This window comes from Mytilus californianus, unplaced genomic scaffold (genome assembly GCF_021869535.1).
Source record: "Mytilus californianus isolate M0D057914Y unplaced genomic scaffold, xbMytCali1.0.p SCAF_52, whole genome shotgun sequence".
In the NCBI taxonomy this organism is placed as follows: domain Eukaryota; kingdom Metazoa; phylum Mollusca; class Bivalvia; order Mytilida; family Mytilidae; genus Mytilus; species Mytilus californianus.
Genome location: NW_026262704.1, coordinates 1 through 59,382, shown reverse-complemented (window position 1 = coordinate 59,382; position 59,382 = coordinate 1). Strand labels below are relative to the sequence as shown.

The 59,382-nt window shown below is 32.1% G+C and overlaps 2 protein-coding genes across 4 annotated transcripts; one reads left to right on the top strand and one right to left on the bottom strand.

Annotated features, from left to right (window-relative positions):
* Window positions 1-20,688: 20,688 nt before the first annotated feature.
* Window positions 20,689-38,649, bottom strand: LOC127703853 (uncharacterized). Of its 2 annotated transcripts, XM_052207930.1 has the most exons (14): window positions 38,131-38,649; window positions 37,284-37,352; window positions 36,506-36,583; window positions 34,487-34,579; window positions 32,341-32,512; window positions 31,421-31,551; window positions 30,667-30,941; window positions 29,107-29,228; window positions 27,488-27,826; window positions 27,020-27,133; window positions 24,670-24,907; window positions 23,342-23,531; window positions 22,512-22,654; window positions 20,689-21,376 (listed from the first exon to the last, which is right to left on the bottom strand). In XM_052207930.1, the coding sequence occupies exons 1-14, from the start codon at window positions 38,171-38,173 to the stop codon at window positions 21,017-21,019; spliced, it is 2,367 nt and encodes a 788-aa protein (XP_052063890.1). In that variant the 5' UTR covers window positions 38,174-38,649; the 3' UTR covers window positions 20,689-21,016. The 2 variants fall into 2 exon arrangements, with proteins under 2 accessions (XP_052063890.1, XP_052063891.1); XM_052207931.1 differs by lacking the exon at window positions 37,284-37,352 and having other exon boundaries at window positions 38,131-38,644.
* A 108-nt stretch (window positions 38,650-38,757) lies between these two features.
* LOC127703854 (uncharacterized) lies at window positions 38,758-56,381 on the top strand. 2 transcript variants are annotated; one of them, XM_052207933.1, is made up of 8 exons: window positions 38,758-41,015; window positions 42,112-42,301; window positions 42,682-43,600; window positions 44,351-44,453; window positions 47,728-47,832; window positions 49,583-49,714; window positions 51,059-51,275; window positions 52,228-56,381. In XM_052207933.1, the coding sequence occupies exons 4-8, from the start codon at window positions 44,427-44,429 to the stop codon at window positions 52,587-52,589; spliced, it is 843 nt and encodes a 280-aa protein (XP_052063893.1). In that variant the 5' UTR covers window positions 38,758-41,015; window positions 42,112-42,301; window positions 42,682-43,600; window positions 44,351-44,426; the 3' UTR covers window positions 52,590-56,381. The 2 variants fall into 2 exon arrangements, with proteins under 2 accessions (XP_052063893.1, XP_052063892.1); XM_052207932.1 differs by lacking the exon at window positions 38,758-41,015 and having other exon boundaries at window positions 41,494-42,301.
* The last annotated feature ends 3,001 nt before the right edge of the window (window positions 56,382-59,382 follow it).

Genomic DNA, 59,382 nt, shown 5'->3' with positions numbered 1-59,382 from the left:
ATATTATTTATATTAACAATAACAACGTACACACATGTTGGCGTATGAATACACAACGTCAGAGTGGGCGTGCCGCCATAAAAATTGACAACATTGAAAATAAAGGTAATACTTTTAACCAATCAGAAGACAGTAAATACACCAAATTTATTTATAATAGATCAATAAAGGCAATTTTCGATAAATCAAACCTTATAACTTATTATTTGATCTTATTTGTAAGTTAAATACTTTTTTGAAAGAAGCTTATATGCTCGATGCGGAGGGGGCACTGGGGGTGCCGGTGGAATTCTGTTATCCTACCCTTTTCATATAATTTTGATTTTACATTTATACCTTTTCATATTTTGCGTAGGTAAAAATGTAACCTTTTCCCATATTTACGAGTATCACATTCCGGCATAATCGAGAAAATATCACCTTTATTCGGAGCTCAGATCTGAGGCTAAGATTCCTTATTTAATGTTTACTTTCGGTAGGAAAAAAGTACATGGCTTTTCATATTAAGGAATGGGAACTTTATTTGTTCCAGGTTAAGGGAGGGTTGGCGCCTTCAAACGAGTTTAACCCCGCATGTATGCGCTTGTCCCAAGTCAGGAACCTGTAATTCAGTGGTTGTCGATGTTGCTGTGTAACATATTTTGTTTTTCGTTTATTGTTTTGTACAGGCATTATGCTGTTAGTTTCTTCGTTGGAATTGTTTTACATTTGTCATTTTGAGGCCTTTTATAGCTGACTATGCGGTATGGGTTTTTCTCATTGTTGAAGCCGTACGGTGACCTATGTTTGTCAATTTCTGTGCCGGTCATTTGGTCTCTATCGGAGAGTTATCACATCGGTAATCATACCACATCTTCTTATTTCTCAGTCATATTTGATCATATTTATTGACCTTATGGCTTATCATAAATTTCTGCTGGTTTTCCCACATATTCACATATTTTCAAACTGGAAAATATTACATACTATAATATACAAACTTTCACGACAGTGAAAAAATATTAATCACATTTATTTTTAAAACTCACAGTATATATAGTCTTCTTGTTTCGTATTATTTTTTGTGACCTTTTCGTTTAACTTTTGTCTCCGTACATATGATTTTCGCCATGCTATTCAGTGGTGCGTTGGGTCATATGCTGACTTAATTTTGCGATTACAGTGGGCTTAAGAAGTTTTGATCTTTCCAATGTTATCAACCATATATATATATATAGGTGTATGTCTTGAATTTCCAGTGGCGGATTCAGGGGGTGATCCGGGGATTGGAACCCCGCTTTTTTTTTTAAGATCAATGCTTTTGAATGACATATGGTTGGAACACCCTTTTAAAAGTGTCTGGATCCGCCCCTGAATTTCTATATTGCAGAAAGCTAGTTCGATTGCCATGTAAAATATAAAACTACTATAGTATACATATTATAAAATCTAACTCCTGCGCGTGCTTAAAATAATTAAAAGGTATTAAATCGCAAAAGGATGCTAAAGTGCCATTTTAGGGCGGTGATAAGATGCGTTTTGTATAAGTATCATCTGCTGTTACCCTCTCCATGCAGACAGTGGTCTCGTATATTTGAATCTTGAATCTGTATAAGTATATACATTTCAACGTTTCTGAATATGTTTTTGTTTTCAAGCATTCGTAGAAATAAATAGATTTCACAGAAATTTGGATTTTGCCTTGGATATGAAAGCACACAAAGATGACAAAATTCGAAATCTGGCTTTCTTGTCTGTGTTGAAAGAAAGTTTTAAGAAGTCGATGTTTTCCCCCATAAAGTTACAAGCCATGGAAAGTTCTAAAGTTAGAATTACAACTCCTCATCAATACAACGTCCGGTTAGAATGGGGACATTACATATGATGCCTCGTGAAGACATATTGCTCTGCTCTCTGCACGCGTTGAGAACCCATGTAACAACTCTTTGAGGGGTCCATAGGTGGCCTGTTACAAAGCAAAATGTCTGTCCCTATCCAATATACCCTTATTTTCCAGTGGCAGTCTAATTTTCTCGACTTTCATCCCGGACGGCATCTATTACAGGACCTTCATATTGTATTTATTGTTAATTTGCTCTCGTCCTGTACATGCATGAAATATTTGCCACTGGACGTTAATCAATCAACAATTCAATAATACAGCCGCACTATAGAGCTTTCTTACTCACGAACATAAAGGAACAAAACCACGAATTCATAGCCTCGTTGCTTTCTATTTTAAATGTTACATTTTCGATCATTGAAAGCTATTTTGTCTCAAGTTCAAATGAAGAGGAAAAACTATACCTTATTCTAATTTGTGCTAAAGATCATATAACTAATTGCATATTATAGCGCACTGGTTCCCGGATGTTGGTAGTATAAAAACAGGAACTTCTGATCTGAGGAACAGGGCAAATATGCCCTTTTATCATAATTTCATATATGCATTTGATTATTCAAGAAAAATTAAAGTTTCAACAAGGGTTCTAACGTCACGGTACCCAAATTGCACCGAGTACCCAAATTGCACCTATTTGATGAAAATAGCAGAGGAAATCTTACAAGTTTTCCTAGAGACTTAACAATTTGTATTTTCATGATTTGACACTATGTACGTCTTTCAACATAGGTAAATATATTTAAATATACACAAAAAGTTCACAGTATATATAAACAGATGAAGTTTTCACTTGAAAAAGTAAAATCTACGGAAACGTCGTCATGCGACGTCCACAAAAAGTCATCTTTTAAAAATGAGCAAATAAAATACTTAGTATGTTACAAGTATCCATTTCTTAAAAAATGAATACTAAGCATGGACTAATGTCAAATTGTTCTAAATATTTGAAGAAATAAAACAAAACATCCGTTATTCGATTTTTGAGGATGTGAATTTAAGCATGGATGCAATTTGGGTACTCCTTATTACAGAATCATGGATCGTTTGGAGGTCGGTTCAAACCGATTTTTCTATGATTCAATATGGATTCAAAATTAAATTGGTGTAACTTTGTAGAAAAAAAGGATACATCTACAAAACAAACACAGAATGGAAACTTTTGTCTGGATTATAAATAAACAAAGGTGAAAAAACTGTCAAAATAGGTGCAATTTGGGTACCGTCACGTTACAGTCATTCAACTGGAAATCATTTGATACCAAAATAACCAAAATGTTATACTTTTAAACAAATCTACAGCTACATGTATGCGTAGGAACTATTTTGTTTACAATATAGAGTATACGGTATGTTCTTTCTGACAGAGCCCGAATGAGTGGTCCTGTTCTTAAAAGGAGCAAGTATTACATTTCCACGATTACACTAGTCTAATAGTCTTTGTTTTATCTGGTATTTTTTTGTCAATCAAATAGATATAAGAAGATATGGTATGAGTGTCAAAGAGACAACTCTCTATCCAATGATCCATGTCTCAATTTGTAAAAGTAAACCATTATATTATATATATAGGCCAAAGTACGGCCTTCAACACGGAGCCTTTGCTCACACCGATCAGCAAGCTATAAAGGGCCCAAAAAATGACTAGTGTAAAACCATTCAAACAGGTAAACCAACGGTCTAATCTATATAAAAACGAGAAACGAGAAACACTTATGAACCACATCAACATACGACAACCACTGAACATGCATGCATAAACTTACAGTCGAAGCAAGCCCTTAGAAACGACCGTTGTTGCTACTTTCTAAAGACAACAATGGGACTGATATTAAAACTGCTATTTTGAAGTTGCGTTATTTTTTCGGAAAAAAATGAAATTTGCGGCAATTTAGAAATTTTCTGTTTCCTGTTTCTAACTTACTTCCCGTTGGAGTCAGAATGTCTTAAGCATGTGTCTTGTTAAAATAGAAGGATATATAATTCAATTTGCCCGTCCTAAAACGAATACGTTGAAAATCATGCGAATTATCTGTTCGTTTTTTCTTCTATTTTCACAGATAAAATTACATAATATAAATTCTACAGAAGTATAAAAAATACGTATCTCTAAGTAAAACGACTATCGGTGATAAGTTGCTAATGTAAACCAAGTTTACTCACATTTGCGAGGAAATTATTCGAGCATGCATCTTTTAATTTTTTAAATGTTTAAAACTTTTTAATGATTAACATTTTAATGAAATTCTTGCAGTATAATAGTTTTTAATACACTAAATTTAACGAAAAAAAATCACAATTACTTGTATATATCAATGGGTATGCCATCATCAAATTGTCAACGTGAATCAACAAAAATTTACCAGACAAAAATGCTACAATGTATGGGAAAAAATCTCGAAGAAGAAAAAAGATAGATTTTGTGATAAAGTTTATTTTTTGCACACATTTAAAGCTTGAATGTAAAATTACAGATCATGCGACATGCACTTGCGATCGCATGACACAAATGAAAAACGAAAAAAAATATACCCCACCCCACCCCCACGACAGTTAAATAGTCGTTGTCTTTGTATTCCTAAACTGATTTACATTGTCAGTTTTTAACTAGTTATATCTTCAATTCAGTTTAGATGCACAACTGATTTAATCTCATACTTCTAAAAGAAGTAATTTGGTTTAAAATATTCTTACGGTTGTGCGCCACGACTCCAATCTTAATTGACTATAGGATTGTCAGTTTTCCTACCGAAGGTCGGTGTTTCTCTACCAATAAAAAATGGCTGCCACGAAATATCACAATAGTGCTGAAAGACATTACTGGTGTTAAAAATCAATCGATCAATCTAATAATAGTGGGCAGGACCGTCAGTGATGCATTTAGCATTTACTGGAAAATCCAGTGTCAATTCCAGGGGAACACATAACACACACAACCCTTACAAACATGCATCTTTCATTCAGACACTATAGAAGTTATGTATAAGATAATGTCCACCAGAATACAGCCAAGAACATTAGAGCACTCACAGTTACTCACAGCAAGTTTAAGGCAATAACAACTTGTAAAGAAAACATGCATCTAAAACTAGAATACACATTTAAACATCAGAAAACCAATGAACAAACTTTCACTATTTATTTTCTAGATTAAACATTAACGATTAAACAGTAAACATGCTTGAACGAAAACGCAGTTAAACGTTGAGAGAAGATATAGGCGGAGAACCTCAATAAAAGTTATCAAATGAGACCCGTAGTATGTGTTTTGGGTGTCTTTTTTTTATAATCTATGTTACTTTTTTAGGGGGTTTTAAAAAAATTAAATTTAGGAAGTAATTTTTGATTTTTTTTTGTTGGCGATGTGTATATTATGATAAAAGACATGCGAAAGATACCAAAGGAATAATCAAACCCTCAAGTCGAACCCCCCCCCCAAAAAAAAAAACACCACACAATACAATGTCAAAAAGGATAAACTACCAAAAGACAAACAAGATTACAACAAAATACATCAGAAAAAGCTAAAGACCCCACCAAAAACCGGGAGTAATCTAAAAAAATAATAACAAAGGTTTTGTCCTTTTTCTCAAATATTCAACAGAAAGTTCCAAGACCTAACAGATAAATATCCCGGCAGTGTCTACTACACCTATACTACAAAATGGTCATCAGTTTTAGGTTTTATGTGCTGGAGTTGGTTTTTTTTACTAACCTCCAGATAAAAAATACGACAAAAAGTGCCACGAACGTCAGCATTGTGTCTTCTTTTGTCGCTGCATGTAAGATAAGTTTATTCATTAATAATTTAATTTTGGATGTAACGCGTCTTCTGATTGGCTGACGGTGTTTTGTTTATCAGCTCATAGACATAATTTAGTCATGTGACCGTGAAGTCGTCAACGTTTTTTCATAATTTACTCCGGTTTAAAATGGAATTTAGAATTAAATTATAAGGAATGACTGTAATGTTTTTTCTGTCTATTCGAAATAACATAGAAAATGTGGTGCACACTTTAAAATAACCCGCTACGCAGGTTATTCAGTGTGCACCACATTTTTGATGTTTTTTCTTCATAGACAGAAAAAATATAACAGTCATTCCTTAAATGAAATGCACATTTATACCGCGAGTATTCAGGACAAGATTAAGAACATGTTTATGTTTTGTATACACCTTATCGCTATTTGGAAATATGCGCCGGTTGACATGTCGTCTTACTCGGACACATTATTCTAACTAGGAGCCGACCAGTCTTTCAGTTTGCTCTTACTCCTTAATGCTGCGTGCTTAGCGGAGAAGCAGCAAATACCAATTTTCAAGTATTTGGTTTGGCTCGGTCGGTGTTCAAACCCACGACCTCCCGCACTCGAGGCGTGCACGCTACCATGAGCGGACTATGCGGTATAGACTATGGGTTTTACTCATTGTTGAAGGCCGTACGGTGACTTATTTAAGTTGTTATTTTCTGTGTCATTTGGTTTCTTGTGGAATGTTGTCTTGGGACGACCATTTGATTTTCTCGGAGGGGAATGGACAGGAGGATTTTTAAAAAGAGCTGAAAATAAATAACCTTGCACAAGACGGATGGAAATTAATATTCTGCTTCAAAAAATGTAGGAATACTCCAAAACAATTATGTACAAAAGTATAAAAAAATAAGCATGTGAAGCAACACTCACTAACAGATGAAAATGGTCCGTAAAAAAAAAATCGTTCCCACCGAGCGAAAAAAAAAAAAACTTATTACCGAATAAATGTGTTATCATATGAAAAAAAATGAAGATAAATGTTGCGCTGTAAGCATTGGGTTTGTATTAGCGAGCAAGATATTGTGTTGTTCTGCAAACCCTTGCTACTTGTATCCAAAGTGACGTCACACTAAGCGTTGTGCAAAAGGGTTATTCATCTGACTTCACAAGGGTAGTCTTGAAATGGGGCCTCGATATAGTCTCGGAGATTTTTTAACCTTTTTAAGGGAGACCGTTGAACAGACCACATTATGTGTATTGATACAGTAACACGATAACTATTGATTTTGTTTTTACAGGTAATTGATTTTTGATCATGTATTCTTTTTTTTTTTTGTACACATGTTTACGGGAGCACATATTTGTAGTTTAATGCCTGTTTAGAAATTTGATTGTAGGTTTTAATTAATATCTATGCATAATTAATTAAAATTAGAATACATGTACATCATGATAGCTGCACAGTTTGAAGTTATAATTATTTAATGTGTTAATATGACCATTTCAAGGGCATTAAGGGCATTGAACCCTTTAGAAAATGACGCGTACTAATTAGACACAAATTTTCCAATTATGACATTACTCTCATTTTGGTTAAATTTTTTTGTCGATATCTATAACTCTTTCTGAGTAGAAGCAAGGATTTGTATATTATACAAATCCTTGGTAGAAGCGATGTGAAATGAATATCAAAATTTAAAACACGACCTTGACCTTTGACCTTGATCTCATTTTGTAAGTTAGGACGCAAGAACTCTAGTTCTATACGGCTTCCGGTTTATTAGTTTCAAAAACATAAAGAGAAATTTAATTGATAAAGGTAGATAACTCCTATAAGTTGACAATTGAAAGCTTCGGTCCAAAATTTTCAAAAATATTATCGGTGCTTTTTTAGTCGAAACTCAACCATAGATTGCATATCATTATAACCTATAAACTTGCAAAACTGTCATTAATGATATGTAATTATGGATTTTTTTTCCATTTTTTCAGACTTAAGAATTAAGTCATTGTTCCTCATAGACAATTATCCATTGTTACATAGAACAGTCTGTGCAACCCGACCAGACGAGTTTTTGATCCATATTTGTATATACATGTTTTTTCGGACCTACGGCAATTACTATATCTACAAATAACACAATATAGGAAGCCAAAAACTTATCCAAATGATTAATATATATGTAGGACTCGGAGGTTCCATGGGGAAGCTGTTCAAAGTGCGATAGTCTATATTTAGAACAAATAAATCGACCAAGAAATGCACTGAGTGACAACTCTCCTAGTTAATGACCTAATATTCTAAGCAACAAAATGTCTAACGAGACGAGATAATCCGAGATGAATCAATGCAAAAATGTTAACTGAATTTGTGTTTTAATTGCTTATTCCTTTACAATGACTTTTATCGCACCGCGGGTAAATTATGACGTTGCGATTGGTTTAACGCCGTCATGTGGTGACCCCCTATGGATCCGTAGGGGGTTAGTAAATTTCATAGGGAGGTTCATGACGTCACGTCTACTGTTAATGGTGATGTCATCTATTAATGTTGTTGTGTTTCATTGTTTCTTTTTCTACAAAACGCAGCAGAAAAAGTCCCGCGTGCGATAAATTCGTTATACGGTTCACTCATGAATTTTGGCACACACGTGAACTGTGTACTATTGCTTTATTCAGAAAAAAATTCTTGTGATTATACACAAACTAATTTTTCTTGTGATGAAAATGTGGTAAATTTCGGGTAAAATTTTAGTCTTATTAAAGTGAAGAAATACTTGTACTAAACTTACCTAGATATTTTCAGCTTTCGTCATATAATATATTTAATATATAAACTATATATTCTAGATACTATTTCTACCACCAATAATTAGCGCAATAATTCATTGTTTTTGTTAAAGATTCCCCGTACAATACGGTATCTGGGAGTACCCTGTAAAAAGTTGAAATTTAGAAAATCGTGACCACGGGATGTTACGACAATTATGATTGTAAAATTTAATAATTTTCCTATTTTTTTGCATATGAATTTAGCCGTGTGTTATTCCATTTACGTAAACTCGTTAACTAGAGGCATTTTTTTTTTTACACTTGACACCCTACTTATTACACTTGATGGCTAGTTTAAATATGTTCAATTATTACATATATGAGAAGTAGGTTTCTTAATAGTTAGTAAAGAATTCGTTATTGTCTATGTATGTCCTTAGTAACAGTTGCATACTAAATGAAAGATCGTCCTCCTTGATTTGCTGCTTGTGAACATAATTCTGCATTAAGAACTTATCTTTACTTGGTTTCTCTCATGAGTTTCTGGTTTATGTGTGTTCTTGCGTTTGTTTGTGCTGTATTTCTGTCACGTAGTGTTGTCATTTTAGCGATATTTTATAACATTGCCATATAAGCGGGAGGTTTGGCTAGCCATAAAACCAGGTTCAAACCACCCTTTTTTCTTAAAATGTCCTGTACCAAGTCAGGAATATGACAGTTGTTATAAAATAGTTCGTTTCTATGTATGTTGGCGTTTGTTTTTGTTGCACTTCAGTGTTTCTGTTGTTCCGTTGTTTTCCTCTTATAGTTGATGTGTTTACTTCGGTTTTAGTTTGTAACCCGGATTTGTTTTCTCTCAATCGATTTATGACTTTTGAACAGCGGTATACTACTGTTGCCTTTATTTACCTTAATATTATAATACGGAGAGTGTGTCTGCGGACCCGTATATATTTAAAGTAGGGGAATGTGGGGTAACTCGCCATAAGTTGCATCTCACCACCTTTTCATTCTTTGTCATTTATTAATATTTGAGTTGTCTCTCTTTGAATAAAGTTGATTACGTCTGAACGTTACAACATCCGTCATTTACGTCATCGTGTTTTTGTGCTCATCAAGGACATTTTCAGCCAAGATATTTAGAATAGAAACTTTCAGAGGTAAGTGCGTTTTATTCCTTGGAAAAATAGTAAGACAGAAAAGTGCGCCACATTTTAGCATATTTTGAAACCGCATATTTACTCTTCAGAATGTTGAAACGGCGTATCCCCGAGGAACTAGTAATGAAAAATGGCATAAATATAATGATATGGTTTGTATTTATTTAAATATGCAACATTCTATTGCTGTTTGGTGAAATAATGTAGAAAACTTCATGAAACCGTGGTCATAATTTGATGAAAGCTCCGCCATTTTTGTGACTTGTGACGTCATGGTGTGATGGACGTCAATTATTTCTATTAGAACCAAATGTTTTGCTAACGCAATTACGTAAAATAACTTCTACGTGATCAAATCAATGACAAACGAAGCCTTCGCTATCTACTTTATATGATTTTAAGCCCCATGTGTGCCATTTCATAACGGTGAATACAGAAAAAGTGCAAATACGAACGGTGCCGAGTTACCTCATGTTGATCAGGTAAGTCGCCACAGCAATATTCGTGTGCGTCATCAACAAGTTGACATCAAAGTAAATGCACACGGTTTCACAAATGACTGATTAAAGTATATGTCTTTGATTTCATTATTCATAATTTCATAATAAGATGTGTTAATTCATATTTTACATGCAGAATATGTCGGCAAGTACGTGTAGATCTACTGTCGACCCTAGCTTGTCTGATCGTCGTGGTTTTTTTTACGGAGAACCTGATAAATGTGGCAATTAACAACATAAACACACAGGGGTGTGTCGCAACAAAGCCTCCCTTTGATAATAAGTTTTTAAAAAACGATAAAAAATAAAAAAAACACAAAATTGGACAGACAGAATAACACAATTTTACCGATATTTACAGGGTTTTCAAAACTAGTGACTATAATTGGAAATTCCTGTGTGATTCTTCAATATAATACATTTTAATATAACCATCTTTATTTCAGGTTGATTTACACACGAAAACAGACATCATTGCATCGATATACTACCTGGTTTACAAACTTTTGAATATTCAGGACATAGCTTGTAAGTAACAAAAGATGAAGAACGAAATATTTCTCATAATGATGCCATGTTATCTACTGCTTGAGAGCCTGTATATTCTTGTACTCGACGGATGTGTCATCATCTCAAAGTTATTCAACGTACATGTATGTTGAAAAGTATTTCCCTTGTATTCATGATTTTCATGAGAGACCACATTACGGAAATCAGTTAATTTAGAAAATTTAGAATCTCGCCAATGCTCGTTTCCAAATTTTCAAAATTAAATAACTCGATTTGATGAAAAAAAAAAAAAAAACAAGCAAGAAAAAAGTCTAATCATCTCTTTATCATGGTTAAAACTAGTCATTATACATACATTAAAACAGATTGTATAATGGACTATGAGTAGGCATGTTGATCCTTTTTTAAATAAATGAGCCTGAAGAATAAAAAAACCAACAAAACAGACAGTAATACCTTTTACACGTAAATTGTGTTAAAATATACAATAGATATCAAGGAACTCTTTAAATGAATTGTAGGATCTTATTTAATTATTCATTTTTTCCAGAAATTACACATGGCAAAGAAAAAGAAAGGCTTGACATCAAAACAGGGACAATGGAGCATGGCAGCCATGGAAATTGCAAGTTTGGCAGTGAGAGGAGGCATGGCAAAAATAAGGACTTGGTCTTATATAATGTTCCAAGGTCGACGCTAAGAGGGAGACTCAATATGGAAAACATTACAGCACCTCCAACAAAACCACCAATCTTGAACAGAATCCAAGAAAATATATTAGTCAGCTACTAGTATATCTGAAAAATGGAAGAGCGGGTCTTTGGGCTGACAGTGATTGACATCAGGAAACTAGCATACCAGATGGCAAACAAACTTGGGGTACATGGTTTCAGTGAAGAGAAAAAGTCCGCTGGATATGATTTGAGGATAAGCTTTTCTGAAAGTGAAGCTCTGAAAGGAAACGCAGAACCTGGCTCCGAATTTGGATGTAGCAAATCCTTATTTATAGACAGTGATCTATTTGACAAGTGGTTCACCAACATCTTGAAAAAATTGCCACCAGCCACACCCGTTCTTTTGATACTTGATGGTCTTCATCACACCTGAATTTTGATGCATTAGAGAAAGGAAAACAGAACCAGAGTGAAATGTTTTGTCTCCGATGATTGACACTATTAGAAATCAACCAGAAATACTCATGACAGTAAATACAATACCGTATACTAATTTTGCTCAGGAAAATTTTGATGAAATTTTAGTAATATCGGAAGTTAAGAAACATCAATCAAAGAAAAAAACTAAAAGGATAACAACAAGCTGTTAACTGACACCAACTACCTCATCGAAATGAAAAGGAACATAAAAATGAAAGAACAGAAAGAAATGGAAAAGGAAGAAAAAAGATGCGATCGAGATGAGAAGAGAAAAGAAAAACTAATTAATTTGCTGACAAAACAAAAAAAGTTCAGCACGAACAACGAATAAGACAACTGGTGCCAAAAAATCTAAAAAGGCTCCCCTTGAAATGTAGAAATCACTGAGGGTACCAAACGAGACTAACAATCGTTTTACATAATAATGTTATACCATGGCTTTATTTGATTGAGTCCAGTTTGACAATACAATTACAATGACACATTGAGAAGAATTTCATTTACAATAAACGAGGCCCCTCATGGGGGTGTCCAAGTAATCACATAATCACAAATTTTTTACCAATGTAATCACACATTCATTAATTATTTTTTTAAACAAGATAATCAAATAATCAAAAATACAGTCCTAGATTATTAAATAATCAAATAATGATGAAATATTTGGTCTGGTAATCAAATAATCACTATAAAAACGGCCAAGTAATCTTATAACCAAAAACCCCATGTGGAAGCTAATAAACCTATAAATATCCTTCAATTGACTTAATTGAACAGTGGACTTTTGATATATGTGATATTTTTATGCTCCCGCAACTAAAAGTTGGAGGCATATTGTTTAACCCCTGTCCGTCCTTCCGTCTGTGTGTCCCATTATGGGTATATAGTTGTAGGTGTTCATGTGGTCAGGGTTTTGATTTTTCTTGATATTTGCTTTTTTGGTGATAGTTGAACTTTTTCATTTTTGGAGTATATAATTGCGTAAGAGGTGCATAGCATTTCCGGATAACTCCTCCTACAGTTTGAATGCTAGGAAGTTTTCACTTTGCTGGCTGTTTGTAAATATATTGAAGGTGTGCATGTGGAAAAGGGTTTTGATTTTTATTAATATTTGCTCTTTTTTGAGATAGTTGAACTTTGTCATTTTTTGAGTATTTACTTGCATAAGAGGTGCATAGCGTTTCCGGATAACTCCTCCTACAGTGAACCATACACCTTTAGGTCCGAGTACACAGTTATTTCGTAGTGCATTTCTTTTAGACAATAAATGGAAATTAAAAAAATCCCACCTGCGCTTTCTCAATAATATTTTTACAGTGTGTTGTACTACTTTTGGGACAAATTATATCAAAATTATAGAAAACTTCATCGGCTCTAACTCAAAATATGGACAATTTCATGCTAAGGGGGTCTTCAAATCTTTTGACAGCTTCCGATGTGCTAATTTTTAACATTTTTCAGCTGGACCAAATCACTACTTTACTTTAAAATTCATGACCCAAATTTTTTTACAGTGTCATTTCACCCCCCTACTTACTATTTGAGTCATAAAACATGGAGAAATAAATTCGGAAGGGGTATAAAAAAAATCGACAAGTAACACACTGTCCACACTAGGGACTATATTCGTGGACAACGAAAATCAAAGGACGATAACTGTGTACCCGGACCTAATAGGGTAGAAAAAGTTGACCAATCTTAATGAAACTTGGTATGACTAAAGCTTATTAAATTATAAGACTGCTTACAAAGTTTCATGGCAATAGGATATATATTATAGACAATATGACTAATTCTATATTGAACTTTGAGTGTTAAATTTAGACGTTAAAATTGAAAATTTTCAACTATCAACAATTGAGGCTTAAAAAATTAAAATATTGCAAAAAAATACTTTTGAAATGCCTTAATATATAATATATTATGTATTAAAAGCAATAGAGTACTCATTTGATTCATCAGACTTATCATAATTATTAAAAAGTCAAATTTATATGAGCCTGTGGCTAAAAATGGAGGTTTTCCAATGAAGGGGGGCCTTACATGAAGATGTAATATTTTCCAGCAATTTTAAATTTGTAAAGCTTTTTGGTTATAAATAATCCTTACATATGTATTTAATGTACTTTAAATGGAAAGAAAACTTACAAATAACATATCACATTAGCTTAAAAGGGTCTTAGGCCAAGTAAGACTGAAAATAATTTAGGGTCAATTTAGGCCGTATCACATATTTACATTTAAAAATGCATATTGAAGCTATATGAAATAAAATTTTGTGTCTTTTCTATCATTTCTATACTCAGGTGACATGATACAATAAATCTGAGCACAAAAAGACTCTTGCATTCAACTTTTTTTGCAGACAGTATGGTCTGATACAAAGATTTTTCACTTTTTAGTGAAAAACATGCATGCAATTTTAGTCTCAACAGGCTTATATTTGAACCACTTGCTATCCTTCAGAAGAAAAGAAAGGTATTATGTGACATAAAACAGGCACAAAAGACATTGTTAAGTGCTTTTTATACAAATTTAGTGAGGTCTTTATAATGGACTTCAACTTTTATGTTCCAAGCTCCTCACATTTAACTTGATCCAAACAGGGCGTTAGACGAGGATCATATATACAACACATTTTGCGCATATTGTCTGAGATAATCTTCTTTTCTGTAGATTCAGAGTTCACAAATGAGTAATACAACTGGATTGAAACATAGAAACACAAATATTGACACATAAAAACCTGTCAGATAGAAAGTCAGAATGCCACTTATGCATCAAAATTGAAAAAGCTATGAAATGCTTATTTTGACCATAAAATGCCAAAATTGGTCATTTTTGCAGAAATTCTATCAAATAAAAGTTTAAATCCTTTAGTTTTATGCTATTTGATAAATTGACACCATCAAATCATTCAGGGAAGTTGCCAAAGTACAGATTCTATATTTCCTGATTTCACCTCTTAGGTCCGAGTACACAGTTATTTCGTAGTGCATTTCTTTTAGACAATAAATGGAAATTAAAAAAATCCCACCTGCGCTTTCTCAATAATATTTTTACAGTGTGTTGTACTACTTTTGGGACAAATTATATCAAAATTATAGAAAACTTCATCGGCTCTAACTCAAAATATGGACAATTTCATGCTAAGGGGGTCTTCAAATCTTTTGACAGCTTCCGATGTGCTAATTTTTAACATTTTTCAGCTGGACCAAATCACTACTTTACTTTAAAATTCATGACCCAAATTTTTTTACAGTGTCATTTCACCCCCCTCCTTACTATTTGAGTCATAAAACATGGAGAAATAAATTCGGAAGGGGTATAAAAAAAATCGACAAGTAACACACTGTCCACACTAGGGACTATATTCGTGGACAACGAAAATCAAAGGACGATAACTGTGTACCCGGACCATATGCTCCCATGCTCAACTTTGTGTATTTTAAGATAACACTTTGCATCTGCGGAGGCATCATTTGTGTCTCCCAGACACAATAACATCTCATAGAATTTCCTACACTGACTTTGTTATAATACAGTTACTTCAGAGTAGAGTGCAGGAGCATCACTTTGTCTCAATTAGGGGACGACCATTTGATATTCTGGGGGGGGCCAGGAGGATTTGTTTTTGATCGGTTATTTATTTTTGTAAACTAAGAGGACAGATTATCTATTTTCTGCACTGTTGAAGCAAGATTTTTCATTTTCATTACCGTAAAGCAAGGGACTGATTATTTATTTTCACAACTATATTTATAATATTTGAAAACATACAATTTTTAAATTCATTTTTTATTATAAATAATACATGAATAGTCCAATCATTATGTACCATTTAATCAGAATTAATCATCATCATCTGTAGAAATGAATCTTCTGAATTCCCAACTGCATATACATGTATTGCATACATACAAGATAGTAAAGTTTGGCTGTAATTAGTGTCTTTTAAAAGTATTACAAATCATTTATGCCGAGCGGAGCGAGGCTAAAAAAAATTTGAAGGGTTTTCGAGCCGCTGAAGGCCCCAAGTTGCTATAGAACTAATGATGCAAAATGTGTTTCCCATACCCTTTTTTAATCTGATATTGAAAGTTCTGTTTTAATCATTTTTTGACAATATTTTGGTCTCAAAGTAACATGTATAGATTAAGTTTTTAGGAACAACATCAAAAGACAAAGATAAAGCAAAAATTTAATTCACATAGTTTAAGTATGTGGCTGCTGTTTTTTTTAAACTCTTGATCAAGTTAATAACAAAATTACTAAATTACAAAAGGAATGCAATACTAACAGAATACAGAAGGGTAATCAATGAACAAAAGACAAATAAATAAGAAACATTGATCCCCAAAAACCAGGAGCTACGTCTGAGGGAGAACAGAACTTGCTTCTTGCAAGACACTTGCCGTGAAAACAATTTGATATGAAGACAAGCTTTTGGTTTTGAAATTTCCTACATGAGGCATTTGCCTGAATGTAGTTACTGCCATATGTAATAAAAGTGAGTTACATTTGTAAGTGTTCCTGAGACAATATACCTCAAGTTAAATGAAACCTCATTTTTCAGACATTTCAAGTATTTTAAATAATATTTATACTTTTATTATTCAAAGATTTGGGAAGTGATTCCCGATTTTTTTTGAAAAAAAAGTTGGATTTTATGAAGAATCTGGTGCAATCTCATGCTCTCAAATAGACCTGCCGAGTTATTTATTTTTAATACATTGCAAGTCAGGTTATTTATTTTCAAACTACCACAGAACAAACCATTTATTTTAGTGATTATCAAGGCTGAGTTATTTATTTTCAAAATCCTCCTGGCCCCCCCCAGAATATCAAATGGTCGTCCCCTTAGTTTAATATGCTTTGAAATAATTGTCATTCAAGACCAACAGACAAACGGAACAATCCAAAATATGGTAGCCAGTTACCCCGAAGCCATGGGGTAACTCGCCACTTAAGATGTGAAAATTCATTCAAGATCCTTCTCTTATCATTGAATATAAACATACATTTGCTATTGGTATTTCAAGCACACCCTATACACTTAAGTTTCACATAATGATAAAAAAGTTTCACCAAAGATTTGAGGGAAAGATGCAGTAGCTTGAATAGTTCTTATGGTGGCGAGTTACCCCATGTTCTCCTATGCCACGCTCCATATCGTACATAAAAAAGAAACTTTTTTCCCCCTACAGAAGGTTAATTAACTTTCCCCTCTCTACCAATCACTCCCCGTTTCCTGTAGTCTAAAAAAGTTTATAACCCCCTTATTAACCTAAAAAAACACCGAAAAACTGCTCCGTACTAACAAATTTACTTTTACATCGACATGAAACTCACTGGAAATATAGTTTATGTAGCACATCGTACTTCAGCGTTACCGCCATTGCACTTCGGCGTACATTTAGCTATTAACAAGATAGCGTCACAATGCCACCATCGTACTTCAGCGTGATCAAAAACGCACTTAAGCGCCATATCATCGCGGTTCAGAGTCCTACATGGAACGCCTCAGTTGTCTTATGTGGAACTCTGATATTACTTTATAACACTGTATTAATTAAATTTGGAGTAATTATTTAATTTGGAATTTAACTAAATCATGGATTTCATGGATATTTACATGTCAGAGCTTGTTACCATGGTAACAATAGTTGACCAATTAAATATCACATCATGGAAAAAAATCCCATGCAGCACACAGACCTATTGATGAATATAAATCCTGTGCGCCGCACAGACCAAGTGAAGATTATAAATCCTGTGCGGTGCACAGACCAAGTGAAGATTATAAATCCTGTGCGGCGCACAGACCAGGTGAAGAATATAAATCCTGTGCGACGCACAGACCAGGTGAAAACTATAAATCCTGTGCGGTGCACAGACCAACTGAAGATTATAAATCCTGTGCGGCGCACAGACCAGGTTAAAACTATAAATCCTGTGTGGCGCACAGACCAGGTGAAAACTATGAATCCTGTGCCGCGCACAGACCAACTGAAGATTATAAATCCTGTGCGGCGCACAGACCAGGTGAAGATTATAAATCCTGTGCGGCGCACAGACCAAGTGAAGATTATAAATCCTGTGCGATGCACAGACCAGGTAAAGACTATCAATCCTGTGCGGCGCACAGACCAAGTGAATACTATAAATCCTGTGCGGCGCACAGACCTGGTGAAGAATATAAATCCTGTGCGACGCACAGACCAGGGTAAAGTTACATATTGTGTCGCATAGACCAGGTGAAGACTACAAATCTTGTGCTCCTCATAGATTTAATTAGGAGATGTTAGCAAATTCACAGAAGTGAAAATGGTAATAAATGCTGTGTACCACACAAATAACATCTGCAAAAATCAGGGAATGGTAAAACAAATCCTGTTTAAAGCACGGTTGTACTTGATTTGCAATTAGAAGCTCTTCTTGTTGTCCATTTTGGATTTTCTAAACTAGTATATCTGGAGATTCCTTGATTTATTTGCCCGGTTTTTTTTTAAACTAAACTGATAAGGTTGTTCTTTTAAAAATTAGAAGCTTTGCTATGTTGTCTCATTGGGATTTTACCACATATCCCTGATTTACTTGCAATCACTTGCCAGTTATTTGAACTAAAGTGATAAGGATGTACATTTAAAAATTAGGAGCTTTGCTTTGTTGACTCATTGGGATTTCGACATATTCCTGATTTACTAGCCATTATTTTTGGTACTAAAATGTAAAGTTGTACTTTTAAAGTTAGCAGCTTTGCTTTGTTGTCTCATTGGGATTTTCCGCATCTACCTGATTTACATGCTAGCTCGGACTTCTCTTAAACTGAGTTTTACTGTGCGTATATACTGTTGTACGTTTGTTTTTTCTACATTGGCTAGAGGTATAGGGGGAGGGTTGAGATCTCAAAAAACATGTTTAACCCCGCTGCATTTTTGTGCCTGTCCCAAGTCAGGAGCCTCTGGCCTTTGTTAGTCTTGTATCATTTTTAATTTTAGTTTCTTGTGTATAATTTGGAGTTTAGTATGACGTCCATTATCACTGAACTAGTATACATATTTGTTTAGGGGCCAGCTGAAGGACGCCTCCGGGTGCGAGAGTTTCTCGCTGCATTGAAGACCCATTGGTGGCCTTCGGCTGTTGTCTGCTCTATGGTCGGGTTGTTGTCTCTTTGACACATTCCCCATTTCCATTCTCAATTTTACTTTGTACAAAAAGTGTTACGGTTGTATTTTTAATGATTCATGCTTGATGATGTATTCGAATCTTTATTGTTGACATTCTTTAACATGTCATGTGAAGTTTTATACTACTCTTGATATAGCTGTGAAAAAAGAAAAAATTGTTATTCCTGGAAAATGATATTAACCAACAAATAAAACATGTGCAGTTGTAGTTTGATAACAATTTTTTTTTCTCAATAAATCTATGAAAATGATAACAATAAAATACAGGCTTAAATATTGTACATAAACATGAAGCACATTTTGTTTACAAGTTATATCAGGATTTACATGTTTAACAATTTTAGTTTAATAAAAATATTCCAGATTTTTTCTCCCCTCAACACTGTTCTTAACATAATCTACATCTACATCTATAGCTTTCATTTAAATATATCAACATTATTCCAGCAGTCAATTCATTTATGCCAAAAATAGGATTTTACCAACGTATATTTTAGGATTAAACAATACCTTCATTAACATGTAGTATATAAACAAGAATCTGTTCATAGTACACAGATGCCCCACTCTCATTATCATTTTCTATTGGGACTATTAAAATTAGAAAGACATATCATGGTCAACATGTGTACTAATTTTCAAATTGATTGAACTTCAACTTCCTCAAAAACTACCTTGCCCAAAAACTTTAACGATAAAAGGGGATAGACAGGCTTACACACAGTCCAAAAATCTAATGCCCCTCTACTAGTAATATCCTTGGTGGGGCATAGAAAAATTAATTTTAGTATTTTCTAACACTAGTGAAGTAATGGACAAAAAACACTTTTTTTATATAAAAAAAAAAAATCACCCAGATGAAATCCTTTACAGAAATTTAATATTGAATGCATTATGTACTTCATACTGTAAGAAACCCCAGTTTAATTGAACAAAAATACAGAAAATTTATTTAAATGAAAAAAGTAAAAAAATTGATTAAATTCTTAAATGGCCAGGTTGTTTTAATGAGGTTTGAATAAGGATTATAGTTAAAAACTGAGGATATAATTTCGAAATTTTTTTACCATGTTTATAAATTTTACTGGAAAATAACTGTCTCACAGTATGAAAAACTGTTAATAAAATCATCAAAGATGTATAGAAGGTTCCTAATTAGTTCCCGGGATCTGGGTTGAAAACTGTAGTAAATTGATTACGCAAATTATGTATTCATTTTTAATTTTTCATGCCTACCAACCTGATATCATCATACAAAAGACCTGTTTTTGACATCGTCAAACCCTGTCGGAAATCAATTCTTAATCTAAATTTTCTTGCACTCATACTTGTACTTTCAGAATGACAAATTTAAATTAAAAAAAAAATGCTTCACATTCAGGAACAAAGTTTTGCTGTTTTTCCATGTGGAAAATGATATCTGACAATAAACGGGTCACCTCAAAGTTGTTTTTAAATGAGTTTATATAATATGAAGTGGGAAACACCAAAAATGAATGGGTCAGTCTTGCCTACATACTTGCATTGTACTACTTACAGTATAAAATTTACAAGTTTCTTAGATGTTTCGATATTAATATAGGAGATAATCATTTTGAAAATGAGCGGATGAACATGACAAAAATAATTTGTCTCCCCACATTGACTTATAGAAAAGATTTTTTCCAAACATGGTAAGAAGCTTATTAAAATAAATATGATATGAGATCAAGTTTGAAGTTTTGTGCTATAATATTTTTCATTCAAAAATTATTGAATAAAGAATGGGAATATGTCTAAGAGACAGCAACCCAACCAAAATGTATAAACAACTCAAGGCAACCAATGGGTCTTCAACAGACAAGAACTCCCTATACAATTGGGAGGGTAAAATGCAGGACACGTAATATATAAGCTTAATCTCTAAAGTTAATTTATAAGGTATGCTGGTTTCTAAAGTTATTGTTCATGTTGTTTGCAAAAATTTATTTTTTAATAATATTGATAAACTTCCATAAATTCAAATAAGTGTTTTTTTCCAATTTTGTGTTTTGGTCTAAAAAAAGGGTGTTTTAAGTACATATGCATATTAAATAATAATATTTAGCATTGATAATTCTTAAATTTTGACTTGAAGTTCATGACTTTTACAAAACTCTTTTACATTTTTAGGTAAGAAACCCCCCTTTGTTAAACAAAAGCTGTTCCTCATGATTTCTGTTTTGCTGATTTTCTGTGTCCATGCTTCCCGTTTTCCTTTTTTCCCTTGTATCATTCTACTACATGGCTTCCATGGTTTTGTTTTGGAACCTCTGTACCAATGTATCATGCAGGTCTCCTCATCAAAATCAATGACTTGGGCAACTTGAGGCCACTCCTTCTTATATTCCACTAGGTTTAGAAGGACCATCTCCCCTATGCTTACGGTAATTGTATTGTTATCACCTCGGCTATCAGATTTCTTTTTTCCAACAACAAGCTAAAACAAAAAATTTATAGCATTATAAACTTCCACAATTTTAGAAAAAAATTATTATAGGATTAAACGCCTTTTCAAAGGAATTTATTGGTGTATAAACTCGACCAATTCACTCACAAACAAATAAAAGTCTGAATTGTTCTATTTTATACACCAATTAATCCTTTAAAATGTGTTGAATCCTTATAATTCTTAACATATGAGATAAGAAATTTATTTTTCCACACTTGTTACCTCTATCACACGCAAATTGTATATTTGTGTCATTGTATTGGCCTGGCGCATGAATATATTTGTTGGTTACTTCAAAAATATGTACTCCGTGAAATTTGCTCTCTGATTTATATCAACAACAAAAACTCTATTTTATCATTCAACTGAATGTTTTGTGTTTATTTGTTAATTTAACGATTATTGCAAAGTGAAAATAAATATTGTAACGTCGAGCATGATTGTGTTAATATCACCGCCATTTTGTTTACATTGGTTACAAAAAGAAGTTCGGTCAACGTCGTCTATCGAAAAATAAACAACGTCAAGAACAACTTCCAGAAGTCCTCTCCACCACCACCAATCATATCAATGTATTCCCTAATATGCAAATCATATAAGAATTATTGTTTACTAAATCTATGTTTAAGAACACATTTGGTTGTTGAAGAGAGGGGGTTTAATATTAACCAAATATAATTTGTAACTGACCAGGTCTTATTTGTTCTAGCAGACTTCCTGAAAAGCATTTTTTGTCAAGTCAAAAAAACATATGTTTTCATGGTTCTTGTTTAAATCAATTAATCTTTATAATTATAGTGAGTCTTTCCATTTCTTGTTGTAGTTTGTGTTGGTAGTTTGTGTAGGTGTTTCTTGGTTTCTCCTTTTGTATATAAATTAGACTGTTGGTTTTCCTGTTTGTATAGTTTTACACTGGTCAATTAAAGTCCTTTTATAGCTTGCGGTTCGATGTGAACCAAGACTCCCAGTTGAAGATAGTACTGTAACCTATAATTGCTTTAATACTTATACTATATTGTGTCTTGGATACAGAGTTGTCTCCTTGGCACTTATATCTTCTTATTAATTTTGGTAGAAGTTTATAAGTTTAAATTTTTATATACTAGTATACAAAATGAATTACCTGAGGAATTGGTTCATCTTCATCTGACACATCACTTAACTCTGAATCACTCAACTCTCTAATGTTAGAGGTTTCTTTCAAATCTCTTTCCTTGGCTTTCTCAATCAACTCAGTCAACGGCCACACTGCTTCTTCGGGAGATTCTGTGACAAAAAAAAAAATTTTATATGTATTTTTTTTGGTATGTTTAAAACAGAATAAACAGCTGCACCATGAGCGCATGATACACCCTCACATTTTCAAAGAACAAAGTTCAAATACTTCTCAATGTCATATTTGAAATTTATGAAAATCATAAGGGAGATTACATGAATAGATATAAACAATTCACCAAAGTTTCTTGAGAATTGCTGAAAGCATTTTTCAGTTATTGTCGGAAACTGGAAAATCCCCCCTTTTTTTTAATGAAAAAACCCCATTACACAGAAATTTAAAATCTAAAATTTATAAAATTCTAAAGGGAGCTGAAATCAACAGATATTAACAATCTATCATGGAAAATTATTTTTATATTGTTTGAGGCTTGATAATGCTGAGTTGTGTTGTAGCACGTGTAAAGAATCTTCAAATCTCTGCTGCAGATACTTCTTTTTGGCAGATAGTTTAGAATTTAACCACTGTATTTGTACAAGGAAAATTCCCCATTACGAATACCATTACCTGTGCCAATTATCTTTTTAGAGAGCAAACAGTAGTATAGAAGGAATGCATTATACAATTTGGCCTTTACGAAAAGTTAATATTCCAAAATTATTTTGTCTGTAGGCTTTTTCAAAAGAAATTAAAATTTATTTTTTTTGTTAATCATATAAACTTAAATTAGTACTGACCATTACTAGAAAGATCTGTGAAAAAATCATTCCACCACTTTTTATCTTCCTCTCTCTTGAAGTATGAAAATGAACCAATGATATCATTCTTTAACTTTGTCAGGTCTATTTTGTTGTAGTTGGGGATGATAATTGTTGGAGAGTCCTGGGGAACACCAAGAAGAAGTTGTTCCTCTGGTTCTTGCCAAGTCTGAAATAGATTTGATATTTTTTAACCACATTTTGTGATAGTATGTGAATCATTCTAAGGCAATTTTTTGTATCAATGGTTCTGATTGGATGACAGTAAGCGTAAAATTCTCCATCTCCTTGTGTGTAACTAAGGAAGCCGACATTTTGAATTGCTGAATGTCTTTACATGTAATTTCTACAATAATAAGCAAAAATAAGAAATGTTGCACCTTAATAACTTCTTTTCATCAAATTTTATTAAATTCTGAAGTGGCCAAGAAGCCAGAAAATGCCTGGTGTTTACGTTTGATGCCGGAAGCATACCTATGACATCACCTAGTGTAGGGGCAAAAGAAGATAACATCTCTTTGCTGAAGTTTCTTTATTTAAAATTTTTTACTGAAAGAATTATTGAAATTGAATTATGTACTTTTTTGCATTAGAATAGAGATAACTGTATTGTACTTGAAGCTTTGTGGACGTCACAAAATATAAATATGTTTACCTGCTATGAATTTGCTAGGTAAACTAAATTTGTGACAGTAAAACTACAAATGGACGTCCGCAAAGCTTCAAATACATTACAGTTATCTCTTAATGTTAATACATCTTTAAAAGTGCTCCAGGTTTCCTGAAATTTGAGCCATTCTGTCCTGACTTATTTAAATTCAACCATTATTTCTAATGTGGAGAAGATATCAAATTAGAAAGTCCAGTACAAATCTTCTTTAATTGATGTCCCCAAAGCATACTGTTCCTTAAAGTTAAAGTGACAAACAGAATATTTTAAGTATGACAGATCTTTCAAATGTGTTGGTCCAAATAAATAAAATGATGAAAGTGTGTTTTCTAGAATTTCATTAATAGTGTTATACAAAGTTTGTACAGGACACCCCCCCCCCTTTTTTCCCTTATCAAACTGCTTACAGAACAAAATAAAATAGTGGGCACCCTTTTAAAATTTGGGATCCTCCATGACTGAAGATATGTATTGAAATAACAAAATTAAAATGCTGAGGTTGACAAACAGCAAAAGATTCTACAGTGATGGATTCCAAGTTGTTGAAATTAAATCATTACATTTGAACAAAATAAATAACTGATTCATTTATTACATAATTCGTTAGTATTTGCAAGTATGACATATTTAATTATACCTTGTCAGTTGACCATTTTTTGTAAAACAGTCTTGTTTTCCCATCTTTCTTGATTATTTTAAATATGTGGGGGTAAGAATGGTTACACATTTTGTTCAGATACTGAGTTATCCAACCAGCTACATCCCACACTTTTGATGTTTGAACAGACACTGGATTTGGAGTAGTGCAGAACTCAAAAGCTCTCATGAGTTTGGGCAGTGTCAGAACTGCCTGTCTTGCCAACCAGGAAGAAAATCTGCAATTAAATTATGACAGAATTGTAGCATGAAGAAAACACAGCAACCATACATCAGAACATAGTTTACTCTTTTTTTTGTCATGTGTAGAAATTGTTAAAGTGTTTGTTAAACAGGAAGTTGCTGATTGATCAATCTGAAAAAGCATCACAGTCTAGCTCACTCATATAAACCTTGATACCAAATTTCAGAAAACCTTATTATTCAGTTGCTCAGAAAAATGTGTCAAAATATTCATGAAACAGATGGACAGAATGACAGACAGGTGTAAAACAGTTAACATCTGTTTTATCTGACCTTAGCCTACAAGGCTTGTGTGAGTTATTGCCATCACTTGGTGTCCGTAGTGCCTCTATTAACTTTTCATATTCTAATCTAAATTAAATGCTCCTCTGGGTGCAGCTTGATACGACCGCAGAGGTCGAAGCTGAACAGTTGGGGCAAGTATGGACATAACATTCAAGCTTGATACAGCACTGAATTTGGATTGTGATTAAATATTTGACACAGCATAGGTTTCTGACACAGAATGAATGTGGTCTAAGAACTTAAAAATTTTTAATTTACCTATTCAAACCATATCATTATTATTTGCTTTTATATATAAATCAGAAATAACCAATTTAAAATGGAAAATTTTAAAGAAAAAAAAGGGGAAAAAAATTCCCCCTCAAATTTTTTGAACCCCCTTATGATTCATCACCCCCAAACTCAATCCCAGCCTTCCCTTTGTGTTACAATGTATGGTGCCTTGCAGTACAATTTCAGAGAGATCCGTACACTTAAACACAAGTTATTGTCTGGAAACTAGAAAAATGCTTGTTTTTTTGCCCCTTTTTTGCCCCAAATTCCTAAACATTTAGGGCAATTACCCCCAAACTCAAATCCAGCTTTCCCTTTGTGATATGGAACCTTGTTGTACAATTTTATAAAGATCCATACACTTACACACAAGTTATTGTCCTGAAACTAGAAAAATGCTTGTTTTTTTGCCCCTATTTGGCCCCTAATTCCTAAAATTTTGAGGCAATTACACCCAAAATCCATCCCAGCCTTCCCTTTGTAGTATGGTACCTTGCAGTACAATTTCAGAGAGATCCATACACTTGAACACAAGTTATTGTCTGGAAACTAGAAAAATGCTTATTTTTGGCCCCTAATTCCTAAAATCTTGAGGCAATTACCCCCAAAATCAATTCCAGCTTTCCCTTTGTAATATGGAACCTTGTAATACAATTTCAGAAAGATCCATACACTTGAACACAAGTTATTGTCTGGAAGTTACAAAAATGCTTATTTTTGGCCCCTTTTTTGGCCCCTAATTCCTTAACTGTTGGTACCTTAACCCCCCAAAATCAATTCCAACCTTCCTTTTGTGGTATTGAACCTTGTGGTAAAATTTCATAGAGATCCATTCACTTAAACTAAAGTTAGAGTGCGAAAACCAATGTGTCTTTGGATTTTTTTGCGGTCGTATAAAAACTACATATGAAGAACAGCTTAAGGGATTGAAACAAAACTTATTAGTTATGTTCCTATCAAGGTCATGAACAAGCGTTTTTAATTTGATGCAGATTGGAAATTCAAAATGGCGTACGTGCCACAGACGGTCAATTTATACATAGAAACTGTAAGGAAAATTCATTTCTAATGATGTAAGGTGCAAACAATTTATGCAGACATGACCCTAAGAAGTAGCTTATTTAGGGTGACAGTCTTCACGCTAAACATTTGAATCCACAGGCCGAAGCTCAATTTTACCAAATTTTTAGTTGGATTATGTTGGCTTGTAGAGAAGAATTTCACAAGCCGGACAGCAATATTACAAGCCATGGCTGTAGGACTTGTGGTTAAGCTTGAAGACATTGGGGTTAATGTTTTAGTCCTAGGAAAATAATTTGGAATTATAATTTACTCTCCTCTCTTTTTGATAAATAAGTGATGAAAGCTCTAGGAGCCTTCTGTTTTAATCATGGGCTATACAAACTGGTTTCCACATAAAACCTTACTAAGACCACTGCAGAAATCCATCTCCTGAATATTTATGTACATCTTTTTCTGGTCAAGGATAGCAAAAAGGAAATTTTTACATTATGCTATATATTACGTACCTTGAAAATACCTGGTCAACGTCTTCATGGGTATGTCCTACCATAAGGAATGATACTTTAACTTTTTTGAAAACACCAAGCTCTACTAACAGTGAAAGGAATCCAAAGACAAATCTGTAATACATATTTGATATCAATAAACATAAGAAATAAAATCCTACATCAAACAGTATTTGAACTCAACAAAGTATTTTCTGATAGGTTCTTCATCTCCTTTAACTTTGAGCTACAAGTTACATTTTTTTATTGAGCATTTCTGTTTTTTAAACAGTGCTTTTTCAACTGGTTTTCAATTACATATCATATTTTCAAACTTTAAATTGATGAATTTCATTGAAGATTTCGTAAATTTAATTCACAAAGCACAAATTTCAGCAATTTTTATGTAAAATATATGTTTCCTTAACTTTGGTTATTTTGTAACATTCTTTCATTCAATGGTCATACAGTTAAATAATAGTAAATAACCTGTTCTTATTTTCCCTGTAACAATTGTCCATTTGCAAGTAAAGGACTGGTGGGATGTCTTCCAAACCTGCCAAAATGTTTATCAAGGTTGAGATGGTTAAATTCGCTGAGTGTGGGTATTCAAATAGGTCAAAAAATCCATAAGTACTGATTCCGTGAAGCAATACCCCAATTAAGTGGACTCTCAGCTTCCACATATTACCTGTAAACTTTGATTTATACAGGAAGTGTGGAAGCTGAGTTTTGCTTTGGTCCATTGAGTCAATTATAACAGATAAATATTTTTCCTGTTGTTCTTTAGCCTTCTGAATATGCTTGTAATATTTCCTTCTTTCCATGCTGAAAAAATAAATAAAAGGAAATGAAGCAGGGATGGGGTAATTGTAATATGTAATCATAATTGATTGGTTTTGATAAAATCTATTTAAGTAATTGACATTAATATGTAAATGTCCACATTTTTTTTACATGTTGTAGTAATTCAATTGATTATAGCAAAAAATATTGTGTAATCATAAATTTAATTTCGATAGCATTTCAATTACTTTGGGAAAATAGTTTGACAAAATAAAACCTACTTAAGGTAGATGGGGTGTCTAAATTATAATCCATAGAATTTTTTAATAATTTGCCAAAATGTAGTTTATATCAAGCTTTTTTAAAAAAAATGATAAAAAGAATGGGTCACGGGGCTTATTTTCATGCTACAGGTTGTTCAAAATTAACAGATTTAGTATAGATTATGCATGGAAAATCCAATTTTCTGCCATAAAACGAAAACTACACCATAGAATTTTGAGATAAAATATGAGAAGATAGCTTTAATAGTATGCTTTCAGATAAGAAAAAGAAAAAATTGGGACACCGGACCCGTTTTCTTGCTACATAATAAAATAGGTAAATTCCTAACACATTCTATTGTAAAAGTACCTTTATCTGAATTATCTGCCCTTACATTTGAGTTGCCTCCCCTTATGTGGCAAAGTTGGAAAAAATTGAATCAAACAAAAGTTTTCTGTTTTTTTGTAAAATATAACCATAAATATGATAAAACATGTCATTTTCTATATTGAAATGAAAATTCTTACACATGAATTACCTACTACTCTCAAAATTTGCACATTCTATTAAAGATCTAGACCGATTGTTTTCAGGTATTACAAAATCCAAGATGGAGGAAGACACCCTATCTACCTTAAAATGAAAATACCAACTGCATGTGTTGTTCAATTAGTGCTATTATACATATAACTTACTTTGGAGTTCAATTAAATTGTCATATTTCAGATTTTTTTTTTCAAGCCAGCGAGTTTCTTGACAATTATCACTTTATTTTCACATTTGGAAACTAATGATTTTAAATCTATATCATTCCAGTTACGTCATGAATAAAATTAAAGCTGGGGTTAAGTGCGTTGCTATATCGAAGTTAGTTTCAAAATTGAATGAAACATTTGACCTCAGAAATCAGTTTGTTATATATTTACAGAACAGGTATATGAATAAATGATAAATTTACGAAGAGAATGAACTATCTTATCTATCAAATAACTAAAACATTTCAAGAGAAAAGTTTTGATATAATGATTAAGAAATTATGCAAAGTCTACAATACTTACTTTTGTTGTTTTAGGTGTTTTTCTCTCCTTCTTTGTAGTTCTTGCTTTCTTGTCTTGTTTCTGGTTGATGAAAGTTTTGTCTTTATTTTAATGCATTTATTGCATTTGGAAAATCTTGATACCTGAAAAAAATCAACTCTGTAAACAAGCTCACTCTCAAAGGCCCTAGAGTGCATGAATCTATCACATGGAAACATAAAAAAACTATATTTGCAGTTCAAAGGCAATTTCTTTTTTCTAAACTTTGATATTGTGGTTTTCCATATATGATCCAAAAATAGAAAATTCCTCATTATTTAAATATAACAAGTTTATCATCAAAATTAGTGCTGAAGCCACTATCACATGGTTAAATGAGGTTGTAGGTGGGATGATAATTCTATTATGATTTTGTTTTGCATATCAACAAATAAAAATGTAGTTGATTGTGATATGTCAATTAAGACTTTCTTTCCTAGGTTATCACTTCAATAAACAATTTAGCCTTTTAAAACTACTTCTGTTGCCTATGGTTACATACAGTGGATATTATTGTGAAGAGTTTAATCATTAGAGATGTCATAACCAAGTATTATCATAGGATTAAACGCCTTTTTAAAGGAATTTACTGGTGTTTAAACTCGACCAATTCACTCACGAACAAATAAAAGTTCAATTTATACACTAATAAATTCCTTTAAAAAGGCGTTTAATCCTTATAATTCTTTAAAAATGGAGATAAAGGAATGCATGTTCCCACACTCGTAACCTGTATCTCACGTACATTGTATATTTGTGTCATTGGATTGGCCTGGCGCATGAATACATTTGTTGGTTAAGGACTTTTATGTTAAGTTTGTGAGTAAGAGCCCCGGTTTACACATCAATAACCTCTAGAAAAAATGTGTTTAATCCTTATAATTCTTAAGCCAAATATTAGTGATTTTTAATTAATATTTTTGTGTGTAATGGGTACTATAATTTCCATCAAATGCACAATTGACAGGTCGTAACTAAGGAGTTGGCCGCCATATTGCCATTTTAAAATCCATAAATGTTCTATAAATGCAACAGAATCTAAAATGAAATAGCACCTACCTCAAAAACTTCATTTTAATTAGATAATGTCCGAATTTACAGCGTACAAGTTACGAAATAATATTTCCCTTGAAAGTTTTCATTCGTTTGACGTTGTGTTTTGCCATGACATAAATTCGCTAAATCATTCATGAAATTTCGCAGAATTTTTTCTAAATTTTATTTTTTTTACATTTTCGAAGCTCTAATGCGTTATTTCTTATTTGTTATATATGCATAAGAATAGAAACAAATGTTATGTATTTGTTTTTTTATCTCAATTTGCTGAAAATCCCGGGATCCTTGCATAAATGTGCATATCGCGCATGAATAGATCACAGTGAAGTTTACAAAAGTAGTTTCAGAAACATGGTTTATCGAAGTGTAAACCAAGCGAAAAAATTTTAATTGAACAATCCAATTCAAGTATTTATAGATATGCAAATCATATAAGAATTATATACAAATAATGATTCAGATCATTAAATGGTATGTTTGTGTTACCTTAGGGATGGCAATATGACACATACATGTTCTCCAGAGTAACATAAAATGTGACATGGAAATAACTTCTGGTTCCCCCTTGTCATGTTGGTATTCAACCATCTCACTGTAAATTGACTTTTTGGTCACACATGGTGGTAGGTGTATTTTTTCCTGGTTGGGTAATTTCTCACCAAATTGGATGGCATACATATGCAACCATGTCATTGCACTTTGGCTAGAAGCTTTCATTCTACCAAGACGATTACCAATTTTATTGATAACAACTGATCCATCTAAAATTGAAGACAATAAGAATTCTATTACTCATGTAGCTACAACCAGACACAAGAAACTTCAAACATGTTCATACATAAGAATTTTTTTTCGTAGGCAAGTCAGATAATAAACTTTATTTGTTTTTTCTGCATGAAATTTAGTTAGTGTTTTAAAAAATCCTAATTCCTCCTTTACAGATTTACTAAAAAAAATACCCGTGTGTGTGGCTTGAAGGTACTTAAAAGGTTTACGTTGATAAACAGTTTGGGTTTATGATTCTCAAACTGTTTTTATGTTGATAGCTTGGATTAGTTTGTCAGTTCTTCTTCCATAGAAGTTTGAATCTACTATTAGAAGCTTCTGTCTCAGTGATACACAGGTGTTCCTAGAATGGATGAAATAGCAATAGGGGACTTAAATAATCTCATTATCTGCAAGCAAAAAAATAAAAGTGTTCTCAGTTTTTAGTTGTGTGATGCATGTTTTATATATTTACCATAAAACTTTTTCTGAATACTATAGTACGTTGATTTAGGGATTCCAAGAACCAGTAGAAAGGCTGATAGACACACTGAAGATGTACCTATCAGGTACTTGAACTCATACTTGCAAGTAAGCTCATTGATCCTGAAAGAGAATAAGAACATATTTTTTTAACTAGTATTCATTTACATTTTTATGTTGTCATAAGTTAAAGATTTTTTTGTCAATATAAAACCTGTTTATGTTATAACAAAATCATGCAATCAAATAAATGTGTTCGTGAAAAATTACACAGGGTTATAAGTATAATAATAGTGCATTTGATTTGATTTGATTTTTTTGTGTTTTAATGCCACTTTTAAGCACCGCTTTTGGGCATTTGAATTCATACAGCAGGTAACAAATTTCCGGTAGTCCCATGAAGAATTGTTCAGTGTTAGCTCATATTTAACCTAGCTCACTACATATTACTATATGTACCTGTTAAAGTGTTTCAATTAAGCAGTCTGTAATTTTGATGGCTGTGGATTGTTGTTGTGTTTAATATTTGTTTTTCATTTCATATGTTATCATATAAATCTGGACGTTGATTTGTCATGTCTTGTTTTACACTGTCATTTTGGGGTCCTATACAGCTTACTTTGCTGTGTGAGTAAAGGCTCCACTTTGAATGCCGTATTGTGACTGACTTATAATTAAGAGATCTTTAAAGAAAATTCCATGAAAAGATGTTGTCTTCTTTGGCCCCTAAGCTAGGTAACGTCATAGGAGATAGAGAATTTTACGCTTACTGTCATACAATCAGAACCATTGATACAAAAAATTTGTATTAGAATTGCTGATAATTTGGATGGCAATCATACCACATCTTCTTATATTGAAATATAAACATGATAAAAGATGAAAATTATACATCAATGAACATATGTATACCTAGAATGGCTTTGTAGCCAATTCAGAATGAACTGACTTTTTTCATTTGTAGACAGGGATTGAAAATTATTTCGAACAGTCTCTGCGGTCATAATGTCCAATCCTGATATGCAAAGCATTGAACAGCACACCATGTATGTGAAAGAAGTCAGTGCTTTCAGGCTTCTTCTTTCTGCAAAATTTAAATAAATGGAATATGAGCTTACTGATTGATAACCCACAATGACAACATTAATCCCATAAAGTGGATTATCTCCCTTTAAAATCATCAGCAATAATCATCTTGCTTCATGCACATAAACATGTGATACACTTTTACTTTCATATAATATTTTATCAAAATATATTGAGTTAAGGTCAATGAGTTGCCCTTGCAAGATTCTGAATATGTTAAACAAATGCAAAATGGTCGTTGGGTTATGTCCCTAAGCAAGCATGCAGCAATTATAAGCACAAACATAGGATGTCTTACATTGGACACACAGATGAATTCGGTGGTTCCTTGTACCCTCCACTAACTTTCTTTGCATGGGTGTAATACATGTTAATAATACAATATTTTACAGAGAATGCGGTTTCTGATTTCTAGTCATTTTAATTAGTGAAGACAATAATTAGGACTACCAGGTAATAGACAAAAAATTAATTTTTTGGGTTTAGTATATAGAGAATAATACATGGTGAAATCTGTATCACATGCCATATCATCCCGAGATACCAATATCAGCCCGAGGGTCTTTAGGATCGAGGGTGATACAGCATGTGATACGGATTTTGCCATGTTTTATACGCTTTATCATATATTTAAATAGGAGAGTATATAGGAACTGCTTACTGATACAAAACACCTGGGTTACCTTTAGATTCATTTTTGCCTCGTTTTAACATTTATCAAATATAGGAACTGCTTAATTATTCATCCGAAGCACCTGGGTTTTCTTACAATTTGTGTCCTGTAGTCCATAGAAATATTATGTTTATTGTATTTTTTGTTGTTGTTTTATTTTCATTGAATTCTTTTTGTCCTACTTTAGTAATGTTGTACTATACAAAACACATTCTGAAATAAACCTATTAAGAAAACAAGAATGTGTCCCAAGTACACGGTTGCCCCATCGGCACTATCATTTTCTATGTTCAGTGGACCGTGAAAATGGGGCAAAATCTCTAATGTGGCATTAAAATTAGAAAGATCATATCATAGGGAACATGTATACTAAGTTTCAAGTTGATTGTTCATCAACTTCATCAAAAACTACCTCGACGGACGAATGGACGGTCGAAGGAATGGACGGATGAACAGACGCACAGACCAGAAAACATAATGCCCATAAATGGGGCATAAAAAGTATCAATTGTAAACCAACAATTCAATAACAAGTATACTATAATAAACAAAGGACTACTTTAAGACGTGAGAAAAATATGTACTTTTGAAATATCAAAATTTATAAAGTTTAACCCTCTTCTTGCCCTTATTTTTTTATGATTTCATTTCATGTGCCAGAAAATATGAAAGCTCTACGTCTGTGAAGTCACATGCCAAACAATGATGTCATTAAAAAAATGCCGTAATGACCGTTCCATTTTGGAACCATTGAAGAAAAATATTTCTCTAATTTTTGTGCGATAAAGGGGTGTGATAATATCAGATTATTACATGGCATTTTTCATATCAGATGTATTTTCAGCCCAAGGTTCAATATTTGCCCAAGAGCTGAAGTCTTGAGGGCTGATATTGACCGAGGGCTGATAATACATCTGATATGAAAAATGACATGTTATGATCTTTTTATCATATGCCTCAACAATGGAGAAAAACAGTTTTTTGGTCCTTTTTTCATGGTTCTCACGTAGAAGTTCAAAAAGTTAAAAGTTTACGAAAAGGCATGTGATAATAATCGAAGCATGTGATAAATTTTCCATATCAGATCGCTATAAAATATGGAATTCACGTAAATTCAATGCTATTATCATACTGTAAAATTTATATGTTATTTGCTATAAGTATATGATAAAGGGTCTGCATCAAAGATGAGCGATACGGATTAAACAGGAGGCTATTTATCAAATATTCAAAACTGCTGTATTTACTACTAAATATATGATAAATATATATATAAAATTAAATATACATGCTTCTTACTTTTTCTCACAGGAGTTTCCATTGTTTCATCTCCAGGATAGTTCATATGACGGTCAACAGAAGACCCAAATGGTCTTCCTCTTTTTCTATGTGCTAAAATGCAAACATTACCATGATTACAAGAGGTTTGCTTGTTGTTTGATTTTTCCACAATTACTTAGTAATAAACAGTTGAGTGTATTGCAATTTATTAAAGCCACATTAAAATGTCATGCAATCTCCTACCTCAAAATGTACTTAAATAGAGATATAAGAAGATTTATTCTAATGCTACATCGCTTGTAATGTTAATTTTTATTGGATAAAGTCACCAATTTTCATGGCATCAATTCACAATTAATGCTATGGAAATGTATATGCAAGCGCAAACCATGTTTGGAAGATTTTTAATGTATAATTTGACGTTTTTTTCTTTCAGGTTCATTAAAATGAAGATAACAATATTGTATTTTAAGCTTCAACAGCATCAATTGGTGATTTTTGGCCCCAGATGATTTTTAAAATGTTTATATCATTGTAAAGGCTCCAAATTATCTCCCTTTGGCACAAAAATGCCATTTTTATGCATTAAATATTTTTAACTCATCTGTGACCTATATTTTTAATATTTTTATACGACCGCAAAAAATTTTGCGGTCGTTTATTAGTATGAAGTTGGCGTCATCGTTGTCCGAAGACACATTGGTTTACACACTCTAACTTTAGTATAAGTGAATGGATCTCTATGAAATTTTACCATAAGGTTCAATACCACAAAAGGAAGATTGGGATTGATTTTGAGGGTCATGGTACCAACAATTAAGGAATTAGGGGCCAAAAATAAGCATTTTCTAGCTTCCAGACAATAACTTGTGGAATTTTTTTTGGGGAAAAGGGGGGGGGGGGGGGGGGGGTAAAAAGAAATTGTGGGGTGTCTATTTTTTCTCATTTTAGATTTCAGAAATTAAAAAGAATTATTCTTCAAATATTATATTTTTTTTCAAATTTCAAATATTGACAAATTTCAAAAAGTAATCTTTAATTGCACAGTATGGCGCATTAGATTTGTAAAATCTTTGACCACATTTAATTATTTGTTATGCCGAATCTGACCATGTATCTAGATTTTTAATTTTGGGTCCAGTTTTCAAATTGGTCTACATTAAGGTCAACAAAAATTGAATATATGGAGTTCTTTGATATGCTGAATCTAAACATGTATTTAGATTTTTGATTATGGGCCCAGTTTTCAAGTTGGTCCAAGTTGGGGTCCAAAATTAAACTTTGTTTGATTTCAACAAAAATTGAATATATGGGGTTCTTTGATTTGTTGAATCTAACCATGTATTTTGATTTTTGGGCCCCGTTATCAAATTGGTCCATATTGAGGTCAAAAGGGTCCAAAATTAAACTTTGTTTGATTTCATCAAAAATTGAATTATTTGGATTCTTTGATATGCTGAATCTAACCATGTATTTAGATTTTGGATATTGGACCGTAATAGGTAAATTAAAAAATTTTAAGTTCTTAGACCACATTCATTCTGTGTCAGAAACCTATGCTGTGTCAAATATTTAATCACAATCCAAATTCAGAGCTGTATCAAGCTTGAATGTTGTGTCCATACTTGCCCCAACTGTTCAGGGTTCGACCTCTGCGGTCGTATCAAGCTGTGCCCAGCGGAGCATTTTATTTAAATGAGCTGTACTTAAACTGATCAATTGTAAAATTTAAGAGATTTTTTTCATTTCAGTTCTTTTTTTATTTCGCTATTATCTCTATTTCTCCTATTAGTTCAACAGAAAAAAGTACCTTAACAAAAATGCATGCTTCTTTCAAAGGCAGATTGTGTGTTAAATGAACGGTGACCACCTTTTTTATTTAATTTTCTATTATGTATATGATAAAGCTCATTTATAGAAAAAAATTAAGTGAAACCCTATATTTAAAAAAAAGCAGTAAAATAGGGGAACACCTTGTGCTTTTCCTATTCAATTGTGTAACATAGAACCTTAGACATACATCTTTAAATGATTTACCTGAAGGTTCAATATTTTCAGCAACTTCATCTCCTGACTCACATTCTAACTCAGAATCATCTGTATCTTGATTGCTGTCTGAAATTGAACAAATAAATGAATTCACTTAATTCAAAATAGTAAATTAATTTTAAAAAAATTGACTTTAGAAATTGAAACCAAGCAAGAGCATCTCTATAAGCAGATTCCTTCATCCTTTAATTAACAGGGCTTTGCAGCAAAATTTTATCTGGAAAATCACATAAATGGTCATATACAATATACGGTCAATATCAGAAAAATATAAACTTTTTTGTATGAGGCCGAGAAACTGGGGAAGGGTGAGGTTCTACCGAGCCCTTCACCAGTTTTGCGCCGAATACAAACAAGTTTATATTTTTTTTACATTGACCTTATATTGTTTTTATACTGCAAGTTAAATTAATACATTGATAGCTATTAAAATTGTAAAACTAAATTCAAACTTATTTTCATCCTTTAAGGAACCCCTGATTGTGGAAAAGTGTTGCATGATGAAATTCACATTGCACAACATATAGCTGTGTTACTATATTTAGGAAATAAACACAACTAGTTGCAGTGTAAATTGTAATAGTAGGAAGTGTGATCTGCATGAAAGCACAATCCCAGGAAAACCCTGCATTTATATATATAAATAAATCATGCATTTGGGGATGATATTTGGGATGGGAATAAATCTTATAATATTACAATTTGGAGCTACAAACTATAAGTTTTTGCTACTTATACAATCAAAATCCTTAATTGAATTTATTACCTTCACCATTATCACTTTCATCAGGACTATTCATTTCCATCATACATGTATCTGTGATATTTTCATAATCTGAATTGAAAGAATTATTGAACAGATTAAAACATTACTATAGCTATAGCATACATTTTATAAATTAAGGTGATATACATTTTAAGTCATATGAAATGAGTGACTGGTGAAAAATAATGTTTATCCAATTCTTGAACCATGCAATGCATGTATATATATTTCTCTAATTCTTTGACAATTTATACCTTTCTGCACTCATTGTATAAAAAAATTTAATCAACGTGTGGTTGCCGGTGATCTCAGAAGATGATTGGATGAATTTAAGGGTCATAACCTTTATCAGCTCAAAATATGCTTACAGGTGTTAATGAAATTGACAACTTTGTGAAATGTGGAAGGGACTCGAAGGGGTTTTGGTTTAACAAAAAATGAAAATGTATTTTTTAATCATTAGAGAAACAGATTCTTACATAGTTACTCGTGAATTATCGGATTTATCCAATCTCGATAGTTAAATTATAAATTTTAAAGTCCTCGCCAAGGCTCAGACTTTAAAATTGATAATTTAACTATCTCGATTGGATAAATCCGATAATCCACTGGTATCAATGTAAGAATCTATATATATCATAAAATAAGTCTTCTGTGCACGATTTTGTCTTTTTTTATGCATCCATATCGCATAATCGTCAAATCAGCTAATTTAATATTTAAACCAAAATATAATTTGTGATTTTGAGTTTGGGGTTAAACAACATGCTCATATAATCAATTAGTTTTACAAACTCAAAAATTTAGTTAATGTTTTACAATCAAAATCCTTAATTGAATTTATTACCTTCACCATTATCACTTTCATCAGGACTATTCATTTCCATCATACATGTATCTGTGATATTTTCATAATCTGAATCGAAAAATTAATGAACAGATTAAAACATCAATCAATATACAATATATCCATAAAGGGGCAGAAAAAAAATATTACATTGAATTTGACAGTTGTGTGTGATTAAGGAGCTACCATTTAATTTCCAGGGTGAGGGGATAGGATGAAATATGAAAAAAAGCAGGCCAGGAGTTTTGAGTAAATGTAACTAGAGGCTCTAAAGCACCCAAGTTGCTCACCTTGGTCTATAGGCAAATCAAACATTAAGTACACTCTCCAACATGAAGACAAGAATACTCTGACTTCATGACAAAAATCTTTATTTTGTTGATCTTGTATAACTGATCTTTTAGTCTGTTCAGTTTCTTTGACTTACATAATAGATCTTGCCTTGCTGATCATTAGTGTGATTTAAAGTGTTTATTAATTTATTATGATTTAAATCATATTAGGCATAATAGAAAAACTTTCTCTCTAAATATCATTTTAGTCATGTCAGCTATGTTGATAATATTAGCCAGCTGGGTCTTCCGACACGTTTTAATAACTAGATACTTAAATGACGATTGTGGCCAAGTTTGGTAAAATATGTCATAGTAGTTGTAGAGGATAAGATTTTTGTAAATGATTACAAAAGTTTACAAAAAATTATGAAGGGCAATAACTCCTAAAGGGTCAATTTACCATTTTGGTAATGTTGTCTTATTTGTTGATCTTACTTTGCTGGACAATTAAGCTGTTTACTGCTTATCTCTATATCTATTATCCTTTTCAAGAAATTAACCAAAAACTGCAAAGTTTACTTAAAATTACCAATTTTGGGCAGTAACCGATCAACAGGTTGTCTGATGTGTCTGAAAATTTCAGGGCAGATAGATCTTGAACTGATGAACATTTTTTTTTCAATGTCAGATTGCTGTAAATGCTTTTGTTTCAGAGATATAAGCCAAAAACTTTATTTAACCCCCAAGGAGTTTCAAAGAGGATTTTTGGAAGAAATTAAAATTTACAAAAAAATGTGAAAAATTGACTTTAAAGGGCAATGACTTTTTTTGGGGTCAATTCACCATTTTGGTCATGTTGACTTATTTGTAGATCTTACTTTGCTGAACAATTTTGCTGTTTACAGTTTATCTCTATCTATTATAATATGCAAGATAGTAACAAAAAAATGCAAAATTAAATCACATAACTCTGAAATGTAAAATCTAAAATTTATGTTAATCGAAAGGGAGCATACGTCAAAAGATATAAACAATTCACCAAAGTTTCATGAAAACTGCTGAAAGCATTTTTGAGTTATTGTCCAAAAATTGGAAAATACCCCTTTTTTAATGAATAAAACCCCATAATTGGGAAACTTAAAATCTAAATTTTATAAAAATCAGAAGGGAGCATGTAATAAGGCAGGACAGATTACAACTACAAAAAAAGAAAACGAAGGACAAAATTTTTCATCCTACAAAAAATGTAGCTCCCCCAATAAAAATCAAATGGTAGCTCTCTTAAGCCCATATTTTATTGCATTAAAAAAATTCTGAGTCATAAAAATATATCTTTGGTGTTTCAAAGCATATTTAATATTTATTGAGTGTTTCTGTACGTGGAAAATTTCACCTCTTTTTATACCCATGTACATAGATAAAAAAAGAGGTTGTACATGTATAAAAATGAGGTGAATCTTTGATTAGTTAACTTCAAGTGATGGTTATTTGATTATATACAACAAAGATACATTCTATATATTCATGTTTATCATATATTTAGTACAAAATACAGCAATATTGTATATCTAATAAAGGTTCTTTTTTCCAGTCTGAGTGTGGCTTAGGTCTTCTTTTTTTCTATGTTGTGTTTATAGTGGATAATTTTGCAGTTTTTTTTCTCAACCATTTCAAATCAGCTCTATGAGTATTTTATCCTAAATAAGCAAATACATTTTATGCTTCTTTTTTTTTAATTGCTGAAAATTTCATCCATAGCAATGGTGCAACGACCTCAATTATTTTTTATAAACATTTGTAAGGTTTCTCGCTTATTTTTATATTTTCCTCTAGATACTATCTTTTTTGACAGTAATACTAAGAAGCTTCTGTCCAAGTTTGGTTCAAATTATTGTGTTATTGTAAATTCTGATGGAAAATTTACTTGTATGGATGAGAAAAACGTTTTGTAGCTGTAACAGGCAGGAGCAAATTTTATTCACTGAAGTTTCGTAGGAAATATGGGAACTTTCATTCCTTGTAATTTGGCGATTTAGGTGTACCAAACGTTACACACTGACACAGGCATATTACAAACTGTCTCAACTGGCCATACATTATTCTTATTTGAAATACCAGTATTGTAAATGTGTAAATGCTTTTTGGGCACCAAGTCTTACCTATTACATCTTCTAAAGAATTAAAATAATCATCAGAATCTGCCATTCCTTCAGACGATCTGGAAGCCATGATCGCGTGCTGATTTCCCAGTTCTATTTTCGTTCGTGGAGTAATATTAGTAATTTCTAAAGATGTTTTTACTCCAGATATTAATTTGATGTAATTTCAACAAAGTAAATGAAATAATATATTTGCGTTTTACTTCAAAACATGCTAATGTCGGCAACAGCATATGAATTCGCGCATCGTTGATGGAACTACTTCGCTCGTTTTGTTTGTGTTGTGGTTGTAAATCGGTCACGTGCAGCTGTACGTCTGTCAACAATCAAACTCAAGATGTGGAAGATAGACGCAGGGGTTGTAAAAATTGGTAGCAAACAAGCAGTTGATGAAAATGGAAAGAAATATCCGAAGGTTAAATCCGTCAAAGAGTGTAAATTTGTCTATTTGGTAAGAATTTATAAGAAATCAGTCGGCTTTAGGCTAACCCAAGAACCTGCGTGTTCGCTAAAATTACAACTATAAGTCTATATCCACATTCGCACAGTATTCAAATATATTTTTTATCATATTAAACTTAAAATAATGTTTAAATGTCCGATTTTATAATTTGATTCTAATATATTTATTAAGAACATCGCTACTTATGTTAGATGTCGAAATGAATGTTAGACAACATTCCACAACTAGACCTGCGCATGTGTCAAAAGTTAAAATTAAACTTACAAAAATTCCAAGTAGGCGTGCCTACAGAAAAATATTGTACGCAACACATACATTTAGTTGATTTGCATGCGTTATTAACAATAAGACAACACCCTTAATGATGTACAAAATGTAATTAAGTTAAAGGATTTTATAAATTTATTATAATCTACATACATATTAAGCAACTCGTATTTTTACATGTGTTTATTATGGAGTTCTATTTTTAGAAGGTATATAAATATCGAAGGATATATAAATAACCCTCCCGTTAATTAATTTGTAAATGTACTGTTAATCCTTTTGGAAATTTATTCCTGGCAAATTATCTACATGATTATTAGAATAAATATGTAGTTGTTTATTAAAATGTCGAATGATGGTGGTTTCTCCTAAATATTAGAAAACTTATACTGGGACTATTTTTTAAGCCACAGGCTCTTTTACAAATTTTGCAATTTTATGGTAAACAAATCTCCTGAATATGTTTTGGTGGGCATATAGACAGGAATAAATTAAAATTTATTCCTAAGTAAAGGTCCTACAAGTACAATGGGCAACATAATTATAACATTAAACTAATAATCAAATGCAAAAGAACAAAAGAACAATCACCACTCTAAGGGAAAGAATTATATACTTGATCGATATAGCATTTAAATGACACACACTACAGAGACTAATACATACATGTATAATTTTATTATTAATTATGATTATTGAAAATAAAAAATCAGTAATAATGGTATATATATATAATTGACACATTCACCGATTCAATTCTGTATTCTATAATGTACAAGTAACATATCATGATAAGCATATGCATTTTTTTTTGTAGATTTATTTCATTGGTCAGAAGAAGGGGCTAAAACTTGGCAAAGACAAATATACAGGTTCTAGTGAAGTGATTAAAAGGTTTCAGCCCAAACCGTCCAGACAATTAACCAAAGAAAAACAGAACAGGCTGCCAGCAGTAACGCATATTGAGCCGAGTTTTGGTAAATCTGTTGAAGATGATAAATTGATTGGTAATTTATTTGAAATTTTTAACTAGCATATGAACAGTATGAAATTTAAAGATAATTTGGTTCTTAAAGTTTTATGTATATATAGATATCATTATATTATCTTAAATTGAAAACAATTACAATTTTTTTTTTTTAATCATGATAAGTTGATAATGTAAAAAAAAGAATTTGCATGGATTTTGTGATCTGCATATAAAATGGTAATTAATAGATAATTCCATTCTCAATTTTATAAAGCTTTTGTAATTGACTTTATAATATCACTGTGGTCATATTAAGGAAGCCTGCAATTGATTATTATCATTATCAGAAAGTGTAAATCAAAGAAATTTTGTACTACATGTAATTATTATAAGTCATTATTATTTGTGCTTTAATAGGTGAATTTACTGTTGACGCTAAGACCCTTTCTAGCCCACCACAGGAATATTTATGCAGGACAGTAAGGGAGGACTGGGTTGTAGAGATAAGAAATAAAATACGTGAGCAAGCAGCAATCCCACAGGGGACACATCTGCCTGTGCTAGTGGACCCATCTCAGGTACTTTTAAATACTAATATTTGAAAGAAAAAAAAATTCTCCGACTGTAATATTTGCAGTTTGCATAATTTATTTAAAATAATGTATAACAGTTGATTAATGATGAGTAACAGATCAAGAATAAGTGAACATTTTTTATGCCCCCTCCCCCGTCATAGCGGAGGGGGCATTAAGTTTTCCCCTTGTCCGTCCGTCCGTTCGTCCGTCCCAATATTGGTTTCCGTTCTCTAACTTTAGTTTGCCTCAACCAAATGTTATGAAACTTATACACAACGCTTATTATCACAAAACACAGGTCAAGTTTGAATTTGGGTGGCGTCACTTTTACCATTCTAGAGTTATGCCCCTTTACAAATGGAAAAATTGCTGAATTTTTCGTTTCCGTTCTCTAACTTTTGTTTGCCTCTACAAAATGTTATAAAACTTATACACAATGCTTATTACCACAATAATTTACACTCTTAAGGTTAAGTTTTTTATAAGTACAAAATATAACTAAAATACACAGGACTGTTTCAAAATACAAAATTCTTTTCATATTACTACTTAAGCTACCATATACACCTTAAAAATAATGAGAAATTTCAATATGCATATCAACATTTATTTCAGTGTTCAGATCCTGAAAATTTTAGAAGTAAACTCCTAGAGAGTAATTCACAGATAACATCAACTGATTTTACCCTTTATTTGCTTGGTGGTAATCACCTTGTGGCTGCTATCAAGGGATTGCAAGAAGAAGGAATCAAAGGAATTGGGTAAATTGGTTTTATCACTTTTTTGTTTTTATCAACTTTTACAGTAGCAATGTAATTGTAAATAAATTTAATTAGGTTATTATGACATATATATAATCTGATGCATGATAACATGACTTACAATAAGTTTTAAATTAGTTGATTAAATAAAAAACTTGGTAAAAACTATGAATATAGCTGAAATTGAAATGTTATAAAATATTGGTTTTTGTCGAGCATGTGACTTTTGCAATATTTCAACTATATTTGGTGTATGGAAATATTTTATGATCTATATGTCAGTCACGCAGGTTTTATTTGACCTTGACCTCATTTTCAAGGTTCGTTGCTCAGTGTTAAGTTTTGTGTTTTGGTCTGTTTTTCTTAAACTATAAGCAATAGGTCAACTATATTTGTTGTATGGAAGAAATGTTAGCTGTACATGCCTGCCTAGCATGGTTCATCTGACCTTGACCTCATTTTCATGGTTCATTGGTCAATGTTTAGTTTACTTGGTTAGTGTTAAGTTTATGTGACAGTTGTAATAAAGATTTATATTTAGGACTATTAACATAATATCAATGATTAGTAAAGAAGGCGAGACATTTCAGCGTGTGCACTCTTGTTAGATTTTGACCCACAAAAGTTTTTTTTTCAAATATAGAAAAACACTCAAAGAGTGTGCATGCATAACTTGAGCAAGACTAAATTCCATAGGCGTAGCGTCACAAATATTGGATGTTAATTCATTATTTAGTTATTCCTTTGCAGTGAACTAGATGTGTCAGTTTATGTTGGTTTAACACCAGAGGAAGCAAGACTGTTAGGCAACAGACATAACTTTCAAATGTCAACTTTACCAGTGACATTTCAAGTAAGTCTTTTTACCATTAACCAATTTCCCACTTTTAATCAACTTATTTTTAGATTTCATATTCAGTAAAATCATAGCAAAATTGAACTTCCTATAGTTTCATTCCAAAATTTGAAGTGCATAGCAAATAATGATCTTATGCTCAGAACTCAGGACCATTTAATTTGCAAATCTCCTCACAGTCCTGATTTGATTTTCACACTCTGTCTTATGTATAATGAATAATTATATATTCAAAAAATTTTGATAAGCCATCTTCCAAAAATAATGTATGTGGTTATTTTACCATTGGTATGTACTATGCAATGATTTTAAACTATGCTGTTACTTGGGTTATACCGTATATCCCCATAAATATTGATGCAAACCCATGTAAAATATCAATTTAAGAATTGGCTTAAAAAAATAATTATCGGTTTCATAACAAATGAGAATTGGATATCGCTTGATATCAACTCGAGTTATTTAATTTCAATAATATAACAAAAAAGAGCCTTTGGCTGGTTTATTATAACTATTTAAATTAAATTATAGCGATAGTTGATATCAAGTGATATTCAATTTTCACAAGTTGTTTAACCTATTTCTCTTAGTCTTATGGTCAACACTCTTAATGAGTATAAATCAAAATTCCATGAAATGTTGATTTTGTCTTTGCACATTCCAGTATGACGTCATAAGAATTTTGTTAACCTATGTAATGTCCAACATGTTGACCATAATACTGTAAATTCAGAAATTATTGCGAGTTTTTTTTACGACCGCAAAAAATTTTTGGGGATCGTATAATGGTATGATGTCGTCGTCGTCCGAAGACACATTGGTTTCCGGACAATAACTTAAGTTTAAGTGAATGGATCTCTATGAAATATTTTAAGAAGGTTCAATACTATAAAAGGAAGGTTGGGATTGATTTTGGGGATGGTGGTCCCAACCGTTTAGGAATTAGGGGCCAAAAACAAGCATTTTTCTAGTTTCAGGATAATAACTTGTGTATAAGTATTTTGATTGCTCTGAAATTGTACCACAATGTTTAATACCACAAGTAGAAGGTTGGGATTCATTTTAGGGGCTATGGGGCCAATAGTGTAGGAATTAAGGGGCAATAAGGGGCAAAAAACAAGCATTTTTCTAGTTTCCAGACAATAACTTGTGTGTAAGTGTATTTCTCTCTCTGACATTGTAACACAAGGTTCCATATAACAAAGGGAAAGCTGGGATTGAGTTTGGGGTTAATTGCCCCAAACATGTAGGAATAAGGGGCCAAAAACAAGCATTTTTCTAGTTTCCAGACAAATAACTTGTGCTTAAGTGTATGGATCTCTCTGAAATTGTACTACAAGGTTCCATACTACAAAGGAAAGGCTGGGATTGAGTTTTTGGGTTATTGCTCCAAGGGGGGTTCTAAAAAGTTGGGGGGGGGGGGAATTTTTTTTCAATTATTTTTTCAAAATTTTTCAAATTTCGAATTTTTGAAAAGTTTTAAGAAGAAATCTTCAATTGCACAGTATTGCGCAATAGATTTGTCCACATTTATTTTGTGTCAGAAACCTATATTATGTCAAAAATTTGATCACAATCCAAATTAGGACAGTATCAAGCTTGAATATTGTGTCCAAATTTGCCCCAACTGTTCAGGGTTCGACCTCTGCGGTCGTATCAGGCTGCGCTCAGGGAAGCATTTTATTTATTATTGCGAATAATGCGACTGGATGGGTATCGCAATAATAAGAACTCACATTGTCATAACTGAATCATGGATCTGTAATCATTGTAGGCATTTTTTTTTTAAATTGCAATAAGGGGACGACCATTTGATATTCTGGGGGGGGCCAGGAGGATTTGTTTTTGATCGGTTATTTATTTTTGTAAACTAAGAGGACAGATTATCTATTTTCTGCACTGTTGAAGCAAGATTTTTCATTTTCATTACCGTAAAGCAAGGGACTGATTATTTATTTTCACAACTATATTTATAATATTTGAAAACATACAATTTTTAAATTCATTTTTTATTATAAATAATACATGAATAGTCCAATCATTATGTACCATTTAATCAGAATTAATCATCATCATCTGTAGAAATGAATCTTCTGAATTCCCAACTGCATATACATGTATTGCATACATACAAGATAGTAAAGTTTGGCTGTAATTAGTGTCTTTTAAAAGTATTACAAATCATTTATGCCGAGCGGAGCGAGGCTAAAAAAAATTTGAAGGGTTTTCGAGCCGCTGAAGGCCCCAAGTTGCTATAGAACTAATGATGCAAAATGTGTTTCCCATACCCTTTTTTAATCTGATATTGAAAGTTCTGTTTTAATCATTTTTTGACAATATTTTGGTCTCAAAGTAACATGTATAGATTAAGTTTTTAGGAACAACATCAAAAGACAAAGATAAAGCAAAAATTTAATTCACATAGTTTAAGTATGTGGCTGCTGTTTTTTTTAAACTCTTGATCAAGTTAATAACAAAATTACTAAATTACAAAAGGAATGCAATACTAACAGAATACAGAAGGGTAATCAATGAACAAAAGACAAATAAATAAGAAACATTGATCCCCAAAAACCAGGAGCTACGTCTGAGGGAGAACAGAACTTGCTTCTTGCAAGACACTTGCCGTGAAAACAATTTGATATGAAGACAAGCTTTTGGTTTTGAAATTTCCTACATGAGGCATTTGCCTGAATGTAGTTACTGCCATATGTAATAAAAGTGAGTTACATTTGTAAGTGTTCCTGAGACAATATACCTCAAGTTAAATGAAACCTCATTTTTCAGACATTTCAAGTATTTTAAATAATATTTATACTTTTATTATTCAAAGATTTGGGAAGTGATTCCCGATTTTTTTTGAAAAAAAAGTTGGATTTTATGAAGAATCTGGTGCAATCTCATGCTCTCAAATAGACCTGCCGAGTTATTTATTTTTAATACATTGCAAGTCAGGTTATTTATTTTCAAACTACCACAGAACAAACCATTTATTTTAGTGATTATCAAGGCTGAGTTATTTATTTTCAAAATCCTCCTGGCCCCCCCCAGAATATCAAATGGTCGTCCCCTAATTTAACTCGCATTTTTGTCCATTCTTGAAAAATCACAATAATAAATGCACGCAATAATTTCTGAATTTACAGTACTCTGCCAACACTAATAGAAACACACATAGCATACAATGAAGAAGACAATCATTAAAAAATAATACCATTTACAAATAAATTTTAGGTTGTAAAATTTAATTGGTTTACTTCTTATATTGTAGCAAAAAGTAGAACAGGCCAGGCTGTATTTTAAAGCTGGTTATAAGGGTAAAGAATTGGTGGAACAAATTAGAAAAATTAATATGCAGACAGATATTAATAAAACAGTAAGTGATCTTAGGCAGTCACTAATTAAGACATTTGTGACCGACATTTTGGAGAAAAAAAACGAATATGAGTCAAATTACCTTTAAATAAGGCCTTTCTATTGTGAAACAATTTTTATAGTTTACTAAGTTCTTATTCATGTTAAGAAATAATTATTTCATACTGTGATCTATGCTCATTTTACATGGGTAGGCATTATATTTTCAACATATTTATATCGAGCGTATGCAAAGTGTAAAATGCCTATCCATGTTAAAATTAACATATTCTCAGCATGGCATGATATTATAAGTTATTTACGTTCATATCCGTAGATATGAGTATTTTAACACCCTGAAGTACACCAGTACTCCCTGAGGCGCAGCCGAAGGGTGTACAGGGTATTGAAGGGTGTTATGAAGGGTAGATATGGGTATTTTAACACCCTGAAGTACACCAGTACAGGGTACTTTGAAATACCCATATCTACGGATATGAACGTAGATAACGAATTTATCCCTGTTCTTAGTCAGAATTGGAAGAGTTTTAGGGAAATTTGGGTACAAAGTGTAATGTGAAAACAATGTTTTTTTCATTATCTAAAAAAGTTTTATTGAAATTTGGCAATTTGACATACTTTTAAGGGGTGTAGGGTAGAACCCTACAGGTAGTCAAATATAAGACGTTTTTAATCCGGAGACCGAGAAACTGGATTGAGTCAAATTTGAAGCTCAATGTTGTGAGAGTTACGTCATAGATGGTGTGACGTCAACGTGGGTCATTTGCATAGCTAGGTCAATAGTCCCATTCCTTGACAATGTGGCAGTCAAGTGATGCATTTAATGAAATGAGTGTAAATGATCGGCATTATAGGACAAAATCGTTAATGAATTAAATATTTAATTACAGACATCAAGGATAATCTACAGAATTCAATATTTCACAAGGAGCAACCATGCATGGAAAAACTTGTGTGAAGTTCCCCGGGATAATGGTTAGCAACGTCTGGGTATATGGGTTAGCAACACCCAGGGGCTATGGGTTTTGTAACGACGTGCATTAACCAATCAAAATCCTAGAAATATACTAAGCCGGGGATAAAATTATTTCAATTCTTATAAGACAAATTTGAACTTTTGTACATCAAGGCAGACCCATATAACACAGCAGCCATTTTTATATGAAGCACAAACATTAAAAAAAAGGAACTGTTTCACTATGTTAGAAATTAATTGAAACATGTAAACTTACTTCGAAAATGATTTCATTTAATTTCTTAGCTAGAAACATCATCAAAATGTCTGTTTGTCGAAATACAACCTGCGTTGCAGTTTTAATTTTGACGTCAAACATGCACAGACCCCACATTTTATGGGAATAAGAACATGACTTTGTTCACAAAGCAAAAGAATAACCTTGCATTAGAATGCATAGTAAATATCTGAGATATATTTCATGAGTGTGAAAATATGATGACAAATGCCCAAGAAGTCAAAGATTTGAAGAGTGTATAGAACATGGTCCAGTGTTTTAAACATGAGTGATCATAATATTTTAGGGTCAGTTGGATCAAATAACTCCTACTTCCTATTTTTTTTATTTTAAAACTGAAAAATGGAATAAAAACAATTTGTCTTATTAACCATATGGTTACCATGCTACTTAGTTTTATGAAGTATTTACCTGAAATAGTCTTTGTAGCAAATTTTAGGATGAATGTAAAATTTCTTAATTCTACATTGGCATTATGTTATATTTTTTCCCCTCCAGAACATAACTGAAGACAGCTGTAGCACAATTAAAAGCATGGCGTCCTACTCAGAGAGATGTTATATATCTTTTATAAGTTTAGTGAAAAGATTTGAAGCTAAACAGGGATGCCAGAAGAATATTCCACAAAAGGTTTGTAAAACATATGTTTATTTTCTAACAAAATCTGAAAGTTTGTGCCTTTCACAAAAGTGGCTTGTCATACATTAGATTTCTTCTGTCTAAGGTTGTCACTTATTACCTGTAAATTTTCTAAATCTATATAAATCATATTGGCAATGTCTCAGAAACATATGATGTGTCAATGATTTAATCTTCAATCCGATTTGAGACATGGTATTTTTTTTTTATATAATCTCAAACCTGCCCCAACTGTTCATGGTTTTACACTTTGATTTGTAAATCAAGCTGTCCATGGTATGTGAAATGAAAAAGAACGAAATACTGCCAACAGTAGAAATAACAAGAAAATATGTCTACTGTGCACTGATGCCCGTCATTTTCAATATTAATTAGACTATGAAATGGGGGCCTAGCCCTAATTTAGCTGTGCGTTATAAGTTATATGGTTCCCTACTGACCCCCTACAGATCCATAGAGGGTTAGTAAAATTCATAGATGAGGCTGTAGGACTTTTTCTGCAGCGTTTTGTAGAAAAATAAGCAATAAGACAACATTAATAGATGACATCACCATTAACAATAGACGTGACGTCATGAATCACCTATGAAATTTAATAACCCCTACTGATCCATAGGGGGTGACCGGGTCACCACATGACACTCTATGTAAAGAATTATTAAATTTACTACACCCTACAACTTTTATTTAAGGTAGATTCATGGTATACCGCCATCTTGGATTGTACAATCACAGTACAAAATGGGTCTAGTTATTTGCCTAAATCTGCAAATTTGGAGACAGATTTGCAATTTAATGTTTAGACTGTTTATTTATATAAAGAAAACTTGGGGAATTATTGTATTATACAAAATATTTAAACAAATATCATTTTTTTTTGTTTTTAGAATCATTTTTCTCAAATGAGCCATTTAAGGAGAGATAACTCTTTTAGTAAAAAAATTATACTAGACTGATAGGGAAATTTTTAATTTATACTTGTAGCAAGAAAACAAGTTCGGTGACACCATTTTTTCTTTTTATTTTCTCAAAACATATTATAAAACCTATCTTCTCACAATTTATTTCAAAATTATATCTCATAGAATTTTTTTTATGCACACAAATGTGTTTTTTCATGAACAATCTTACCAAATTAAGGCAATTTTCAACGACTCATAGCTTGAAAAATAGCACTTTTCATTATATTTTTGAAAAAAGCATAGTAAAATCTTCATTCTGGCAAAGTATAAGAAAATTCTATCTCAAAAAATTTATACTTATGATCTACCTTAAATCATCTGAATTATTCAATTTTGTTAATTATATTACCGTAAAAACCATTTTCTGTTACAGCTATTCCGGGCTTTACAAGGTCTTTCTGAGGAGACAACATTTTCTTATCTAAGCCTTGCTTCTGAAGAGGGATTGGACAAGACGGCAGGAAATGTCTATAGGCTAAAGGCAAGAAAAAGCTTGCAGACATTTTTATGTCAAGCAGTTGGAAAAGACAATTGGGAAGAGGCATACAGAGTGTACCCTGAGGTTTCAAATAAAATTGAAGAGCTAGTTGGTAAGAACATAACTATTTTTAAATAAAGGAATCATATGTACAGTCAAACCTGTCTTAAGAAATCATGATCTTTCAAGGAAGAGCAAGCATCTAGTGAAAATGTACAGGTGGTCTTTATATTTATGGGTTCATTTCAGATAGAATACAATACAAGGGGTATCTTGATTAAAGCATTTTTACACAGGTTATTGCATACATGAGGTGGTGGCTGTCTCAGGTTTGACTGTACATACATCAACAACAATATATAGTTAATATTTTTAACAAGAAAATTCTGTTTTTCTGTAAGAACTACATCAAAGTAACTTGTATAACAAGTAATATACATATATACAACAAAGGAGCTGTCTAAAAAATATATTCATACTATAATAAAACATTTGATGTTTGGATTGAATTAAGAAACTGTACTCAAACTAAATGTTGCATCCAGAAAAAAACAGCTAATTATGTTTCTAGTGCATTTATCCCACCTTAAATCTGTTATAGTTAAGTTCTCACAATTGACTAAAAACACAATATGATGTAAAAGATTCATGTGAGCTTATGTCATCACTTGGCATATGTCCAGCTTGTCTATTGTCTACCAATTACATTTTACAAAAATGTTTTCTTCTGACGCGATATATCTGATGAAGCTTATTTTTTTGTCTCAATCATTTTAAAGACATGAAGTTCAAAAATGGATCTTTCATATTTTCAGTCAAAACAAAATGGCAGCTATAGCTTTAAATATAACATGTGGGTTAATTTGGCTTTACATACAACATGTGGGTAAATTCCCCTATTTGGGCCTCATTGGCATAATATCTCTTTGACTAGAATTCCAAAGAGATTGAAAAAATTAAAAAATACTCCAGAGGCAACATCAAAAGCTCTCCTATTAGTAGTCTTAAATAAGACCTAGACATTGATTGTGAAAAATGATTTAAATACATATCTTTTATTTCAGAAAAAAAAATCAGAAGAAAATTTGTTCCGGAAGTGTTCAGTGCATACTGTCATTCACTAACAACAAGACCAGTTTGTAACAATGAAGAAGAGACACAACCTCCTGCTCCTGAACATGCTAATAGAGATGAATCAGAAGCTGAGACACAACCACCTGCTCCTGAACATGCTAATAGAGATGAATCAGAAGCTGAGACACAACCACCTGCTCCTGAACCTTCAACTCCAAATTTTGATATTGAAATTATTATTAAAACTAAGGGAAAGGAAATTGTAATTACTGAGGAAGCCCAGAGAGTTATTGATTTTCATAAATCTATTCTAGATAAAGCTCTTACAAAAGTACTGCCTTTGGAAGAGTAAAATAAACCTTTAATGTAATTTATAAGTCACTTCCAAATCTTGTAAACACTGACTTTTCTAAAAGCTTCATTATTTTGTGCTCCATCATACCCTGTAGTGTAATAGATAAAAAAAATAATCTGAAAAAAAAGTATTATTTTCTTTTGTAAAAATAGAATTATCATTTAAGATTAAACAAGGACTACACAAGTCTTTAGTAGATAGAAGTTGACCAACTTATTTTAAAATGAGATTTTGAGTGGATCAACAGTGGAAATCACTAAATTTTTGTTATTTTCCAACAAAATTCAAAAATATTTACTTTGACTTAAATGTCAGACAAAAATGTACAAAAAATATACATTCATTCACAACGTCCTGCTCCTGAACATGCAATTAGAGATGAATCGGAAGCCGAGACACAACCTTCTGCTCCTGAACCTTCAACTCAAACTTTTGATATTGATATTGTTATTAAAACTAAGGGAAAAGAAATTGTAATTACTGAGGAAGCCCAGAGAGTTATTGATTTTCATAAATCTATTCTAGATAAAGCTCTTACAAAAGTACTGCCTTTGGAAGAGTAAAATAAACCTTTAATGTAATTTATACATCACTTCCAAAGCTTGTAAACACTGACTTTTCTAAAAGCTTCATTATTTTGTGCTCCATCATACCCTATAGTGTAATAGATAAAAAAAAAAAACAATCTGAAAAAAAATATTATTTTCTTTTGTAAAAATAGAATTATCAATTAAGATTAAACAAGGACTACACAAGTCTTTAGTAGATAGAAGTTGACCAACTTATTTTAAAATGAGATTTTCAGTGGATCAACAGTGGAAATCACGTGATATTTTTGTTATTATCCAACAAAATTCAAAAATATTTACTTTGACTTAAATGTCAGACAAAAATGTACAAAAAACATACATTCATTCACAACGTCCTGCTCCTGAACATGCTAATAGAGATGAATCGGAAGCCAAGACACAACCACCTGCTCCTGAACCTTCAACTCAAACTTTTGATATTGATATTGTAATTACTGAGGAAGCCCAGAGAGTTATTGATTTTCATAAATCTATTCTAGATAAAGCTCTTACAAAAGTACTGCCTTTGGAAAAGTAAAATAAACCTTTAATGCATTTTATAAGTTACTTCCAAATCTTGTAAAAACTGACTTTTCTAAGAGCTTCATTATTTTGTGCTCCATCATACCCTGTAGTGTAATAGATTAAAAAAAAAATCTGAAAAAAATTATTATTTTAGTAGATAGAAGTTGACCAATTTATCTTAAAATGAGATATTGAGTGGATCAACAGTGGAATCACGTGAAATTTTTTTTATTATCCAACAAAATTAAAAAAATATTTACTCAATGGACTTAAACGATAAACGATAAAAATGTTCAAATTAGCAATACTGTAAATATACATTTATTCTGATATACACTAGTATTAAGCTGATTTCAAAACATGGACATTGCTATTTTCTTTTATGGGGATACCCATTTTGTATCCATTACTCCTCCTAAACCACAAATCATAACTTAAAGAAACTTTCTCAAATTCCTCAAGTTATAATGCCATTGTGCATCTATTCTATTTTATGTTCAAATTGATTTTGGGGTTTCAAATACAAAACAAGTGGCAGGCAGTATAGCTTTGTGCTCACAGTACCTGTCTAGTTTAGTTTTAACATCCATGTCAATTGTGAAATTTTCTATTTCATATCAATTAAGTAATGAAATTCATTAAGTTTTATATATATATGCAATATTTTTTTTCATTATAGATGTAGATAATTTATAAATACTTTGCAGATAATTGTATTTCTGCCAATGCCTTAAACAGATTTTTTTTTTGCTAAAAAGATGTAAATGAATTGTTTGATCTATGCACAGGGAAATAATCAAATGTATATTTGTTCATAGTTAAGAGTAGAATACATACTGTCATTTCCTTTTCATTTTTAGACTCATATTTCATTCTCCATATATATTTAATGGTCATAAATGTTATTAAATGTATTTCACACTAAGTCTTATGAAATTTAAGCAACATCACACAGTGAAGATCCTACAATTAGATTTTTTTCAAAATTTTAAATGAAAGTCAAGTTTAATGTGCACTTCTGTAATATGCAAAGAAGAACAAAATATTTTCATGATTAACTTTCAAAGATATTATATTGATTTTTGTTTTCTTTTCAAAAACTGTTATCGAGATTCCAGTGAATAGATACTACACATTTTAATAAGCCCGTTTACGGGACGTATTATGGTATACCGTTGTCCGTCTGTCCGTCCGTCGTCAACATGTCGGACATTAACTCAAAAATGCTTTAACCAATTTGCATAAAACTTTGGTGAATGATTTATATCTATTGACGTGAGCTCCCTTTCGTTTTTTATAAAATTTAGATTTTACGTTTCCGAGTTATGGGGTTTTATTCATTAAAAAAAGAGGGATTTTCCAGTTTTTGGACAATAAGACAAGAATGCTTTCACCAACTTGCAAGAAATTGTGGTGAATTGTTTATATCTATTGACATGAGCTCCCTGTCGATTTTCATAAATTTCAGATTTTACGTTTCCGAGTTACAGGGTTTTATTCATAAAAAAAGGGGGAATTTTCCAGTTTTTTGGACAAAAACTCGAAAATACTTTCAGCAATTTTTATGAAACTTTGGGGAATTGTTTGTATGTATTGATGTAAGCTCCCTTTCGAATGTTATAAATTTTACATTTTACATTTTTGAGTTATGGGGTTTGATTCATTAAAAAAGGGGTGATTTTCCAGTTTTCGGACAATAACTCAAAAATGCTGTCACCAATTCTCATAAAACTTTGGTGAATTGTTTATATCTATTGATGTAAGCTCTCTTTTTATTTTCATATATTTCTAATATGACATTGAGAATTAATTGAACTTTATTTGTTTATAGTCTGACAACAGATTTACTAAGTATTGCACAACAGCAAGAAATCTTTAATTGAATATAAATTCAATTCATACAACCAATTTCAAGATCTTTGACTACATTTATTCAGAAACCTATAATATGTCAAATATTTAATTACAATCCAAATTCAGACCTGAATCAAGCTTGAATATTGTGTCCATTTTTGCCCAAACTGTTCAGGGTTGGACCTCTGTGGGCGTATCAAGCTGCATTCAGCGAAGCAGTTTATTATATTTTGTAATATCATACAGAATTATAATATTGAAAACTGTTGGCTCTAACATCCTTGAAGCAGTTTCAAGCCAATTGCAAAAGTAAAATATGGGGGTCCATGTGGTAGTTTTTTTTAGCTTAATGCAGCAAATATCATATATTTAAAGCTTTTCACCATTTCCCGTTTCAGGCTAGATTACTTTGTAGTGTATTCATAATGCAACATCATCGTGCAGCCATTTCTGCTGTTTATATAAACATTATACATGTTTTTTTAACTGTTATTTTCTAAGTCATTAATGAGAAAAAAATTAAACAGCCTTCATTTTGCCTTGAATATTATGTCCCCTTGTAAATTTCACATGCTTACATCTTGGATTATACAGCATCTGCATTTTAACTGAAAAAAACTACTATGTAACTCACATCACCAGTTTGATGATGTAATGAATTTTCTGTGAATTGTTAATGCTTATCATTATTATTGAGGACATATTCATTTTTTATTATATTCATGCTCATTACCGCATTAGAGTTGTCTTATATTTTTTGTAATTTCAACATGTGACACAATAATAATATATATTGAGAGTAAAAAACACAAATATGAAATAAAATATCATAGTACTGACATTTTGTAATTTTTTACATGTATGTTCAAAGAAGGATCAGGCAAAGTACATTAAAAGTACAACCAAATAATTTTGACATTCAGGATCAAAAATCGAGAACTGTGTAAATTGCCAATGAGACAATTTAACAACCTAAGTATGAAAATTCAGATTAATTTCAAACTACAACTAAGTGCGTTTCACAGGATCAGTTATTGTCCTCTATTTTGTGTACTGCACAGTATTTGTTATCATCACCTGGTCTGTGTAGCACACTGGATTTTTCATTTTTGTTACCATCAACTTGTCTGTGCGGCACACAGGATTTATTACTATGTCTGGTCTGTGCGCCACACAGGGTTTATATTCATCACCTGGTCTGTGTGACACACAGATATAAATTCTTCACCTGGTATGTGCACAGCACAGGATTAATTTATATTATTAACCTGGTCTGTGTGTCCCAGATTTATATTCTTCTTTTTGTCTGTGCGCCACACAGGATTTATATTAATTCTTCACCTGGTCTGTGTGTCGCACAGGATTTATAATCTTCACTTTGGTATGTGCGCCGCACAGGATTTATAATCTTCACTTGATTTGTGCGCCACACAGGATTTATAGTTTTCACCTGGTCTGTGCGCCGCACAGGATTTATAATCTTCAGTTCGTCTGTGCGCCGCACAGGATTTATAGTTTTCACCTGGTCTGTGCGCAGCACAGGATTTATAGTTTTCACCTTGTCTGTGCGCCGCACAGGATTTATAATCTTCAGTTGGTCTGTGCGCTGCACAGGATTTATAGTTTTCACCTGGTCTGTGCGCCGCACAGGATTTATAATCTTCACTTGGTCTGTGCGCCGCACAGGATTTATATTCTTCACCTGGTCTGTGCGCCGCACAGGATTTATAATCTTCACTTGGTCTGTGCACCGCACAGGATTTATAATCTTCACTTTGTCTGTGCGGCGCACAGGATTTATATTCATCAATAGGTCTGTGTGCTGCATGGGATTTTTTTCCATGATGTGATATTTAATTGGTCAACTATTGTTACCATGGTAACAAGCTCTGACATGTAAATATCCATTAAATCCATGATTTAGTTAAATTCCAAATTAAATAATTACTCCAAATTTAATTAATAGAGTGTTATATGTTGTTTTATTATTACTTGATGATATTTTGTCTTTACTTTAATAATATTGTTTTGACATTACGTAATGATGTTTTGATATAACTCAATATGGAATAGTCATTACTTAATGATATTTCGATATTACACGATATGGTTTCGTATTGACTTGATATTCATACAAATTCAGATACAAATTATTCTGTTCTGCTATCTTTTCTATGTCTTTCACTCGTTGTTCTGAGTAGAGAAAGTTCCTCTTACTCTGATATATAACCAATGGTCGTGGCTTCTCTTGACATCCTTATTAAAGGCTTCATTATCTTGTTTCTCTATCAGCCCTTGTTCTTTTAAGGTTTCACAGTTGGCTTTTAGTATCGTTGTTTCTCCTTCCACTTCAAGTAAGATAGTCTTTTGTGGAAGGTCTAGTGTGATTTTTTATCTCCCCCTTTTTGTGGATATATGGAACAGATTATCCAACACAATATGACACATGCTAACATGGAAGTGACAAAAGTTCATGTTGTGTCATTTAGTTGCTGTCACATTGACGTGTGGTATTTATAGAACAGATTAGCAAACACACTATGACACATGCTAACACGGAAGTGACAAAAGTTCATGTTGTGTCGTTTAGTTGCTGTCCCATTGGCGTGTGGTATTTATGGAACGAACAGCTTTATTACCCAATGAAATACCGGTATGTTTTAGGTGATACCCAACACCTTGACTAAGGGAGCTACCATTTGATTTTTTTTTGGGGGGGGGGGGGGGGGCTAGGATGAGAAATGTTGTCCTGCACTTTTTTTAGTTGTAATCTCTGTCCTGCCTTTTTATTTTTCACTCTATTTGGTCCTGCCTTTTTTTTTATTAGTTTATCCTGACTTTTTTTTTACATAAATTGTCATCCTGCTTTTTTTTTTTGCAGTTGTTGCTCATCCTGCCTTTTTTTTTACTCCAAATTCCTGTCCTGCCTTTTTTTCAAATTTCATCCTATCCCCCCCCCCCCCACCCCCTAAAAATCAAATGGTAGCTCCCTAAAATAGAATTGGTTCGTTTAATTTTCATAGAATTAAGACAAAATATTTACTTTGACCTTTTGACCAAAGTATACAAATTTTTAGAAATTTTAACCACACATTTGATCATTGAGAAGCTTAAATTAGTAGTGAATTATTAAAACGTTCCGTTGATTTTTAAATAGTTACCTCCCTTAATTGTTCTGTACCCCCTTAACATATCAGTCCTCTGCAGGTTGGGATGTTTTGACATCTGCGAATACGATCAAATAAAAACGGACAGTCATACATTATTTGTATTGTATTGCATATTGCAAATCTAAAGAAGAATTTTTATAAACTAATGAAGGAATTTTCTGTCTATGAAAAGTAACATAAAAAATGTGGTGCACACTGAATAACGCATAAAACATACAGAAGTTGCCTTTAAATTTCTATTATATATTGATATTGACAAGTTTGAAGTAAAATGTAAAGTCATTTTCGATACAAAGTTTTCATAATTTTAAAATTAATTAAAAGAATGCAAACATCTTTTGATTATCATAGAAGGATGTTCGCTACTCTGTTTTAAAATAACAAGCCTTTTTATAAGACTGTTATGAATTGATAGTATATAAATAAAGAAGCAGAAAAAAATGAAAAAAATGAAGGGTCCGTGCGCTTGTTTTCGAGATATAAGTCATTGAAAATTTTGCGGGAAATAATTCTCTCTAGATTTTTCATACATTTAACATTTGCACCTTTTTTCTTTAAAAAACGATGATTTTGTAAGATTTTCAAGTATGACATTTTAAACTATATGTAATCAAATTATGGGAAGAAAAGTAGGGGTTAATGGGCAAAATTTTTAATGGCACTACATTGATA

What these genes read in the sequence shown, in the direction of transcription:
- LOC127703853 (XM_052207930.1), bottom strand. Translation starts at nt 38,173, where the DNA reads ATGATGGAAATGAATAGTCCTGATGAAAGTGATAATGGTGAAG. An exon ending in GTCATATTGCCATCCCTAAG is followed by an intron (nt 29,229 to 30,666) that starts GTAACACAAACA and finishes GATTTTTTTCAG; the next exon opens with GTATCAAGATTTTCCAAATG. An exon ending in AAAAATGGTCAACTGACAAG is followed by an intron (nt 23,532 to 24,669) that starts GTATAATTAAAT and finishes AATCTATTTCAG; the next exon opens with ACTTGGCAAGAACCAGAGGA.
- LOC127703854 (XM_052207933.1), top strand. Translation starts at nt 44,427, where the DNA reads ATGTCAACTTTACCAGTGACATTTCAA. An exon ending in AGAAGAATATTCCACAAAAG is followed by an intron (nt 49,715 to 51,058) that starts GTTTGTAAAACA and finishes TTTCTGTTACAG; the next exon opens with CTATTCCGGGCTTTACAAGG. An exon ending in TAAAATTGAAGAGCTAGTTG is followed by an intron (nt 51,276 to 52,227) that starts GTAAGAACATAA and finishes CTTTTATTTCAG; the next exon opens with AAAAAAAAATCAGAAGAAAA.